Genomic DNA, 64,179 nt, shown 5'->3' on the forward strand with positions numbered 1-64,179 from the left:
CCCCCCAGTGGATACTTGGTAATAGTTTACCAAGAACCAGAATCCAAAGGGAGGAACAACAAAACAAAGACTGGAAATAATTCAGTCAAGATGAGTCCAATCCAATCCAAATGGTGACCTGAGCAAGACGCTAGCACTCCACAAGGCCTGCTCTCTAGCCAGCATCCCAGCCAGAGGGCAGCTGTGATGCTTCTGTGTCCTAAGTACAGGCTGGCTCACTCAGGCCTAAGCACACTGCACTTTGGACCTCCCTGGGCTAGGGACAGAAACTACACAGAAACTACACATAAGTGATCATAAACCAGTTCAAATCTATAGGGCTGTGTGAAATTTTACCAGCTGTTTCATTTCAATGCTGTTTCGACTCATTTCAAGCTCAAAACAGAGAAACTGAAACAAAATGAAGGGCTTAAAAACAGCCTTGAAATGAAACAAGGGCAGTCAAAACATTTCAAAAGTTTTGAAACATTTTGAGTTTCAAAACTCAAGCTGGGCTTGCCTACAGGGAAATAGAAAGTCAGGATAGGGAGGGGGAAGAGGGGGAAAGAGGGGGAAGGACTACTCTGAGATTAACTGTGTGTAGCTGGCCAGTGACTATCATCCTTCCCTGAGGTCCCTTCCAATTCCAGTGCTCTGGGGGAGGGATGCAAAAACAGCATAAAAGACAGCATTGTTTGAACTGGCCTGCTTTCTGTCATCCATGTCATGATCTTTGCTTGTCAGCAACCTGAGGTGTGTCGGGGCCGAGGGGCTGTGGCCAGCAGCCCGGGCACGTGGGCCGGGAAAGTTGGCACGGCAAACTAGAATTAGGCACTGACGCGTAGAGGTTGATTAAAGATTATTTTACTTACACCGTAGATGGTCGCAGTGCAGGCAGGAAAACTTGCTTGGTTACAGTTGTAGATAGAAGAAAAGAAGAAAAGAAGAAAACTCAAACGATGAGAGCTCTTTAAACCGATACGAGAGTCCATGCTGTGACTCTCAACGAGCGTGCAGGGCAGGGGTACGTCAAGGATCGTCCGGTGATGGGGAGAGATTCTTGATGGCTGATCAAACCATCATTCAGTCCGAGATATACATAGAAATCCACAAGATAATCGTGTACTCCTTGCCGGAATTCTCTCGGATTTCTCCCGGAATTCTCGGAATCGGGGTTCTCAGGATCCTCCTGAGATTCTCGGAGATCTCCGACTTGGGCGGAAACTGCTCAAGCCTCTTATATGGCTAGCAAGCCAATCGCCACGTGGGAATAATTTAGAAACAGCCAATAATGGGACACAAATTTGCATGCGAGCGGCGGGAACTCCTTTGCACCGGGGTTTTTCTCTCTGCAGCTGAGAATTGCACCGTGCAAAGAAAGCTCCATGTGGCGGGAAATAATTCTGCAGTGCCGAAGCGCACACACAATCATTGGGTAATGACAAGGTGTAGCTTCCCAGAAACCCTGGCACCTATATCCTTGAAACCTGGCAGGCTTCATGGCCTCAGCAGGGGCTACCATGCCTGCAGTTTTCACGCCGCTGTGGCTTACTACACACACGTGACATGAGTTTTGCTTTCAAGATCTGAGGTGCAGTTTCCCAGAACCCCCTGCACCTATCTCCTTGAAACTTGGCAGACTTCATGGTCTAAGAGGCTACCATGTATGCAAGCTTTATCCAGATCAGGCAAGAACTGACAAAGTTATAGGGAGTTTTGTGGTTCTCCATTATAGTCTATGGGCAAAACGTTGAAACAGCGTCAAAACAGCAAAAGTTTCGACGAAACAGAACAGTGCTTTCGAAATGAAATGAAACTCTAAACAAAACACTGTCCCATTGAAACCTTGAAATGGAAGTTGAAATGAAATGGTGCTGTTTCTGTAACACAACAGAAGTTCAGCACACACCAGCCATTTTCAAAATGGCTGAAACTAGTTTAAGATAAACCTGGATGGATGTATTATCAGACTTAACTGATTGAAGTTAAACTGGTTTATTGAACTCCTGTCCCAGATCCCCTCCTGATTCAATTTCTCACAGTCCCCCAACATCCCAGGATGCTTTGCACCTCCCCCACAACCCCTCCCCCTCTCAGGGTAGGCAGGTTAGCCTTGGCCCAAGCTGTCTGCTCTAGCGAAGCATTGACACATGCTCTATGATGGCTAGAAAATTATATTTAGAGGTTTGCTTTTGGGAATTGGCTTGTAGGTGAAGTAGATATTGCATTAGAACAATGGTCCAGAGCAATGGCAAGGAGTTCATAGATTTCATAGACATTAGGGCTGTAAGGGTTAATTAATTTCTAAAAGCCTGTGTGAGACAAAGTTTCTCTCAAGGCCCACTGTGTCTGAAGCCAGCAGAAACACAGGCTTGGAAATTGCAGACAGGTACCACACTGTTCCATAACAGAGATAAGGGACTCTGCAGCACTGGCACCAGGTCAGAGTACCCAACTGCACTTAGGACTTCTGGTTTTGGTAAGCAGATCAAATTAGGAGGCCTGGTAAATAACCAAATTAAGATGTATGCATGTAATGGGTTTATTAAAACAAAAGAATATGCTGACAGGACAGAATGCAGACAGTATGATGATCACAGAGAGACCAACAAACGATGCCTGGAGATGAAGGGTCATCAGAGGGGGAGAAAGAATACAAAAGGAGGGATTTCAGAGCAGCAAAGGGGCCCCAAGAAGAGAACCTGAGGCCACCATGGACAGAGGGCACACCACCAGCCCATCTCACCCACCCCATGGGCAGGGGGGGCTGACATCTGACATTCAAGAAAGAACCTCAGGGTGAAGCTCACGTACTGGCCAAATGTACCTTCTCTCTGTGACAGCTCTAGGACTGGTAGATATAGAATTGTTTGCATTATTCTTATCTGCTGTCACTGTGTATCAATAACATTTGCCTATTATTGAATGGAGAGGTCATGGTTGGTCTGAGGGCTTGAGTCTACCTGGAACAAGGTATCTGGGTCATAAATCCAGTACCAAAACTCTAGTGCTCCTGGCCTGGGCCATTGCAGGCATGTGACTGCATTTCAGGAATCGAAAGGGAATGTCTGTTCACTTGCTTATCTGTTCAATCTAAGCAGCTTAGACTAAGCTGCGAAGACTGACTCGATTCAGCCTTGGGCTTTTGATTGTCTGTACTTAGCCCTGAGGGCTCAAAAGTGTCAACAGGATGTGGCAGTGGTTTCACTCTTTCACCAAGGAGCCTTCCACACTTTCACTTCACCCTCCTCTCACACACCTATTAGATCAACCATTCTAAACCCACTCAAACGTGGACCCACATGCATACATGTCCTCACTCTCTCATGCGTGCCACACACAAATCCACTCAAACACACTGAGGAGTTCACAGACACCTTAAATACCATAATTCATGCTGTCACCCCACATTCATCTCTCCAATCATACAAGGTTGCCATCTGCCAATCATTCCTTCCACCAATCATCTTTACCACACATGTTGTCACACAGCTGCCTGTCAAAGCACATGTGTCATTTAACCTCAGGAGAGGTACCTGAACTTCCCGCCACTCTGACATTTGCTACCTTGTATGCTCACTCACTCCAATCAGGTCAGCAGATTGAAAGTTCAGTGGTTCCAGTAAGCTCCAACAAATTTTCTGAAGAATACATAACTGTGCAAGCGCAAGCTTCATCAAGGGAGGGTTCCAAACCAAAACTTATTCTACACTGGCCTCTCTACAGCACAGTCCTTTCCCATCCCCCACCACTCTAGGGAAGTAATGGTGGGGTGCAGAGGGAAACTGCCTGGCCAGGGGAGAGCCAACAGTGCTTGTAGGAAACAGCTCAGGTAGCACAGGAAAATTTCAATTAACCACAGTTAATTTAACTTTTCTCTGGCTTTTGTCTGGGTCTGGGTGAAAGGCTGGGGGGATTGGGATCTGTTTGGCAGGGGTGGATAGAGGGCTTTCCACAGTTCATCCCTCTCCCACCATCTTCCACCCCAGGACAGGAATGTCCAGAATGCAGAGGACCCTGAGGAGGGAAGCCAGTCTCCATGCCCCAATTCTTGCTTCATGCTCTCACCATGGCAACCCTCTTTCCAGCACTGGAGGGGCCCCACCTGCTTCCAAATACTGCCATTCCCTTGGCAGTAGAGCTCAGGAGAGAGGGTACATTGTCTGCAGAGTGTCAGTGGGGGGCTGAGAGCAGTGCATCCTGGGATGCTGGAGGACCCAAAATTGTTCACCTTATCTCCATGGGAACAGACTGCCATTACTGCAGCATGATGACTTGGGTAGCACAACCAAGAGCTAACAGTTGCCAGAAATGGAGTAAATTTGAGATGCTTGGAGAGCACTTAGCAACAATTTTCCCTCATTAACTCATGGACGCTTATGTTTCAAGTGTCATTAGCACATTGTGAGGGTAAACAAAATGCTAACCTCCACCCATTCATGCATCTTATTTGGCTAACATCTCTTTGAGGATCTTTTGCTAGGCACTTAAACTGAATGTGTCTGAAATCCATCCAAAAGGCTCTTTCTAAAATGTCCATGCTTGTTGACTTGATTGTAAATCCTACCCCTAAATTTCACATCTTAAGCATATAAAATTATAGGTTTCTTGCTATCCTTAGATTCCTACAAATATAACCCAATTCCACCTATTATATTAGCCATCCTACATTGTCATTGACTGTCATCTTTGCTTTGCCAGCACTGCCAGTCTTCACTATTCATTTTTAAGAACTTCCAAGCTTTCTCCCACATTGTGTAGCACATCAGTGATGTTCAGGGTTACTAAATTATGGAAACCTATGGCTCTGATTCATTTCTAGTTTACAATGGCTTTTCCCCAAGCACTTTAATTAAGTTTTATGGATCTATTTGTGGCTTAGAATGGCTTTAATTTGGTACAGAATAGTTTAAAAGAATAATCTCTAAATCTCACTAATGAAGAATTAGATAATATTTACCTCAGTATCGCCCCTGAAAATAAATTTTGAGATTTGTTCTTGATGCATACTTGCACATATCATTTATATAATTTATTTTGATGCACTGTGAGTTTTGACAATCCTCCATACTTTATTCAGTGGACTAGATGGTCCAGAATAACTCCCCTTAAAAACAGCTCTTTTGGAGAGACAAAATATTTGATAAAGAATAAAAATGCAACTGAAATTGATGACTTTTATGAAAACCACTCAATTATTTATTGGAATGAGAGTCGACTAGTATGAGAAGAGGACAGACATGAGCAACCACAACAAAAATACATTAAATCAGTCAAAGATGATTGAAGACTAAAATAGTCAAAACATTAACAAGCACAAACTGGAGTATGCATTATACAATAATCTAAGGACAACTCTAAATTACATATATATCTCAGCAGTCAGCAACCTATGGCCTGCAGAGCCGTTTTACCCAACTCACAGTGCCAGAGGATTTTGGAAAAGTTTTTGTGGTTGAGGGGTCTGCCCATGTAGTGGGAGAAGTGGTGGAAAGGCTGCAAAGGTGAGCAATGATTCCAACTCTAGCAGCATGGCTCAGGTTGGAAGCAGCCTGTTCTCAAAGCGAATATGTTAAAACAGTCCCCACTCCAAAACAGTGCCAACAACCAATACATATACTTTATATACACTGGAAGAACAACTTCTAATTATGGATGTGCATAACATCTGAATTGTTTACATTCTTTAAAGAAAGCGACTTTTTTTGACAAGAGGGCAACTACAATTTTATTATTTCAAATGCTGAAGATGTGCCTTTGAATGGATAAAACACACTTGGCTTCAAAGGTGGTTTTACCTTACGGTACCCAAAGTATTGTATTTGATAGATACCTGGTTCAGTAGTATTTGGGATATGCCATTCTATTGTAGCATTGCTGTGACCACGTAATCCTTTGGACCAGTAAAACCTAATGGTAAGAAAACAGTAACTAATCAAAAAAATGCAGTGTACATTAATGAGTTCTAATAATCCAACTTTTCTAATGGGCTGAAACAGACAGATCTAAAAGTCAAATCATTGTGAAAAAAATGCTTCCCCACTCATGTTAAACAATCCAGCAATTAAAAGAATCACTTTTATTTTTGTCATGACTTAATATCTCTTTGTATTATTAACAAAATAGAAGTAGCAAAAATAGTTTCATAGTTTCATAGTTTCTAGGGTCGGAAGGGACCTGGGCAGATCATCTAGTCCGACACCCTGCCATGGCAGGAAAGAGTACTGGGGGTCAAACGACCCCAGCAAGATGGTCATCTAACCTCCTCTTAAAAACCCCCAGGGTGGGAGCCTGCACCACCTCACTTGGAAGCTGGTTCCAGACCCTAGCCACCCTGACCCCACAAGATCCCCCCATAGCCTTCTCTTCTGGAGGCTGAACAGGTTCAGGTCCCGTAACCTTTCCTCATAGGACCTGCCCTGCTGTCCCTTGATCATGCGAGTGGCCCTCCTCTGGACCCTCTCGATGCTGTCCACATCCCTCTTAAAGTGCGGCTCCCAGAACTGGATGCAGTACTCCAGCTGCGGCCTGACCAGTGCCGCATAGAGGGGGAGGATCACCTCCTTGGTCCTGCTTGAAATGCATCTGTGGATGCACGACAAGGTACAGTTGGCCTTCCTAGCCGCCTCCCCACACTGCCGAGCCATGTTCATCTTGGAGTCAATAATGACTCCAAGATCCTTTTCCACCTCCGTGCTGACAAGAGGGGAGTTCCCCAGCCTATAGGTATGGTGCCGGTTGTTCCTCCCCAGGTGCATCACCTTGCACTTGTCTGTGTTGAACCCCATCCTGTTCTCCTTCGCCCATCCTTGTAACCTGTCAAGGTCCGACTGTAGCCTGTTGCTCCCTTCTATTGTGCCCACATCCCCCCACATCTTGGTATCATCAGCAAATTTGAACAGGGTGCTTTGCACGCCCTCATCCAAATCACTGATGAAGATGTTGAACAGGGCGAGCCCGAGGACCGAGCCCTGCGGGACCCCACTGCCCAGTGAACAGCACTGGAATATATCTGATAAAACTACACACTAAAACGTGATATATCTGTTGCCTATAGAAGTATTTTAGCAGATAATTATGTGATCCCAATAACTTTATTGTCTAAGTACTACACAGCATAATGATGATTATAATATTAATCAATTTATCCTCCACTTCTTTGTGAGATAGTAAAATATCTTCTCATTTAATGGAAGGGGAACCTGATGCACTTAAAAATTAAATAACTTTAAACCTGTAACAGATCTGGTCAACCCAAATTTTCTGAATCAGTTCTGTAGCATAGCCACAACCTTCCTTCACACTGTGCAACTGCTGAAAATGTATTTGGGAAACAGAAGGAATCTAGATTAACATACTGAAGCCTGATGCTATTTAACTATACAGAATATACAGCTCAGCACTACAAACTTCCTACTACAGACCCACTCAAATCTCAAGAGGAAAACATGTCCTATGGGGAAAAGAAATAGTTTTAAAAAGCATGCAAGTATACTAGTTCAGATGAAAATGTTATCAGGAAGCCTCCTCAGGTCTAGGACAAAAATTCTGGTCAGAGAGAAAGCCATAACCACTGCCAAGTGTCCTGATCAGTAATAGTTATGACACACACTTAGGGTATCTGACACCAAGCTTAAAAGACCAATATATGTGGTTTGGAACAGGAATTTAGATTTTGGTCTCTCCCAACCCAAGGAAGTGCCTGGATCACTGAGCCTTGAGATAGTCTAGGGCTGCTGTCTTTCATGGGCACCTATATACATGATGGACATCTGTTTCGACACATGCTAATTAGCATGCTTCGGAGCAAACTCAATTAATGAAGATTTATGAAGTGAAGTTTATGGGCTTATCTATGAAAGGTGTTTTGTAAATTCCCTTTGAGAATTAAGACTGAGAGATTGGAGAACACACCCAGAAAGTTGTAATATATAACCAAGCCCTCCAATACCACCTGCACTCATCACCTCACAAATCTCAAAAGGGCTTTTATCCACTAAACTGTGTGTGGGTGTCAGAGATGTGTGCACAATGTCAACAAATTTAATTAAATGTGGCTATTATTTTGATGTATTTTGAGATCCATCTGGGTAAATGCTTCCCTTAAATATACATGGGGATAACAACGGTTGTACAGAATCTGGCTTCTTTGAAATAAATAAATAAAACCTATTACCTTTATGAGAATAGATTATACTAGAAGAAAACTTCAGAGAAAGGAGAATCCTGACACACTATAACTATGTAAAATAGTAACTACCAACGCCTCCCCCCCAATACTTAGAAACACTGGAAAAGCCTGAACAGCAAAAGAGAAACACATCACTTTGTATTTCACAATCTCTGATATGATGCTGTCTACCTTCTAAGATTCCAATGTTAGTTTGGTTAAATTGTGCCAGAAACTATCTTAGAAGATATTAGAGAAGTATGTTGATGTCCCTTGGTTACCAGAATAGATTCAGAAAGCAATTGGTTGCACTTGGGCAGAGAGAATTATGCACTACCAAAAAAGAATCATTGTAAATTCAAAAAAGTAAACGCAACTGATGCAAGCGCTGTATTGGGAACATTGTGACTTTCATTTCGTAATGTAATGTGTTCTTACTGGAATATCTCCAAAGTCTTAGTGATCCTCAGATGGACATTTTCAAGTCTATTTTTTTTACTGATGTGCAGGAAATGGTGATAGTTATCCGTTTTTATTCAAATGAAACAATAACTGCTTTACACAGTCATTGGAGAAAACATCCCTTTATATTCTTTGTATGTAACCTGACTTTAACTCTGTGAATTACAATTCTGAAAGACACATTATCTTTGTTTACTGTTGTATTTCTTTTTGTTAACATTGGTAGTTTTACCACACGTTGCTTTTCCAGTTCCTTCCCCTCTCCCTCTCCTTCATTTCTAATCTTAAAATCAAAGAGCAAAGCCATTCAAATAAAAAAGCAAAGCCATTTAAAAGCTTCCCCTAAAAAAAAAAAAAGTATTGGTGGAAACATTTTGTGCCATTCTTATTGTCATACTATTAGGTTGTATTGCTCAAAGGGTGGGGAACAGGATTGTAGATCAGGATCTGTGGATTCTTCTCCTGGATCTGACACTAACCCCTCTGTGCTATATCAGGTAAGTTTCTTTTAATAATTACTCTCTCCACAGGATTGCCATATGTTAATACACACTGCTAAAAATGTAATAAAAAATTATAATATAATAAAGGGCTTAGTCTGTGTGTCTGTCTGTCCATAATGCTTTTGACCAACTGTGCATGGACCACTGAGAGGGAGGGTGGCAATTGCCTGCATGGGCCCAGGCTGTGTGGGCCCAAGTTTGAGCCACTGCTGGGGAAGTTTGAGGTGGCGGCAAACATGCCCCAGCCACCCAAGCAGTGGGACTTCCCCATGCCTCCTTGCCTGGGGGGGGGGAATCACAGTGGCAGTGCCCCCCATCCCCGATGCCCCTCAGAACAGCTGGCAGGGAGGGGGGGACACAGTGGTGGTTGTTGTCATGGCCAGGCAGCAGGGCGGGAGGGAGGGGAGCAGAAAAGGGGCCCTGACAACAGCCAGCAGGGGACGGGAGGTGATGGGGAGGGAGGGAGGCAAAGGGAGGGTCATGGTGGCAGCTGTTGTTGGGGCCAGGCAGCAGAGAAGGAAGGAAAAGAGGGAAGTGGGGAGGGGAAGTGGGGGGTCATAGTGGCAGTGCCTCCCCACTGCCCGGCTACAACTACAGCTGGCAGGGAGGGACGGAGGGGAGCGGGGATGGTAGGGGAGGTGTGGGGGAAGCCCTGCTGTGAGGCAGAGGTGGGCAGAGGGTGGGAGCCCTTGCACCAGAGACTGGAGGAGGTGGCAGCAGAAGGAGCCTTTACATGGCCGGACCTGAAGGATGGAGGGGGGAGAAGAGCAGGGGGCATGTAAACACTCCCTGAAATCTGTCATTCTTGATGGGCAATTAGCTAGTATACAGTTAATAAAAATGGGTTCACTCAGCCTAGCACACACAAGAATTTTCCTTAAAACAAACTAGAAATTACACTACAAAAGACAAGTGTGGGGGGAGAGAGAGCCCCAGAATGTGGGAGGTACAAAAGCGCTGCTCCCACCCCTTCTATCCCAGGTACAGTGCTGAGAATTAAGGCTCTAGACTTTTAACTTGAACCAATATCATATATCTTCCTGATTCTGTGCTTGAGGTAAATTCAGATATGAAGCCAGAACATTTTTATCTGATTCTGCTTCCTTCAAGCCTAAAGTAAAGGCTGCTGATGTTCAAGGACAGGAACTTGGGGCTAGAGTCTGGGTATTTTAAAGACATAATCAGGTGTCCCTAGAGAAAGCCCAATGTAGGTAGGAACAATCTACACACTGAGGCTGTACCAAAAATCAGGCCTAATGCAAAGTTATGCATAAAAATATTGTTTTTGCAGTGTTAGCATAGACCAGTTTGAGGAAAATCCAAATAGTGCTTGAACCTGGTCCCTTGGGTTTTAATTAATGAGATCATTGAATTGAAAATACTCAGGGGAATTTGTGAAATAGTCCTGTGGGAGTTACTCACCTGGTTTCCCAGGAGGCATCATTATGTACTACACGCCAGCTTCTAGAAACATTCTCATATTTCTCTACTGTAAGGAAGGTGTGATCAGTCTGGAATAAAATGAATAGCACCAGTCATATACAGAATGGCCAGAAGAATGAGCCTTCCAGAGCCTAAGTTTAAACTGATAAACAGGTGATACTTATTCATTTTTAACTGATAAAGCACAACACTAAGCTTAACATATAATGCAGGATATATAAAGCAAACTACTTGTGAAAAACTGCAAAAAAATTAAGTCAATCATCATCAATTTCCATCAAAGACTGCTGATAGGATAATTCTCCATTTTTAATAATGTTTGCCTTTGTAGTAAAAAACTATACAGATTGAAATTACTTTGAATTTCAGAATGAAAGCTCTGACTTTCATTCAGTTGTACCAGAGTATTAAGAAAAATGTCTGGATTGTTTATATCAGAGGGGGCCAAACTTTTTGCTAGACGTGTCACAAATTAAGTCCCATATTCCACTGAGTGCCATTCCAATCCACTTCCCCTGCCCAATCTGCTGATCTGTTTTCCTCTCCCTGCCCTATCTGCTTCTGTACTGCCTGCTCCTTGCTCCCTCCCCAGTCTGCCACGTGCCACACTCGCAGGCTGCTGGTGCCACTTGTGGCATGCATGCCTCAAGGTGGTCACTCCTTGCTTATGTCATCAATTTAGTATTTGAAGATTATCATACTGACACCCTTTAGCTAAAGTTCCAGGGTCTTGAGCCATAATAAGGTGCCTTACACCCTCTGGCACTGTGTCCTGAATTGGAAACAAATAGGTCGAGGAGTGATCTTGAAAAATATGAAACAGAGGATAATAAGAATAAATACACTAAAAATTAAATGAGACTTTTTCAGATTGAGAAAAGCAGAAATTCAGACTGGGGAAGGACTTGCTAGGCTTTAGTACTGCAGGAAGAGAACCTGGAAGAGAACCATGAGCTGAATAAGGGACAACAGCGTGCTCTTGTTGCAAAAAAGAAATAATGACATACTGTGTGTCACTTGCATAAAAGCATCACTTGCAAATCAAAGGGAGTGAATATTCCACTCTATTCAGCACCAGTGAGGCCTCACCTGAAGTACTGCATCCAGTTTTGGGCTCTGCCTCCAAATTAGAAAGAGTCCAGAGAAAAGCAACAAGAATTCTGAAAGCCCTGGGCAACATGACATGAAAGGCTGCAGCCAGGATTATTTAGTCCAGATAAGGGAAGATTGAGGGGAAATTTGCTTCCTCCCACCCTTCCTACCTCTATGTTCTTTTGTTTTATTCTCTTTTTAAAAACTTCACCCAAGAAGATTGATGCACAAAAGCAACAGCAATTACTAAGCACTAACTACTCTGAAGAAGAAAAGATAAACAAAAATCTGACACCACTTAATATTACTTACCATATCATCTGCCCAATTTCTGGGATTTGCACTTACAAAAGTTACTTCAACAACTTCTCCCTGAGAAAATATCAGAATATTTTTGTAACTGGTTCAATGTTACATATCAACAATATTTTTAAGACATCCTCACTGATATTACCGCATCATCCTTCTTGTTGCTATGGGATTGAAGCTTATACTGTGTGCATGTCACATGCAATTAATGCAACACAATGAACTCTAGAGCCATTTGAGCCAGAGTACACTGCTTCCAGGCTCAGCATCTACATGTGCACCCAGGACAGCAGCAATTTGAGCTGAGGTGGAGCAGGCCCAGGCTGGCAGGAAGCATGTAGGATCAGCCCTAGGCTTCAGATGGTAGTGTCAGGTGGCAGAGGGGCTGGCAGGAGCCAGGGGTTTGGTCCTAGGCTGGCTGAGCTGACTGGGCACAATTTGCGCCTGGTGCTCATCATCTACACATGTGTTTGGTCACACTTAATAACTCTGGCATAAGATAGTGCTGTCCCTGACAGTACTATTTTATGGTGGATTTAATTAGTTTATTGCACCCTAATGCCAGTGCATGTGTAGACTGAGACACTTTACTAAAGAGCTAATTAGTCTACTCTCCAGTAAACTGCACATGTAGATACACCCGCTTTCCCTCTCTGTAGAGGGAACTTTCCCTCTCTATAGAGCCATAACATCTCACTCTCCTGACTGCAGCCTGACCCCTGAATTCTCACTGTCACATTAAGAGCATGTTTACTCTGCCTATGCATGCCCAGGAGCTCAGAGAAGCCCACCATGGACACTCAATTCTATTTCATGTATGCTAAAGCCTTGAAATGAGACAATCTATTCTAGCCTCCTTTGCATGACCGTGAGTGCACGTAGTCTGCCTCGTGTTTCTACTGGTATATGCTCAGGGTCCTTTGAAGACGGCTCATTGCTCATTTCTAAGATTTGGCATGTGCTGAATGGGAGGTGTGTGGGTAGGTATGCTTCACAGTTGTTCCGCTGCGTTTGCCACAGAAGCAGAATAGACATGGCCTTACAGCATGATGCTGTTAACTGCTGAAGATAAGTATCTTATTCCTATTCGGTAGCAACTTAGGGTTTACTTGTAAAGAAACTGTAACACAACATTTACCATTTAACCTTTTTAAATATAGAAATACCAAGGGGATTCTTCTTCAAAGAGAGATGTCAAGTGTTCTTTACTTTTTATTCATCAATTCTAACCAAATTCCATTTAAAATATTTTAATGAAGGATAGGCTGTCTTTATCTTGTTCTTTTTCTAACCAAAGGACAAATTATGTTTATAGAAAACCACTTATACAGTTATCCATCTCTGAAAAGCATGTACTTTTCACAGTAGTTCATTCATTTGCTTTTTCAAAGGGAATTTTTGCTTTACTGCAATAAAAAGTAAGGAAGAAAATTTCTTTGGATTTAAAACCAGTTTTTTCAAACATATGAGAGCTATATCGGTGCCTGAACATTTCTCAGCTCTCATTTGTTTAAACAAGAGCTCAATAAAACTAAAAATAAATTTAATTTCAGATTTTTTCCCCAACACATATATAGGAAAGTTAGGTTGCTGTTATAATCAAACTTCATAACTACTTAGTCTTGATACCATAGATCAGATGTTACTCTTGTAACCTAAGTCCATTAAAATCAATGGTGTCTTGGATTTACACTGAAATGGTGTAAAACCAAGCACAATGCCTATTTGGAAATCTCACACTAGTTAGCAATATGATTAAAAATTGACAAGTGCATCAAAAGGCTAGTTAATAAATCACATTACACAGATATTCTTACCACTCGGTAATGTTGTTTTACTTCCTGTAATACATCTCCAAATGTTTTATTCAGTGGTGCTACATCAGGTAAAACAGTGGGTAACAATGTCAAGTTGGTTACATTAAAAAATGGTGGCTCTGGACCTTTGGGTAAATCCTGAACTTCATGCTGAAAAAAGAATGTGCGTGTAACATGGAGAAATTTACTTTGACAGTACCACTACAGTACAAACATGACCAATTGTATGCTGATGCTGTCCTATTTTCCAAAAATTCAAGAAGCCAAACATGCCATTTAATAAAATATAACAATAATTGGTTTGAATGTCAACTTGTAATACGTTCACCAAAACGTACAGTGAAGGGTCCTTGTTGTTATGCTACATTCAGTACTACTTCATTCTGGGATATAGTCTACCTATAACATCAGCTATAACCACTGTCACATCTCTTAACATCTTAAATCCTAGAATGTTTATGACCTTAACAGTATGATACTTATGTACAAGCATGCAACTCTTTCATGTTTGAATTTACACACCACAGGATCCTGATTCAAAATATGTGACAGAGAATGAAGCATTTTTTAGATTTTTGCACATCCTAAAACTTCTCAGGGTTGAGGTCTTGATCCTCAAGATATTTCTATTTTAAAACATTAACATTTCATGATTCCAGGAACTGTACAGACCCTAAGGATCTGGGCTTACTGGGAAAAGTGTCCCTTCTCTCACACATTTTGGTAAAAAATTTTGAGAATAATTTTAAGTTTAGATATATACAAGCTTTACTAGTTTCGTATCCCATGAAGGAAAAAGTTCTAACAACCTGAAAACTGATCTAATCCACATCCAACCCTGAACAGCATTCAGCCAATAATTTTAACAGCCCAGAACTATCAAAGGACAGACCCACACCACTGTGACTCCTTTAACAGGGTGACAAGTATAATGCCAGCTTTCTACCACCTGGAAATTCTTTTCATTAAATGGGAATTCCCAGGGTACTGGTTGCTAACCAGATTTCTGCTAGTTTTGCAGTTAGAGCAGTGTAAAGCAGCTACTATACTTACTCAAATCCAAGATGAGATTTCTTTCCTCATCCAGTATGGGGAATAAAGCCCCTCATCTTGGATTTGAGTGCAAGGCAGACAGGGGGCAGGTGGCTGCTGTGGCTCTAACTCCAGCTCTGAGCCTGCCTGGAACCAGTGTCAGAGCCACAGCAGCTGTCTGCCCACTCTATGCCTACTCTCTGAAGCCTCTGCCCACCCCCATCTTCCCCTACAGTTTCTGCCCCCTCACCCCCACTTACTGTCAGGCACAGCTCCAGCTCTAGCTCCGTTCCTACCCCGGGCACAAAGCACATGGAAGCTCCATCCCCTGCCCAGCCAGTCAGTGGTGCAATTCTGGCCCAAGGAAGCTGCTGCGTGGCCAGGCAGAGACCACATTCCTGTGTGCTCCATGCCTCAGGATGGAATGGAGCTAAAGCTCATCTGACCATGGTAGTGGGGGGAAGTGGGGCAGAGTCAGTGGACAGGGAGGAGTGGGGAAAGAAGCAGAGGCTGTGAGGAACAAGTAGGGGGCAGAGTCTGCAGGGGGAAAGTAGCAGTGGGAAAGGCAATGTAGCGGGGAGGACAGGCTGCAGTGAAAAGTGGGGGGAGGCAAAGGGCAAATTGGCCACTTGCGCCTCCCAGAGACATAACCCCCTGTCACCGCTTTCCCTAGTATAGCAGTGTAGGGGAAGAATTTAACATGCTCCTTCAACAATTAGATTCTATACCTGGAAAATTAAAACAAATTCATAAATTTCCATATATAGGATCTAATGATTGGGGACGTTGTCTTAAATATGAAGTTATCTTGGTTTTGGGTATCTTGGATCTTACCTACCAAGATATGGTAGATAAGAAGAGAGAATCAGGGCCATCTTATTTAAAGTATAGGAAGGTAAATATCATGTAAAGCCTATTTGCAAGGCAATATATACAGGTTTCCCTCACTTTATACTGTACATGTGTTCCTGGAAAACGGCGCATCATTTGAATTTGCACAATGGGAACTCACATTACAATGTAACAAATAGGAATACATTCCAAGACCTCGACTGTACTGACCCCCAGACCCATTTCTACCACTTTTACAAGACAGTTTCGGTACTCACTATCAGCAGACAGTACATATGAGCACAAGGTGGTAGTGAATGTTACCATAATGGGGATGGCAACTACAGAAACACGTGTCGCAGACAACAAGTGAGGAGCACAGATCCACACAGGAGACTATGTTTTGATGCATGTCACTCCCACAATGCACCACACAAAACACCTGACTTCAGGCTTCCACTACACCGATTGCATAAGAGCGAATTTACCTTGCATATAATGAATTTTTGGTATAAAAAGGGTCATCGCATAAGAGCTAATTTGCAAGTACAGAACCCACATAAAGTGAGGGAAACCTGTAGATATGAGCACATATTGATTTCAAAACGTCATAGCAGCAGGCAGTATACAGAAAACTTTGATTACCTTAGCTATAGCCCTTGCCAGCCTTCTGAACAGCTGAATATAAGCAGATAGTGTGTGTGGCCCATAAATGGTGGATGCTGCCTCGTATCGTTGAACCTACAAAATAGGAGAGAAGATCACTTCATTTCTGGTATAGATCTTGTTGCTGCTGCTATTTTTTGTGAAAAAGAATAATCGTTCTGCATGCACATAATCTTACATGAATGATCAGAACACCCAGAAGAGTACACAGTAAAACATATTTTGAATGCCTTTTTTTCTTATAGCAATTTATATACCTGATATTCTTCATAGGTTGCAATATAATGGGTATAAATATTACACAAGCCTGCAATTATAACATTCATTCCATGTGTCCCTTGGGATTCAAATTCCTTTAAAACAAAAGAAAATTATTATAAATATAGAATTCCTTTAATAAAGATAAAACATACTATTATAAAAATCATGTATTCGAAAGTCAAATACCTAAATCTTTTTAAAAGAGCCATGGAAATAAATGACAAACTCTGAGACAATCTTAATGATTATCTTAATATGCATATATGGTGATAGTTAGGATTAAGAAAGGGTTATTAATATGTTTTTGGTCACTAAACAAAAATGTCAGTGATGTAAATGGTAGATTTACATCACTGTTGTTATAGTTGAGTTATAGTTTCTGATTTTTTTCATGTGTCACTATGCTGCAGATATTGAATCCTGTCCTCAGGGCAGAAAATGACAAATCTCCTTAGGCCAGGACATTAATTTACATAGTACAATCTAGTGTTTCCATTTGTGTATATGTGTTGTTTTAAAACCTCTGGTTGAAAAACTAATATCTTCAGAATATGAGGGGAAAAAGAACAATGCAAATTGGAGACAGATGTCAGGCTGAAGAAAAATGCATAAACTCTTGGAAGCCCGTTTCTTTCAGTTTTTAGTCAGTAACTTACACTTTTAACAGCTTCTCTCAGTCTACGCCCAGACATCGTTCTGTGAAGATGAAAATAATGTCAAACATGTAAAATAATATAAGGCGGAGAAAGTGCAATGGACTGAAATGTAGAGCAGGTTGTAATCAGTGATAGACAAGCCTCAGAAGAGCATGCAGTGTGGTGCGCCCAAGGTTCTTTCAGCCTGAAAGATTCAGCTGAATTTCCCCTGAATTATCTGAATACTGAACAAAGAAGCCTTAACTCTGCAACTGTTTGGCATTTATAAATCACTAACAGCACATAAAAGAAAAGTTATTTTGTAATATATTACCAGCCAGTTGCAATGCTTTATAGGGCCTGAATGAGGTCTAGAGTCCCTTTAATTACTCCATTGAATCAAAATACCTACTGATAGTTCAGATATGCATCCCTCTCACTCCCTATCCCTACCCTGTGTTAACCCCCTCACATTTTCTCCTGTAGTCCTGATTTTTCACATTTCCCATGGGTCTCTAACTTTCCTGCCCCCCCCCCCCAATCCAACATCTCACTGTATTGTATTATAATGTAAAAGTCAAAACAAAATGTTTGATCTTATTGAAACACCATCAAAACAGGAATGTCCAAATGATTCAGCCTGATTCTCTCCCTTCAACAATCTTCCCAAAATTAACCTGTTCCCTCTTACGATGATTTCAATGAAAGTACATTTTTTCATGGAACATAGTTCACTTTAAAAAAAAGTTTACAGGTTCTAGGAAGCTACTTTTAACCTAAGCTATAGATAGATAATTGCTTTTCTACAAAAAGGAAAGATAAAATTGGAATCCTCATCTTACCAATAGGCAGCTAGAAAGAGCACTGACATGTAAGGAAGCATTTTATAGCACTTTACATACCTCATTAACAGTTACACAGCCATGTAACCACAGTTTTTGGCACTTAAATTCCATTTCACACTGCCAACATACTTACTGCAACAGTGATAGTGGTGGTGGACGGCCCTCAAGGGATCTATCCCAATGCCTGAGTCGGTCAGGACAAGTGCCCAGAGAGCAGGAGACCTGAGTTCTAGGTCTCCATCACCAGGAGCTGGTTTGAACCTGCATCTCCCTGCTTCCCAGCCAAGTGCTCTAACCCGTAGACTACAAGTTAAGCATTATCCAGACATCTCTCCAACACTCCTCTTCAAGCTGACCCACTGCCCCTTGCATTTAATATTCATTGGATAAAATGACCAGAGAGCAGTGGGGCAGATCCTAACCCACTGGGAGCAACAGCTCACACTAGAACTTAGGTTGCTCCTTTCCAGAACAGCCTTCACTGCAGTGAGCCACACACCCTCCAAGTTGTTCATCTTCTCCTAGCTCCACACATCCACTTTCTTGCTTGCCCTTGGTGAGTATGCTAACCATTAGGTTACAGAACTAAAGCATGGGAAGGCCCTCTGTTCCCTTTAGCATCCAATGCCCACTAGTCATGGAGTTTTGCCCCGCTGCAGTTTCAAGACTTACATGTTGTATGCAGGCCAGAGCAGGCTCAGAGGGCATGTGGAGTCTTGCATGCTGAATTACAAACTGTGCATAATTGCCAAGTATATGGCAGTCATGCAGCTATGTAACAAAGTAAGCAAGTAGCTAATTAAACCGAAACAGGAGTTTTAGCATATAGCACCATGTATCGGTTTGGTGGCAATTTGCAGTCTGATCTCTCTTCTCTAGACAAAGTTGTACATGTACAAGTTGGATGTAAAAGCAGTCTGCTCTGTTATTCTGAATAAGAGTATAAAAAGTACATACGTAAACTCTCCTGGAACAGCAAGAATTGCCACGGACCCAATGGTAATGATCTGAATATCAACAATTTCAGGGTGCCAGGGATAAGGGAGCAACATCTAAAAAATGGAATGTAGGAATATATTTTTTAAGTCAATGAAATATACAACCTCGACTACTCTCCTGTTTTGGCATTTTCTATATTAATAAAGATATTGATACAAATACATTTTAGTTTAAAGAAATGTATAGTAGCTGTTATTCATGTTTTGCCATACTTATTCCTTTATATCACATGTACATTACTTTATGCAACCATCCTTGGAAGCATGATTTACTAGAAAAGACTGAAAGAGCTAGACTTATTACATCTGAGAAGACAAAACTGAGGGGAGATTTGTCCACAGTCTCCAAATACTTGAAGGACAATTACAGAGAGGATAGAGATGGATTCTTCTACGTGGTCTTAGGGGATAGGACTAGAGCAATGTATTCAAGCTGCAGCAAAAGAAATTTAGGTTGGAAATTAGGAGGAACTTTCTGATTATGAGGATAGTTAAGTATTGGAACAGGCTACCTAGAGAAGTTGAAAGTTTCCAGGCTTGGAGATTCCACACAATCAATTGGACAGAGGTTTGGCTGAGACGGTTTAGGCAGTCCTGCCTTGAGCAGACGGCTAGACTGGATGGCCTTGTGAGGTCCCGTCCAGCTCTATTTTCCTATAATTCTTACAAATTAAGAGTGGAAGAAACCTATTGTGTTATCTGCTCTGTCTACATGTGAACTCTGTTCCTTGTACTGAATTCTTAAATGATTTTTCTGTTCAATCTACAATGACTAAAGCAATAGGTTTTCATTTTCTTCTCTTGGGACATCAACATGGCCAGGAATTATTTTTTTTTAATATTTTTTTTCTGTGTAACTGCACCAAATTATTCCAAATTAACTTACCTGACACACTTAAATTCCTCTCCCTGTTTGATGTGTTTGGGAAGCTGACATATCACACTTCAATATACTAAACATTTTTACTTTTTCCCCACAGGCCAAAATTCCATGAAATAAATTATTTTAGTTTCTTTTAGCATAAATTCATGATATTAATAAAATGTTTTTAATGGTGAGCTGCCCAGAACAGAATGAAATGGCTTTGGTATAAGATAACCAATCTTGTAAAGGAACAAGTTTTCAGAATCTTATAAAAGACCAAATGTTTAGGAAATTGAAGATCAAAATCACATCACTTTAAAAAGAATAAAAAAGAAAGAAAAAATTTCAAATCTTGCTAATGAGCAAAATTTTCAAAAGCACTCGAGTCTAACTCTCACTGATGTTTAATAAGAGAGTTTTGCTTACACACGTCTAAATCAAGGGAGCTTGAACCTAGTCGGTGGGTTAGATCAAACCCATGCAGTTGAGGCATTTGGCCCATGGGGCTCCCTCTGGGTCTGAAAATTTGGCAGAAGGGGAGCAGCAGTCACACCCCTGCTACCCAATTCCTGGACCCATGGGAGCCCCAGAGGCTGGATAGCAAGACCCTTCACACTAAATTGGACGTGCAGGGTGGTGCAAGGCCTGATCCTGGCATAGGGGCTGGTCAGGGGTGGAATAAGGCACAGGCCCAGATGGGAATAGCACAGGAAACCAGGGCGCAATCCCAGTGTACAGGGCCCAGTCCCAGCACATGGGGCTAGACAGGGCTGGTATTGGCATGGCATCCAGGGGAGTGTGTAGATGAAATGGGGGCCCTAAATTGAAGTGGTGGGTTTTAAAAAGCACCACTTCAATTTAGGGCTGATTAAACCCCCATGTTGTGCACACACCCTATTGACATACCTGCCTCTCCAGCAGGGAGGGGAGGGCAAGCTGCCAGCAGGTGGAGTGGTCCCTGGGCTGCAATGGGGGGCTTGTGCTTCCCTCCACGGTAGCAGCAGCCCCCCCCACCCCCAGGCAGCACCTGCCCACAGGCACCTGGCTCGGGTGGTCCCGGGGGGCACTGCGGCCATGGAGAGAAGCATCAGGCCCCCACACAGCTCAGGCAGGCAGGCAGGCAGGCTCTGAGGAGTGGGGAAAAAAAATGATCAGGCTCGCTGCTTTTCTTGGATGAAGCCTGCCTTCCCGGGCTGCTACCAGGCTGTCTGCAGGGCTTCCTACAGAGCTGCAGAGCTGCATGGAGCCCAGTGCTTTGCTACACGGCTGGAGGGGCAGGAAAATCAACAAACCTTGGTGAGGGGGGCAGCAAACTAAAACTCCTCAAAGGAGTTTTAGTTTGCTGTGCCCCAAGTCATTTAAGGCACATTACGCCACCGAATTTCCTACAGCGGCTGGAATTAATACGCGATACATCGCCGATGTGTGCAAACACTGTCACCATTAAACGGTGCAAAAGCATTTAGCCATCTTTAAAGTGTTGCGCACACATGCCTGTTTCATGTACACACGACCCAGGTGTCTGGAGGCCAGCTGAGACCACATGAGGTCTGATCCAGGAATGAGGGTTTGAGCAGATATAGAACAGGGTCCAATCCTGGCACACAGGGCCCAATCCAGCCCACAAACTGGCTCTAGGCCACTGCTCTGGCCCACAAGGCGAAAGGTTGAACAGACTGCCCCACTTCGTAATAGGGCACAAGTCTCTGGGGCTTATGCATACCGCTGCAACAGTGGGTCCTGGTGAGGACAAGGAAGACTTGAGTCCGCAGCCATGCTTCAGACTTGGAAGCTCAGACTCATCACCAGCGCTAGTGAAGGGCTCAAGAGCAGGCAATGGGAACAAAACTGGACTGACAAACATCCACGTTTGGAACATGTCTTCAGACTCAGGTCCCTCATTTTATTCTCCATATCACATGTCCATGATTTTAACCTACCCTCCTTTATAAGATAATGGTATAGACTAGCCCTGTGTCGCTCAGGCACTTTTGAAATGCTACTTCATATTTAATCTGATGTCTACTCCTGTTGCAGCACTAAAGGTTCTTTCCTTAGCAACACTGCCTCTTTTTAGACTGAATTTTCCAGTCATTTTACCAGGGTGAGTCCAACTTTCTTGTTTTCCTGTTCTCCATAGATTTCTAAATGGAGCCATATTTAACTCTATATAGTGAAATATTCAGAACCTTGACATGTTAACCAAGACAAAAGATTTGATATTCCAATGACATTATCCTTTTAGTCCAAAATTTCCCAGAATTACTTTGAGCAATTAGAAAACTCTTGTACTATTATATTATATATTTTGGCCAGCAACCAAAGTTCTAACTGATCTTTCATGCATCACCATATTCATTCTTACATAAGGACAACCTGATCTTGAACATTTTCTGGAGTGCATACAGCACATAGATATATTTCCTTCATTGTGAATTATGCCCATCTTTTCTCCAAGTTAAGTTCCATGACAAATACGTAGGGATAAAACACACTTTTATCATCAGTAAACTTCCTTGCATCTTTTACTCTCTTTCAGAGTATTGAAAATTTGTTTAGGTTTACTTCCTATTTTCATATTTTTTAAAAGAAAAGTCTCTTTAAAATGTCATATCATAACACCATTCCTTGTCTACTTCTTTTTTACATCACTGGTTTTATTACAGTTGAAATGAAAATGAAAATCATTCATCTAGGTCTAGAGAAGTCCAGAATAAATCTGTAGCAATGCTATATTAAATACATCCTACCTCTCCTGTATTAAAAAGGATTGGCTTAGGTTTGTGGCAATCTTTCGTTTCATTGGATGGTACTCCAAGCAGCTGATCACGAACAGCATCCCAGAATGGATCTCCTTCTACAGCACCTGTAGATGAAAACACAACTTTGCTGGTTTTCCCTCGACATACATTTGTCAAATTCCTTACTTGCATTTCCCAGAAATATTTATCTATCTAGACTGAGATTTTTAAATGAGTTTAGGGGACCTGTGTAATAGGGCTACGCTAAATTTCGATGGGTGTTTCATTTCGAAGCTGCTTCGATGAGTTTCAAGGTTGAGACATCTAAATTGAAATGAAACAAAAGGCTTCAAAACAGTTTTGAAATTAAATGAGAGTACTCAAACATTTAAAAAATTTCGAAACATTTTGAATTTCAAAGCTGGGCATGCTTGCAGCTAAGCAGAAACTAAGGAGAGGGAGGGGAAAGAGCGGGGAAGGACTGCTCTGATATTGACTATGTAGCAGGCCAGTGACTGTGATCCTTCCCTGAGGTCCCTTCTAATCCCAGTGCTCTGGGGGAGGGACCGAAAAACAGCAAAAAATGCATTGTTTGAACTGAGCTTTCTCTGCCTTGAGGTTAGCTTATTGAGCTGTGTCTTCCAACAGCTCCGCATCAGAAAGGCTATCACTTCCTACTTGCATCTGTTCCTAATACCCTTTATTATTATGTTAATTCCTTTCAATTTATTCCTCCCCCAAAATCCTCTTTTTGTGTTTGTTAGTCTATTTTGCTTCTTTTCCCCAGAAAATAAATCTGTGCTTTCTCTCACAGTATGCATTCCATTCACTGTTCAGGGAAACACAGCATATATTACATATCATCATATGCACTTTATACAAGAACACCTACATACATGTATATATTTTATTTATTACATAAATATGTACATACAATTATCTACATATATTACATAAATACATATTACATTACAGAAGAACACAGATTTTCCAGCACACCAAAGACACTATGAAGTGTACTGGAAAGGCAGCTGGCAAGCCTTTGGGGAGGGACGGAAGAGGGGGTAGAGGGAGAACTGTAAGACTCCGCCCCCCCCCCCCCAAACTGGGACACAGCCTCTTTCCTACAACTAGCAGGCAGGAGGCTTCTGGTTCTACTGGAAGTAAGGAGAGGGGAGCAATGCCACTGCCTGAGTCTGCATCCCCTCCAATAGCACCAGCCATACCCCCCAACCACAATGACAACAAGCAGCACCAGCATGACAGTCTCCTCCACCCCTGTTTCACTTCCCCCAGCCTTGCACTTCATCTCAGACATCTGGAGCAGCTGGGGTGGAGACCATGTACACCTCTCCCTCACAGGGCACCGGTGCGACCAGGCAGGCTGTCAGTGGCCTCTCCATCAAGCCGAGGTGATGGATAAGTTCCACACAGCAACCAAGATCATGGGGGCCATGAACCACTTAGTGCAGGGGTGGCTGGTTGGGAAGGGCAAGCTCACCCTTGGGTTGATGGTCACTGACAATGGAGCCAATATAGTCAAGGCAGTCCATGATGCCAACTTTGTTGGCATCAAATGTGTGGCACACAAATTCCACCTCATAGTCAAGGATGCCTTGGAGAGGGACAGGGCTGCCAGTGATAGTGCCAGCACCACCAGCAAGCTCATTTCCAAATGCAGGAAGGTGGCAAGCTATTTCCACCAAAGCATAAAGGGGGGCAAGATGCTGCAGGACAAACAGGCAGAGCTGAACATCCCGCAGCATAAAATCATGCAGGATGTGGAGACTCAATGGAACTCCACATACCTGATGCTCAAGAGGCTGGTGGAGCAACAGAAGGCCATCTGGATGGCCTTGGTAAGAGAAACTGGGATCAGTGGCCCTCTTAACAGAGCTGAGTGGGATACCATCTCCCAAATCTTGCTGGTCCTCAAGCCCTTCCTTGAGGCCACCAAGATCCTCAGCATTGGCAATGCCTTCCTTAGCCAGGTGATCCCTGTAGTGAGAAAACTTCAGAACCAAATGGAGAACTTCCAGGGGATCAATGTTCCTGGCTAGGGCAAGCCACTGTTACCACACATGCAGGCACTGGTCAGGTGGCTGAAGGAAGGCATCAGGAAATGGCTTGATCCCTTGCAGTCCAGTATGGTCCATGTGCTGGCCACCATGTGTGACCCAAGGGTGGAGGGGAGTGTATGCAGCAGCAAAACCCTGGATCACTGGATGGAGGTGCTGGTGAAGTGAGTCAGGGAGGCAGAAGGGCACAGACAGTGGGACATGGAAAAGGGGGATTCACTGTCCCGTGCCAGCACACTATCCACCAGCCAGTCTCCTCTTCCACCACAGGTGCTGCCAATATGGGCCAAGAGCATGGCTTTCATGGGGTCCAGAGGCACGAGCCCCACCATCAGGCAGGTAGTACTCAGGCTTTGGTGGCTGTGTATCTTGCTGAGGACAAGAAGCTACTGCTGTGCACCCCCTTGGCCTATTGGGCAAGCCACAGCCAGATGTGGCCTGATCTAACCACGGTTGCTCAGAAACACCTATCCTGTCCACTGACCAGTGTCCCAAGCAAGAGGGTGTTCAGCATTGTTGGTGATGTAGTGACACCCCACCGCACCTCCTTGGATCCTGATTTGGTGGAGCAGCTGGTGCTCCTGAAGGTGAACCTCCCAATCCTGGGGTTCCCTAAGCTCCATGCGCAGGTGGAGTGAGTGCCACCCTCCTAACCTCATCACTTTGTCCACACTTCCTTCTTTTTAACATTGGGTTTCACAACCATTTAGTGCCTCACTCTCAGAGCAGGAGGGGGCACTCAGTGTATCACCAGCCAGCAGGGGAAGAACATGTCCCTACTGAGCTCCCATGCCAGGATGAACTTGGAGGTATGGGCAGGGGTTAAGGGGACAGAGGAGGCCCCAGGTCCTGGACATGGCCATTAAAACTGCACCCTTCCAGGGTTGGCAGTCACTGATGCTACAGCAGCCCCCAAGAAATGCCAGGACCCAGGACCTCCCTGGTGAAAGGCAGGTAGGAGGCACCTTATAACCTCCAGCCATCACATGCACACACTGTCCTGACAGGGGAAAGCCCATACCCATCATATCTTTGACAGATGTGAGGCTTGCTGGTTGCAGTGGAGTTGTGAGGCTCCAGGTGAGCTCAGCTTAGCTGCCTGGGAATTCCAGATTTCAGGTTGAAAAACCCTTTGTCAGGCTGAGGAAGCACCTGCAGTTGGTGTCTGTGCTATTTCTGGATGGAAGGAATAGTAAAGAACCCAGAGGCTGGCATGCAATGCAGGCAAGAAAGCCAGTCAGTGAAAATGGAAATGGAGGCATCAGTGGGTGAGGGATAGGCTGGGGGGGAGGGGAAGGTAAAAGTGGATGTAGTAGGTAAAAGTGGAGAGGTTACCTGGGGAGTCAGATGTTCAGTGGGTTGTAGTGTGTCAAAATTCCAATGTCTACATTGAATCCATGAGTTTCTGTATCCAGGAGGTTAATGAAGTGAAGTTCATGGGCTCATCTGTGAAAATTGGTTTGTAAATTCCCTCTGAGGATCAGGCCTGAGAGATTGGAGACAGGTGGTTGGATGTTCTTGTCTTTGATAGATTTACAGTGTGAGCTCATTCTGGTGCTCACTTGTTGCTTAGTGTCTCCTATGTATTTTCCATCACGGCATTTGGTGCCATGATGCAAATATGTATTATGACGATATCTCCATACTGGAGATATTGTTGGCAGGTTTTGCACATCTTGTCATGGCATGGTCTGGATCCAGTCAGTGTATTTTGGGGTGTAGGAAATTGGCTTCTGGTGATGAGGTTAGGGAGGTTCAGTGCTTCTTTGACCACCTTTCACAGTCAAGCCTGTGAACTACACTTTATCAACCTCCTAGGTACAGAAACTCATGGACTCAATATAGACATTGGAATTATGACACACTACAACCCACTGGACTTCTGACTCCCCAGGTACCCCTTCACCTTTACCTGCTACATTCCCTTTCCCCCCTACCCCAGCCTGTATCTCACCCCCTGACATCTCCATTTCCATTTTCACTGACTGGCTTTCTTTTTTTTAGTCCACTAGGGCCGTGACTGAGCTCGAGGGCAGCCCCCCTATCTATTATCTTTTCCAACAAGATATGGTGGCAGGCAAGAAGAGAAGGTGCTCACAGGGTAGAGCTGGCACGGTCACAGGGCCCTAGGGGTATCATGGCCATCTCTAGGGACCCTACTCCATGACAAAGTACAGTTTCTCAGAAACCCCTGTACCTATACCTCCTTGAAACCTGGCAGTCTTCATGGCCTCAGCAGGTGCTACCATGCCTGCTGTTTTCACCCCACTCTACTTTAACACACACACGTGACATGAGTTTTGCTTGTCAGCACCTTGGGGTACAGTTTCCCAGAAACTCTTACAGCTATCTCCTAGAAACTTGGCAGGATTTTTGGCCTCAGCAGGGGCTATCCCTGCTATTTTCATTCAAATCAGGAAAGAAATGACAAAGTTATAGGCATTTTCATGGTTCCCCATTATAGCCTATGGGTGAAACGTTAAAATACCTCAAAACAGCAAAACAGTTTTGATGAAACAAAACGGAACAGTGGTTCAAAACAGTGACACAAAACACTGTCCCTTCAAAACAGCGAAACAGAAGTCAAAATGAAATGGTACTCTTTTGCATAGCCCTACTGCATAAATCATTTTCAAATAGTCATTTAACTTTTTAGGTTCCTTTATAGATCCTAGTCCTAACTTATCAGTTAGATAATGTGACTGTCACCATAACATCTATGTAATGAACATGACTTATAGGGGTGTGCAAAATGGACTGTATTCAATTCAGATTTGGCCCAAATCAGGGGACAGTGATTTGACTCATTGATTTGGACCACTGTCCCGATTCAATTCGGCTGGATCTGAATATGAAGATTAAATGCTGATTCAGAGAATCTGAAGATTAAATGCTGATTTGGAGAATCAGTGATCTGGCTATAGACACAACTTTAAATGTTTTTTCTACATACCTTGAGGTACTAGGCATGGCTTGTGAACACTGAGATGGTGGCTTTGAGTGTCCCACAGGAGTGCAGGGGGCCCCCCAAACGCTCTGCAGCAGACCTAGAAGTGGACCAGAAGTGCTTCTGGTCCACTTCCAGGTCTGCCGCCAAGCACGTTGGTGACTTCCCTGCACTCCCATGGGATGCTCCATCCGCTCCACCATCTCAGCATTCATGAGCTGCCTGGTACCTTGAAGTATATAGAAAAAACATTTAAAGCTGTATCATGAGTGACTACATGGAGCTGGGAACCAGGTTCAGGAGCACAGATGGTCTTCTCATCCATTCTACCAGTCAGAGGTCGAGGACAGCACCACAGCAACTGTGCTAGAGAAGTCAACTCACAGCTTCAGAGCTGGTGTCACCGCATAGGATTTGGGTTCCTTGATCATGACCTGTACTTCCAGGATACAGCCTTGTTCAGGTGAGATGGACTACATCTCTCTCCAAGAGGTAAAAGTCTCTTCTCTTACAGGTTGGCTGATCTCCTTTGCAGGGCTTTAAACTAGGTTCATTGGGGGACAGGGATGATGATGACAGGGAGAGGCCAGGTATGACAAACCACAAGCCATGCACTGGAGCAGTCCAGGTAAGTAACAAGGGCCCCGCTAGGCAACAGCATGGGAGATTAGCAAGGGCACCTATAGGGGGGCTTAGATGCCTCTATACCAATTGTAGGAGCATGGGGAACAAACAGGAGCAACTTGCACTTCTGCTTGCAAATAAAGAATTTAACCTAGTTAGGCTAACAGAAACCTGGTGAGATCCTACCCATGACTGGACAGTGGGTAGGTCTTGCTTGACCAATCAGTGGGTAGGTCTTGCTTGACCAATCTCATTTCCTTTTACAACCAGGTGACCCATCACCTGGACAAGGGGGAAGAGATTGGTGTCATATACCTTGACTTTAAAAAAGCCTTCGATCTGGTATCCCATGATCACCTCTTGGCAAAACCGGCTAACTGCGGCCTCGACCTCACCACAGTCGACTGGCTGGGGAATTGGCTCCATGGTTGGACCCAGAGGGTGGTGGTTGATGGAAACCAATTGTCTTGGGGTGCAGTGACCAGTGGGGTCCTTCAAGGCTCTGTCCTAGGGCCCATACTGTTTAACATCTTCATCAGTGATGTAGACATTGGTGTCAGAAGTGGACTGGCTAAGTTTGCTGATGACACCAAACTCTGGGGTAAAGCATCCACACCTGAGGACAGGATGATCCAGGAAGATCTTGACAGGCCCATGAAATGGGTGGATGAGAACCTGATGGTGCTCAACACCGAAAAATGCAAGGTTGTCCACCTTGGGAAGAAAAACCTGCAGCATGCTTATAGGCTCAGCAGTGCTACGCTGGTTAGCACTACAGATGAAAGGGACTGGGGGGTCATGATTGACCACAAGATGAACATGAGCCTTCAATGCGATGCTGCAGCTAGTAAAGCAAGCAAAACGCTGGCTTGCATCCATAGATGCTTCTCAAGCAAATTCTGGGACATCATTCTCCCATTGTACTCAGCCTTGGTGAGGCAGCAGCTGGAGTACTGTGTCCAGTTTTGGGCTCCACAATTAAAAGGATGTGGAGAAGCTTGAGAGAGTATAGAGGAGAGCCTTGCACATGATCAGAGGTCAAGAAAACAGACCTTATGATGACAGGCTGAGAGCCATGAGACTCTTGAGCCTGGAAAAGCGTAGGCTCAAGGGTGATCTGGTGGCCACCAAAAGTTTATCAGGGGTGCTCATCAGAATCCGGGGGAATGTCTGTTCACCAGAGTGCCCCAAGGGAGGACAAGATTGAATGGTCACAAATTCCACTGTGACTGGTTCAGGCTGGACATAAGGAAGAACTTCTTTACTGTCCGAGCCCCCAAGGTTTGGAATAGACTACCACCAGAGGCATTCCAAGCATCCACTTTGAACGCCTTCAAGACACATTTGGATGCTTATCTTGCTGGGAACCTATGATCCCTGCTGACTTCCTGCCCCTTGATGATCCTCCAGGGTCCCTTCCAGCCTGAAGGTCTACGAAATCTATGAAATCTATGAAGGACAACTGGTAACAGATAGGATGGCTAAAGCAGAGATTCTAAATGAATTCTTTGCATCAGTGTTCCTGGACACGAATATGAATACGCATCCCATTAGGACTTTAGACAAGCCCAGGATAGATACCAACCCACCAATGGTTCATGCAGACCTAGTAAGGGGGCATCTGGAGGGGCTAAATGTATTTAAGTCAACAGGCCCTGATGATCTTCACCCTAGGGTATTTAGGGAATTAGCTGGAGTCATAGCAGACCCGCTGGCACAACTGTTTGAGCACTTGTGGCACTCAGGACAAGTCCCAGAGGATTGGAAAAGTGCCAATGTGGCCCTATTTTCAAGAAGGGGAGGAAGGAGGAACCAGGTAACTATAGGCCGGTTAGCCTCCCCTCTATTTTTGGCAAGACCTTTGAGAAAATAGTAAAAGATCACATTTGCGGGGGACCAGCGGGTAAAGTGATGGTAAGAGGCAATTAGCATGGGTTCATAGCAGACAGATCCTGCCTGACCTACCTAGTTTCATTTTATGACCAGGTCACAAAATGCTTGGATGAGGGAACAGAGGTAGATGTTGTTTACCTAGACTTTAAAAAGGCCTTTGACATAGTGTCACCCAATTCTTATAAATAAACTAAAAAACTGCAATGTAGATTATTACACAGTCCAGTGGGTGGAAAATTGGCTTATGGGATGCACCCAGAGAGTGGTGGTAGATGGGTCGGTTTCTACCTGGAGAAATGTAGGCAGCAGAGTCCCCTAAGGCTCTGTCCCAGGACTAGTACTATTCAATATTTGTATTAGTGACTTGGATGAGGGAGTAGTAAGCACCCTGTCCAAGTTTGCTGATGACACAAAACTATGGGGGGAAGGAAGAATCATCAGCACTCCTATAGTCTGGGAGGGACCTTTCTAAGCAGCACAACTGCAGACAGGGACCTCGGAGTCATAATCAACTACAAAATGAACATGAGTCACCAGTGTGATGAGGTAATAAGTAAAGCTAACTGCACTCTTTCTTGCATAAGTAGGTGCATCACAAACAGGTCCAGGGAAGTGATACTTCCACTCTATGTGGCATTGGTCAGGCCGCAGCTGGAGTTCTGCATCCAGTTTTGGTCACTGCACTTCAGGAGGGATGTGGATAACCTGGAAAGGGTTCAGAGGAGGGCCACCTGTCTGGTTAAAGGCCTACAGAAAAAACCCTATGTGGACCAGTTGGGAGACGTGAACCTCTTTAGCCTCCACAAGAGGAGGCTGAGAGGTGATCTTGTGGCCGTCTAAAAACTCATCGGGGGGGCAGGGGGAGGGTGGGGGGGATACGATGTTTACCAGGGTGACAGTCAGGGTAACTAGAAACAATGGGCACAAGTTAAAAGAGAGCAAATTCAGGCTGGACATCAGGAAAAAGTTCTTTACAGTGAGGGTTGCCAAAATATGGAACAGGCTTCCAAGGGAGGTGGTGTTGTCCCCTTCCTTGGAAACGTTCAAAAGAAGATTGGAAAAACACCTGGCTGGGGTCATCTGACCCCAGCGTTCTTTCCTGCCCAGGGCAGGGGGTCGGACTCAATGATCTAATAGGTCCCTTCCAACCCTAATAACTATGAAACTATGTCCGAATCATCAAATCTCTCCACATCAATTCAAAGGATTACGATTCGATTCGGAGAGATTAAAGGGTCTCCTGATTTGATTCGGATTCAGAGATTCGGCCGCCAATCAGGCCAAATCTCTGCCAAATCGAATCAGCTAATGAAGCTTTGCACAGTCCTAATGACTTATATAAAGGACCACCCAGACTTCTAGTTAAATCTCCCATCCTGTTCCTGCTTTAAAAGAGCTGTCTCACTCTCTTCTCTCCGGCTTCTTGGTGTGTACAATAATGGTTTGCTGAAATTTAAATATTTTAAATAGGATCACCAGATCACAACCCTTTTATATATGTTGGGAGATTATAGTTAAACTAATAGTACTCATTTGGAAAATGAGGCTACTAATTGGCCAAGTCCACTAGCTGAATTATAAAAGGACATTGTTAGTCTAAGTAATCGAATCACTTAAAAGTCCACTGTTACCATGTGACCTGATCAGAACAATGGGAATTCATAGTCCTTTTTGTGGATCTAGGAACTAGTAGCAAAAGGAAGCAAATTAAAATAAATAAATAAATAAAAGTGCTAATCGTAATTGTGTAGAGAAACAATTAGGAAGAGTTTGTAAATATAATATCCACTGCAAGCAGACAATAATTATAAATAGATCAATGTCAGAATGGTCAGAGGTATCAAGTCAGGTTCCACAGGGTATGCGTCCTGTGTTGTTTATCTTCTTTACTGGTGATGTAGATTGCTAATAAAAGGAACAGAGGGCTTCACAAGTTTGAAATTGATACAAAATGAGGACCGACTGCAAACATTTTGGAGGATAGAAATAGAATTCAAAAGGAACTTGATAGACTAGAGACCAGGGCATTAGACATCAGAAGAAAATTAAGTGAAGAGAAAGTAAAAATGTCAGGTGTTACACCTAGGCAATGAGAGCCAAGTGCACAAATACAAAAGAAGAGATGACTGCCTAGGCAGGAAAACTACTGAGAAGCACTGAGTTTTAGAGCAGCGGATTCAACATGAGCCGGCTCCATGATGCAGTTGTTCAAAATTGCACGTGCTTTTTCAAGTGTATTAACAAGAATATTGTATGTTAAGCAAGACGGGTGATAGTGCCACTCTACTTAGTGCTAGTTAGGCCTCAGCAGAAGTATTGTGGGCAGTTCTGGGTTCTGCAGTTTAAGGATACAGAGAAACTAGAAAGGATCCACAGATGAATGACAAAGATGATCATAGAAATTTAGGGTTGGAAGGGACCTCATGAGGTCATCTAGTCCAGCCCCCAGCACAAAGTAGGATCATCCCCGACTAGATCATCCCAGCCAAAGCTTTGTATAGCCAGGTTTTGAAAACCTCCAAGGATGGAGCTTCCTCCACCTCTCTGGGTAACCTGGCTACAGTGTATAGAAAAAAAAATTAGCCCAGCCACGGCCATAAACTGAGACTTAAGATCACTTGCCCACACCCAGACTTAAATTGCCAGCCTTTTTGTTCCCAGCTCACAACTCAAGCCCTTCAGCCACAGAAGAGGCCTAACATCCATAAAGGGATAAAATTCAGTGCATCTTAGGAAAGGTGAGAAAACTTGGTATGCTGGGGAAAAAGAGAGTAGGAGACCCATGATAGCAGCTTTCATATATGTGAAAAAATTCTATGAAGAAGGGGAAAAATAAAGTGTTCTCTCTTGCTGTAGAGAAAGGCACAAAGCACAGTTTTTACACTGAAGGAAAGCACATTCTGATTAAATCTCAGAAGAAAGTTACTTCCTGTCAGAACAGAACATGCTGCCTATTACAGGCTTTCACGAAGAGACTGGTAAGGCATTTGTGTGGGGTGGCATAGGAACAGCATGTCCTGCATTCATGCAGAGGCCTGAACTAGATGACCCTTGGGGCGCTAGTACACATAATGGGGGTTTAGTCCTCAGGGTTTTATTTTATGCCTCCTAAACTGAAAAGCTGGGGCACAAAATAAAACACTGAGGACTACATTGTTTCAATTTTTCCATCCCATTACAGTGAGGGGCCTGATCCTTTTTTTTTTTTTTTGGTCAGAGCTGAAGCCTGCCTGCAGCTGGGAAGCAAGCTGCTGGCAGGCTGAGCAGTCCCCGAGCTGCAGGGGACCCTGGTCCTTCCCCCCGTGGGGCTGCCTGAGTGGCTGCTAGTGGGCTGGGTGCTGCCTCATCTCAGACTCAGCACCCAGCCAAATCCAACTCTTCCTTGACCCTGAGCTGGAGCAGTACCCAGCCTGCTAGCAGCCCACGTGGGTTGCCCCTGGGGACACCACCACTGCAGAAGGAAGGATTGGAGCCCCCTGCAACTCAGGGGCAACTCAGCCCCCCACCCCCCCACCCCCAAGCTGCAGGAGAGGTGAGCGGCTGCCTCTACATCCAAAAAAAAAAAAAGATCAGGCTCCTCACTGTTTCTGCAGCCTCTTGCAGCCATCAGGATATCTGGAGCTGCCCAGAAACAGGTTGTCTTGCCCCTGGGGCAGTGTGGAAAGGTGACAGAAGGGTGGCTGGGTTTGCTGGTGGCTGGAGAAGGTGGCAGGAACAATGCATGGGGTGCGAGGCCACCCAGGCAGGCTGCTAGCTCATCGGGTCCTGCCACAGCTCGGGGGCACCCGATCCAACATTTCCCTGAACCCACCCAAGCTTCCAGTGCCTCATGCAACATCCCCACTGCCTTCTCCAGCCACCAGCACACCCAGTTTGCCCCAGGAGCAGCATGGGAAGGTGGCAGGAAGGTGGCTGGGTGTGCTGGCAGGGACAGTGCACGGGGTGCTAGAAGTCCAGGCTGGCTCAGGGAAGTGTTGGATCAGGTGCCTCCAAGCTGGGGCAGCACCTGGCCAGCAAGGAGCCCACCCAGGCTACCAGTGACCCATGCACCACCCCCGCCACCTTCTCCAGCCACCAGCAAACCCAGCCACCCTCCTGCCGCCTTCCCATGCTGCCCCAGGGGCCTATGCATCCTGCCAGCCTCAGAAACCTGCTGAAGGCAGAAGCACTGAGAGGCCTGATACTTTTTATATTTGACGGAGCCTACCCACCTATCCTGTGGCCAGGGGGGTGAGCTGCCTGCTGCAACATTGCAAACTAAACTACATTGGGATGTAGTTTAGTTTGCAATGATACAAACTCACTTAAAACTTCAAAAACTCTTGCCATGTATAGTGTGATAACATTAAGCCACACAAAGTGATACCTTCATCACATGTACATGGCAATGGCATCATGTGTACAAATGCCCTTGATGCACCTTCCAATCATATGACTCTTTGAGACTAAATAAAAAATGGAACTAACAAGATAAATCTCCTTCAATAATTCTCTTGTGTATTGTTTCTCTATCCCCATGCTTTGTAAGCTATTCAGTGCTTTCAAGATTGTAAGCTATTCAAGTCAGAGACCACATTTTTCTGTCTTTGCACAGTGCCATGTAAACAAAAATGATCAGCTGAAAAAGGTCTGTAGACTTTTTTCATTGCTTACCTTGTGTGAAATTGAAAGCTCCTACTCCATCAATAGTACCTGCAGCAAAGCTGTAGCCCAAGGCCGGTTTACATGTTTTAGCCTTAATAAAAGTATTATTAAAATTAGGTTATGTACTTTATCACCTCCCAGTCTAACAATATAACAATTTTTCATTGAGAATTACTATGAGAGTTCCTTAATTTTACCCAAGAAAGGTCATAGTACTTACTGTGTGTGTGGCATTGAACTGGACGGTGACATCACTCATGTTTACCCACTGGTGAGCTGAACTTAGATTTCCTGTTATCTCTTGGGAAGCTGTTGCATACAGTTCCTAAAACATATACTGTATTTATTAAAATTAGATACAACCTTCTGCAAAGAATCCATTTATTGAAATATAGCAAATGGCATTTAAAAATAAATGCAAGGCAGACAAATTATTTTGGTGAAGACTCAGCTCCCTCCAGGGCAGCTAAAGGACTGATGGGTTCTAGGTGGAAGTAATGATGCACCTAAATCTAGGCCATGTCCTAGACTGCTGAGATGTAGTTCATAATCTGCTGAATCCTTGCTGCACTGTCAAATATCACTTAGGGCATAAGAACAAGGTTCCAGACCCAAGTATCATCTTATGCCACTCTCTGTATGTCCCCTTTCTCTCTTTCAGAAGGATGGTTTTAGTCAGTGTCCTTTGTGCATTTCTTCCATTTCACAACTAAAATGTACATTTTATTCTACAATTGGGAAAGACGAGCTGGACCAACTATACAGTTGTTTCAGTAAAAGATATCACAGAAAAACCCTTTCATCTCATACATTTCCTGAACTACTACAGCTACAAGAACATTCTAGCTCTAAAATTTTATCCTATTGAAATGGCAGCTGATATTTTTGTCCTTCTGCTCTTTTATAATCTGTGTTGACAGTGTTCCTAATAGCACCATTAGTGAGTTAATGAATCTATCCTTTTCTATAATTATAAGCAGTACTCAATGGTTACATGCCTAAACTCACTTTACTCATCCATGTTGGCTAACCAAGTAGGGTTCTGTACAATACCCTATCTGAAAATAAATTATCTAGGCCGAGTACAGACGTTATACTTATACTGGTATAAGTGATTGGAAACTGGTCTCCCACCTAACTGAACAGAAGTTCAGCATATATAGACTGGTTTAAAAATGGCAGGACCCAATCTCAGATAAGCCTGGATGGATTTGCTCCAAAATAATATCAGACTTAGTGATTTATGTCAGACTGGTCTATTGAACTTCTGTACTAGATCCCTTAGTGACTCAAGTTAGGTTGCAGTCCTTCAGCATCCCAGGCTGCTTTGCAGGCCCATGCTAACCCCCACCCTTCACAGGGTGGCATGCTAGCCCCAGCCTGTGCTCTTCTGCTCTAGCTTTCACAGAAACAGCTGCAGGCACAAGGTGGGGCTGCACTGGCTGTCAGCAGTGGCCAGGTAGCAGGGCGGGGGTAGCCCCAGCCCAAGCCAGCATAGCTGGGGGTGGGCTTGCACAGTGGGGTCCTCTGCTCCCCTCTCTACTGCCAGGCCTGATTGACAGCCAGTGTGGCCCCCAGCACCACCTCCTGCATGTAGCTGTCAACTGGGCTGGGCAGCAGAGGCCCTGACATGCAGTGCCCCCCTCCTCCCCAGATGGGCTGGCTCAGGTCTGGAGGAGCCAGGGCTCAGTCCCTATGGCGGGGACCTACTCTCCCTCCCCCACTCCACTGCTGACAGCTTGCTGCTGGTGGGGGTAGGGGGGATGAGGGGAGGCTGGGGAGAGGGACCACTCTGGCCAATTGGGGGTGGCCAGCTGCTCAGCTGGGCTCAGCATTCCCTGGCAGCTTGCTGACAGGCATGCAGGAGTACCCCCATCCTGCTGACCTTGGCCAGTACAGGCAGTCTGCATGCCTCACCCACCAAAGGGTAAACATCTGTTCTGTTTGCTTTTGGCCTAACCTGGGGCTCTTAAACTACAGCATGAAACTCAGATTGCTTCTGCCTCAGGCCTGGATTCTCTGCTACTTCCATGGCCTATAATTACAAATAAGTTACCCTGAGGCATAACCTTGCTGCTTTTTCCTAGTTACAGGAATTGCCTCATTTTCCATTCATGAGCATATAACTATAGCACCTACGGCTGTTGCTTAAACAGAGGAATAATATTGTGAAAGAATTGAATATATTTATATATAGATTTAATGCCATTTAGCATCTGGAACAAGGGACAGAACCAATGAGCACTACATGTCCGGCTGCTTTTCTGGAAATCAGAAGCAGACTAAGGGCCTAATTACATGTTAATTTTACGCAGCTCCTAAAGCTTTTAACCTGGGGATTGTCTGCACATTAATATCTTTAAGTGGCAGCTCAGAGTTATGCTAGTCCAGGACAGGAGCTGCATAACCCAGCTCCTGTTCTACATAACCCAGGTACTCCACACAGATGTGCTGCTGAAGTTGAAGGTGTCACCACAAGCTAGCACCAAACTGATTGGCATTTGTGTGGTTCACAGTATAACATATAAGAATGCCGTACATTTTCAGTAACCTCTAAACTCCAAAATAGTCATCATCTTTGTTGTTCAAAAGCAAATCAGGCCTAGAACTTCATATGGGTTTTAGTGAAAAATTATACACAATGAAGATGTTGGACACTGAATTAATTGTTTATATATCTAAAATCTTGTGAATTTAGTTTCTAAATTTAATAGCAAAAAGAAAGTCTCAAGTTAAGCAAAAAGAGATGTCTCTATCAGTCTGTAGTCAAGGCACCATTTCTGTCCTTTTAACACCACTCTGGATTACTGTCTTCCTTGTACTTAATTGCAAATACCTTGCCCAAATGGATAGCCTCTTCACTAGATATATAATTCTAATTTGTTCATTAGCTATTCACAACCAAAAGATAGCACTGTGTTTACTCAGTTCCAAGACAAGGTTTTTCCCCCATTCATCACAGGGAAAACAAAATCTTGTCTTAGAATCGAGTATCGAACCACGCCAGCTGGGAATTGGAAGCTGGGAGGAGCAGCTGTGCAGGGAGCCCCGCTGGGCCACAGCATAAGTAGTGTGCAGATTCCTGCTTCCAGAAATTTCTCCCTGCCCAGCTCTCCTCCCTTATCTCCCTTGCTGGCACAGAGCTGGACAGGAAAGGGGAAATCAGAGTGCTGCTGCTGAGGTCTCCAGCCAGCCAGGCTCCCTGCACAGAGGCTCCCCCAGAGCTCCCAGACAGAGTGGTCATGATGCTCAGATGTCACAGGCACAGAAAAGCTCCAAACTGGGCCTGCCCTGTGCTGAAGGGAACAGCTGTAGCCGTGGACAAATTCCTCCTTCCAGCCTGCTCCCAGCCTGAGCGGAGATGGGGGAGGGGAGCCAGGCAGGAAAGGAAGAACTTGTAGCCCTGGGCCTCCCCCCCACCCCTGTGTCCAGATCAGCTCAGAAAACAGTACAAGGGGGAGAAGGCAGGCAGGGGTAGATAGGAAGCAAGTGATGGGGGCAGGCAATGGGGAGGGGTGAGTGGATGGGGGCAAGCACCAGGGGGCAAGGGTCCCCATGTCACTCACCTCTCTGCCACCTGTCACCCCACCCTTGCTTTCCCCAGGATCTCCCCCATTGTCCCGACTCCTACTTTCCCCCCTGACTCTTCCTTCCTCTGCGTTCCCCCTGCAGCTGCTTTCCTGCTGCAGCGGGGGTAGAGAGAGGATGAGAAATTTAAGACAGCTGTCCAATAATTAGATTCTAGACATAGAAAATTATAACAAATGTATAATGTTATATGTTTAGAATCGAGTTATTGGGTGCAGGGGGTCATCTTGGATTTGCGTAAATATGGTATTTTCTTCTTTTTGATGCACTTTTTAATCTTTCAGCAATTAGTAATTTTCTAAAGTACATATATAGAAATAGTATGCATGACGTATTAGAAGTTACACAGATTTGGTAGCATTGTACATAGTACAATTTGCTATGTCATGGGTATACAGAAACTGAACAGGAATACCACCCATAATATTAACATGTTGAAGATTATTTCTCTCTAAATGAATCTCATGCAGGTCCCATTGGACTAGAACAGTATCTTCTGACCTATAAATCACTGTCATTTTAGAGCACTTTTATTGTAAACACTGCAAATAGCAATTAAAAAGAAAACTGCTATAATCAACCCTGCTCTTGTTGCTAATTTATTGGATCTGCTCCAGTTCCTACAAGCTGCTGCCCCTGAATTGCTGAGAGAAATAGTATTACATTTGCTCCTTTGCTGCCTTTGACAAAATACAGAGCCAGTGAAGGGCTACTCCTACACTCTAGTGGGTTTTAGAAGTTAGAAAGGCTTTTACAAAATAACCACTTAATTGTCACAGCTTTTCTGTGATGTGGGTGTCCTCCACGTTTTACAGACTTTTATAAAATCAAAAGCCAAAATTTTCAAACTTTGGGGCCTAATATTAGGCTACTAAATGAAAAATAGCTCAAAAGTTTTATCTATCCTTTTCCTAACTACATAAAGGTGGATTTAGATGCATAGTTATGTATACTATCTTGACTTGGTATAGATATACTATCTTGACTTGAATGTTTTGAGAATGTCTAACAAAGATGATTTTCAGTAATTCACTAAAAAAATCTTGATTTTGCAATTACTGCATTTGAATACAAATTAGAAAAAAAGGTCTAACCTAACTCACCTTTGCTTTCAAATAGATATTTTGCCCTATAATTTTTGTACTGTCGAACATATCAGTGCCAGGACCCACAGCCATGCACATTTTGGCCTGTTAAGAAAAAAAATTAAGTGCAAATAATTAAGTGCAAATTAAAAACATTAATACATAAGACATCCTAGTAGCAGTATGAGGTGTTTATTTTGGAGAAAATGAAAGTACAAATCAGCTTCATTATTATTATGAAGAAATATTTACTTTCAATAAACAACCTATAATCCAGGCAGCAAAAACCTTACCACTGATGTGCTATGCTAAGGCACATATTTTCAGTAGCATTCTAGTGCTAAATGTCATGGAAATTCTGCAGCAAATGCACTAAGTTCCAAAATGGAAGATTTTGAATTCAGTACAATTTTTTCTACATCATTAACTATGAGGTGATATTGAATTCATTTTATGCTGGGCTAAAGTTTTCTGTGGAGTTTGTACAGACCATGCAATGACTTATTAAAGGTTTCAGTTTACATCTGTTTACCATCCAATGCCTTTGACACAATATGTAGTCTCTCTCACAGTGGAAAAATATGCTACGGGAGGAAGTGGCTGCCCTAACAAGACTTCTTAACCCATGGGCTCTAGGTATGAGTAACAAGTCCAGGACAAAGTGCTGCCTTACATCTAATTTCTTCAGGGGAAACTAAGATCTGGGCCTGTATTTGCAAGTCTTTAGTTATACATAACCTTTAAGAAAATATATTTAGATAAAATATCATATACTTACCCCACCTACAGGGCAATAACTTTGGGGGTTATCACAAGTCTCTCCTGTGTTTATGCAGTGTGGGCCTTTGGTATTAGGTGACACATCTCCCAGGTTAGATGATGCAAAGGCTGCTACAAAGGAACCCTGATGAAAATGCAAACACAGGTGTTTGTGTCTCAACCTTTTGCAGTGATTGGCATCAATGTACAGATATGACATATCAGATATTTTAATAAAATCCTGGTGATGTAACAGAAGGATGTGAAATAAATACCCATGTAATAAAATATATTTGTTTGCAATTTCTCAGGTGGTCTAATAGAAGGTATCATTTTGGAACCAAGAGTTCTAGATTTTGTATGTAATATCCTGCTGTTGATATTTCCCACAGGACCACAGGCATACAACTGGTAGCAACAGAACAGAGAAATTCTCTGAAGTGACTAATGACAATGGTTGCCAGGTTTTGAGGTGCCACATGAAAGGGATGGTCAGAATAGACTCGGCACCAGCTTTCAAATCAAGCTTCTCCAAAACTGTTAATGCTCAATAATGTGACTAATCACTCTTGAAAATGTAGTCAGAGGTTTTTGCTATAGGGATTCTTTAATTATAACATTTTAACTAAACTTTAACATCAGTGCTTTGGATGTACATAGTAATCCTTGGCCTGAGGATCTCAGAGCCTTTTTAATCTTTCACGTCTCACAACAATTTAGCTGTAGTTGAGAACTGTTATTGTCCCTCAACTGCTGTTCCCGTTCTATAAGGAAGTTAAGGATTTGACCCAGCATCATGCAGTAAATTAAGTTACACCTATGGGCAAATTAACCATCTCTGGCAATGGCACCTTCAAACACACTCTGATGCTCAACGTAGATGTCTCCTAGACTGAAAGCAGCATAGCCTGCTTTTGTAGCATGCTAACTAGCGGTGCTGAGTGACTTCCAATTAGCCTGCCCCTATCCACCTAAATAGATGCGACTACACTGCTTCCACTTGAAAAGGAACCTACCAAAAGCTGCATGGCACACTCATGAACACTGACATGAAGAGTAAGTTTACTGTGTAGACATGGCTTTGTGGCAGATACAGGAATAAAAACCAGGATTCTCGACTTTCAGTTGCAGTCAAACCCAACTCCTTTTTTCTATGTTCTAATAAAGAAATTTTGTCCTGAAATTTAAGTAGCAGACTATTGCTTCAGTGATATTCCCTGAATCATATTAAATGTTCTAGCCAGTGCTCCTATTTTCTCTCTTTTTACCCTCTCTTATTCCCTGTTTCAAATACCCAATCATAGATATTAAATACTAGCAAACATTACTTCTCCTTTTGAATAATTTTCCCACTCTGCCTATTTTTCACTTCGGATTCTATTGGCTGCTGAGTAACTAAGCACGCTCTAAGTTCATGCAATTTATGGGAACCACTGAACACTGCAGATGAATGCTTAAATTAGCATTAAAGTAACAAGTAAAATGTGTGAATCAAGGATGGATCAATGCACCTATATAGTGTGTTCTTTTCTCATACACAATGCTCTTATCTTTCCTTTCAAAGGACATACCTCTCACCACTCCTATACTATCAACTATTTAGCCATGACTTTAAACATGCTCAGCAGTCTAAGTAGTTCTAAATCTAAACTAAGGTATATGGGTCTGAATTAGTGTTGGGTCTGATTCTCCAAAAACTTGCCACATTTTTAACATCCTGTATATGTGTATTCCCACTGAAATTAACAAGATGACTCATTGGTTGCAGGACTGAGGTCTTGTTTTTTTTATAAAAGCTTTTATAAACTGTGCTTCTATGGACACACTAAGAAACCTCATTATTTAATTCCCAACCCATCTTGAGTTTAAAATTTGGACTCCATCTAACAATATGAGGCTCCCTTTCCAGTTCAGATAGGGTAATTAGAAGGGTTAAAAAAATTCTGCTAGGTAAAAAAAAAAAATCAGTTTAAATAGAAGACGTAAATAAAGCAGCCACTTTTGTCAGTTTTGTTTTTGTTTATCTATTTGGACAAAATAGTTTGAAAGATTTGTGACCACTTACACTTCACATTTAAATGTCAATGGAAATACTTTTTTTGGTTTTTTTAAAAAGAATAATGTGGACCTTCAGGTTTTGAAATCCAAACACTGGACATTCCCGAGAATGTACACAAATCAGACATGGATCCAGAGGGAAAATGAGTATAAAAGCAGGTAAAACAGACCAAGGCCCTGATCCTACAAATATTTATCCACATGCTTAGTTTTATGCCTGTGTGTAGTTTCCATTGGAACAAATATACTTTGGAAAACTGGATACGTTTAAAGTTAGAACAAATTTTGAATCTAATCGTATTAAAATCTACTCCATGTTGAAGTGCTTCCAATTACAATTTTGGGAAGCAAATATACAGCGGCTGCCTTGCAGTGTCTCCTTTCTATTATTAGAAAAAGCAGTTGCCTTGTAATTTTTTGTCCCTATAATTAGAAGAAATAAATGATAAAGTGACTGATGAATCTGTACTGTGTAACTGCTGCATTTATTCTGCTGCTTGGGATCACTGCTTGAATGAGGCAGCTTCAGTCCATAAAAGATATTTTGTTGACTTTTTTAAATTTTATGTTCTCTCCCAGGCCTTGGGGTAGCCATAAAATATTCCAACCTCTCCGGGAAGCAGTCCTTTATTCTTCTCTTGTTCAAACAGGTAAGATGCGTACCCCATGTTGTCGCTATTTACAAGATGATTTGTGTTGTTCATGCTGACTGGGTGAACAGCAAACCAGCTAATAAATAACCAGAAATCAAATATTAATGCAATTCAATTAATACACTCAACGTATGTTATAGCTGTTTTATTAATGCCTTTTTTCTTGGGGTGAGTGGGAAACGGAAAAGGGAGAGACAGTGACAGTAATCTAGAGCTAGATAAATAAATGCAGAGTTCTCCCCATCCCTCATTTATCTCTCCTCCTCTACCTGTATACAAACACCTGGTCCAAATTTCCCTTAGCTGCTGCCAGCTGAGTCATGCTCAAAACCATTTGGAAAACTCTATTATCTCCCTTCTGACAAAGATTACCCAAATGCATGGGATTATGGGAACTGTTGTGGCTGGCCCAAAGTAAGAAGAATGGTGAGGCTGCTGCTTAAGAAGAGAGGAGGGTCATAGAGCCTCAGGACCAGGAAGTTATCTCACCAGGACCCTGAACTGCACCTGAGAGTGTGGACTTTGAGACACTGATAACTAAACTAATCTATGCTCCACCAGTAATAACTCTATCATAAAATACCCTAATGACAGGGCAAACTTAGGTTTGTTGCTTCAGCCTGAACATTCTCACCTGAAACGAGTCAGTTTCTCTCATTTCTATAGCAGATGTTATTAGCTACTGCCTGATACAATGGCAGGCTAAACGCCTAATCCAAAGCTCGTTGGAGTCAGTGGGAGCCATTCTACTGTCTTCAATGGACTTTGGCTCAGACTTAAGTGAATAGGTAACTTGCATATTGCACTATTTATATGCAACTGCTTCCATCATCTTCCTGTTGGAGCTTAAAGTACTTTAGCTACATTCATAGCTTGCCCCCCAAATACACCAGAACAAATTAGCTCACCCATGCTTAAAATCAGATTAGCCTCTTGTATTACTTTGTGCCTTTAGCTACTCATGTACACATACTCACTGCATATTAGAGACTGTGCATGTTTATTCCTGCAGTTTTGGTCTTTTCCCCCTTAAATTTAAAGTATATGCTCATCTTTAAAACCTGCTTACTATTCCCACAAAAGAAAGGTGGTTAATAAAGGGGAAAATGTGTTCTCTCCCCACTACCTATTTCTATGTGGCCAAGCAATTTTGCTCCAACAGCAACAACAAAAACACACTATATAGCAAGAACCACCTGTGGAAATGCTAACCCCCAAACAAAAAGCAAAGAGAATTATCAAGCAGGAGTTTGTAGGCAAACTTTTTTGCAACTGTCATCAATTGGCACCAGCCTCAATTAGTTAAGATGTAAACCTTAAAAATTAGCATCTTTTATAAATAGGTCCTTGTGATGGTTAATGTACAAAGATGTGTGATGGCTCCGTGTGACATGACATGAATTTATAGAAAATCTTGTAGAACAGCTGTACTTCTTCCACACTGAATACTGTCTATGAAACACCACCATACTCCCATATCCCCCTCTTTTAACATGAAGTATAGGGCATAAGCCAATGTATAATAATCTCCCTGTACAATAAAACTTCAGGTTCCCCGTAGTGGAGCTGAACCCTAATCAATTTTTTGTATTCTGAGTTCAATGCCAAAGTTCAAATGTTGGCTAAATCACCTCAAGTTTATTTATTTGCCTGGCTTGGAGGTCACACCTTTGTGCAATGCAGTTCAGCTTCAAATCTCTAAACAGAAAAATGTCCCATTAATATGAACCATTAGACATGGTAACTCACCACATAAGGTCAGGTCACTAGTAAGAAAATGACATGTTTTACATGAAATCCAAAGCATTTTATAAAACAGGATAGTACAAGGGAGATTTTTATGACATTTCAGACCCTTTTCATGGGGGGAAAGAGGGGCCAGTGTGCCCCTCAGCTAGAGGAGATTCCCCTAGTGCAGGTACTATGGAAGATATCCGTCAGGATGCTTTCCAAGGACTACCTTACCAGCCATATACAGTGCAGAAGTGTAGTAGAGGAAGGGTCTAGGTATATGGTGGTGTGGAGACTGTGGGGGATGCTGAAGCCCACAGGAAAGACTGGAGGAAGATAAAGGTAATTTAAAGCTTATTCTTAGATTCACTCCCTTGGCCTAAAGGTTGCATTTGAATGAAGGACAAGGGGGTAAATGTTATTAATGGTTAAAAAATTAAAAATAATGGAATTTATATGAAAGGCATCTTTTGGGATGAAACTACAAGGGCTTGGAGGGAAATGTAGGACTCAGTACCTGATAAAGCCTAGCTCCTGTCCACTCACATCAACCATCTTCAGCATCACCATTTCTTTGTCTGTATTTGATGAATACCTAAATGAGAAAACAGAGAAGCCAATCTCATGCTCTGTAAAAGAGGCATTAAATCTGTAATATAGCAACAATGAAAATGAAGAGACATTAGCAGGTTCTTACTGCTATGTTTAAGGAAAGTCATTGTGAATAGCTACTAAAGTCAGTGAGAAATCCACCTGTTGAGCTTACACAGTGCTTGTATGTATTCTGAGGAACTCTAACTCTAACTCTCATTTTGCTAATATTTTCAACTGATTGTTTTACACAACAGCTGATGAGGTAGCTTTTTAGTCCTGACAGAGTCTGATGCATTTTTAATTTATATCAATCACTGTGGTTTTTAATGAGAAATAGGGAATAACTGAGAATATTACCCCTTTGTACTTGTGGCACAAATGGAATGGGGATCTGCAAAGATGAGTTGCAGGTTGCTCTATGCAACCTATATTCTGAGAAGTTTGTGTTGCAGAGCTGCAGAGGCTTACATCCTGCATATCTATGCACCCTGTAGCCTGAAGAAAGCAGACAATAGTTTCAGTGTTTTATGCCCTGACCCTCTCCCTAAATCTTGACACATTTGTTTCAGTTCTAACCTGTGAGTCAGTCTGATTTAGAGGCCAGCCAGGAAAGGCCCCTTCAGAGTGTGTAATTCTCTGTGGGTTATTTCTGCCCCATTTAAAATCACTTCATGCTAAGGGAGAGTAATAAAAGAGTTCCTGCATAATAGAGAATCAGGTTCAGGAAATCTGCTTGTGTCTCTCATCTGCCAGCAACAGAACTCATATGTTTCTTTTAAACACAAGAATGTTCCAAGGGGAAGAAAGTTAACCTATACCTTGCAATGTATGATTTCATTACAAAAAACCAGCTGGGGTAGATCATTTCCTGGACAAACATTATCAGAAATAATATGGTACACTAGGGCTGTTCAAAACGGGACCTATTTGATTCTGATTTGGCCCAAATCAGGGACAGTGATTCGATCCATTGATTCGGATCACTGTCCCTGACTCGATTCGGCCAAATCCGAATCTGACAATTCAATGCTGATTCAGCAAATCAGTGATTCAGGCACAGGCACAACTTTAAATGTTTTTTCTACATACCTCAAGGTAGAAGCGGGGCTTATGATCACTGTGGTGCTGGGACAGATGCAGTGTCCCACAACACCGCAGGGGGGCTCTCAAGCATGCTCAGCAGCAAACGCAGAAGGGGACCAGGAGTACTTCCAGTCCACTTCTGAGTCTGCTGGGAAGTATGCTGGGGGCCCCTGGCCTGGTGATCAGCCTCAGAGGGACCCTGGGTGCCCCTCCAGACCCAGGAGGCACCAGTCGCCGAGCTGGGGGGCATGGGGGTACCCCCAGTACACTTCCTGGTGGATCAGGAAGTGGAGCAGAAGGGCTTCTGGTCCACTTCCAGGTCTGCTGCCGAGCGTGCTGGGTACCTCTGCTACCTAGAGGTATGTAGAAAAAACATTCAAAGCTGTCTCTAAGTCCAAATGGCCAAAACTGTCCAAATCAATTCAGAGAGATTAAAGGGTCCTCTGAGTTGATTCGGATTTGGAGATTTGGCCACCGAATTGGGCTGAATCTCTGCCAAATCGAATCACAGACCAAAGCTTTGCACAGCCTTATGGCACACCTGCCCAAGGTCACAGCAGGAAAATGAGGCACTAATCACCTTGATGAATTGGCTGCCATAAAACAACCAAAATAGCCCTTAGTACAAGGCCCTGACTCAGGGTCCTTTATGCCTGAGAATCTTAGAAATGTAGCTCCTCAGTACTATGATCCTGGAATAATTTTATGGCAATTGTTCATGTTTGTTATTAAGATCTATAATTTCTCCCTTCTTTACCTGCGTATTTCAAGTGGTGGGTTCTGAAGGTAAGAGTAAGGACTTCTGTTGATCTGGCTGTTTTCTACCAAGCCTTTATTGATAAAAATCCTTCCTTTCCTCATATTCTGGTGTGCTATATCAATGCTCTGAAAATAAGAACAGCAAGAAACCCGGTGCAATAACAGCATACAAAGAAGCAAACATCCTTCTACAGCAAACATAAGGAGTCCAGACATAGAACAGTGAATAATTACACCTACATTAGATGATCTGAAAACTGTTGCACTTGTATTAACATACAATGTACCATAAAATTTTAGCAATTAGAACTTATGTCAGTCAAAATAATTAGTATTTTCAATTTATATTAAATCATCATTCTAAAGAAATGCTATAGCATTTTGTGGTGAGTTGACATAGCCTATAAATATCTATAATATTTTAAGCTGATGGTGTGAAAAAACATTAAAAACTAATACCCCAGTGAGAGATCTGGGCATGGAGTAAAAAGCAAAAAGTAATACACAGTTTTTCCTTCTTCACCCACTACTTTCTCATTTTAACTGAGAAAATTAACTTTTAACACCTACCTTGACAATGCCATTGACGATGGCTTTAAGGGATGGCTCAATAAGCCCCTTGCTAGTTATCAAAAAAAGCGTGAATTGGAAGTACCCAGCAGGCCCTGAATGGGTGTGAGTGCCACTCAATACAACATTGTCTTGTCTGTATAGATCCCCATATTTACTCTTCAGTTGACTGAGTACCTGAGGAGAAGATGACAGTTATTCCAGACTAATTTTCTAACATCTGAGAAGCTAGAGGATTTGCTAGTCCTTGCACTGAAGCAGTAATCCTGGATTTATTTTTATTTTTATAGTAGTATTAAAATATGCTTTCCCAAAGAGGAAAAAGTCCTTTAATCTTCCCCATCCCTGAAATACCCACATGTCCATGATAGAACAATAGGAAAAGTATCCCTCTATTTAGCTACAACCCCTTGATGATGTTAAACCTGGCAAATAAAAGCTGCTGTGATTTTTTTCTTTACAGCCAATCTTATATACTAAAGGGATTAGTCCGTCTGTCTCTTCATCCATAATACTCTTGGAGCACTCTGATTGGTTAGTGAAATAAGCAGAATATGAAGCGCTGCCATGATGGCGAGGCGGAGGGGACAGAGTGGTGCTAGCCTTGCCCCACCCCCTCCCCCGACTCTGCTCCTTGCTGGCCTTGCCCCCCCAATCATGGTGGTGCTCCACCACCTCCAAGGAGCAGGGCTGGGTGGGTAGGTGAGGCTAGCAGAGGGGGATGGAGGGGATGGTAAGACAAGCTTCCCCGCCCTGCTCCTAGGAGGTGGCAGTGCTGCAGGGTGGTGGGTGGCAGCGCTCCATCCCCACCTGCCCACCCCTCTATCCCATCATGCTTGATGAGCAATTTGTTAGTCTATAATAATACAGATTTATAATAAACTTATTCTGTCTGTCCAGAGAACTCTGATTTGTCATCCCGGCAGCCAATTACAATGCTTACTGAAACAACCAATCAGAGTGCTCCAGACAGACATAGTAAGCATGTTATTATAGATCCTGAGGCATTTCAAACAGATGTTCAGGCAAGTCAGAGCTAGAATGCAGCACCAGGGCACCCCCACTGTGGAGTGGGCAGGCTCCGCCGAAGGAGGGGGATAGTCCCAGTCCCCCTCCCTCCCCACCAGAGCCTGCCTGCCTCTCCTGTAACTGGGGGGTGAGCTGCCAGTGGGCCCTGAGCTGCAGTGGACCATGGTGCTTCTCTCCACAGCAGCAGCATGCCCCGAGACCACCCAGGCGGGGCGCCAGTAGATGGGCGCTACCTGGGGGAGAGAAGCACCAGGGTCCCCTGCAGCTCAGGAGCGGTACAATGCCACTGTTACTGTATTCGGTCAAAGGATAACTAAAAATCCTATATTTTAAGAAATACTTTTGCAATAAAAGTTTAATTGCAAATGTTTTGTGGGTTTCAGCTAGTATTGCTTATTTTCAGAAGGTATATGAAAATCACTCTGGGATTTGCCACCTTTTATTCTCCTTCCTTCCAGAATTCCTTATTTTTTGCCATTCTCTGCAGTTCAGTCTTATAAGGATTTTTAAGAAGCAGTTTAATTGCCATTTACAAGCCAGCACTAGCACTTTGGCTACTAAGAACACACTAGAGGCAAGAAAGCACCCAGTGTCACTAGGACCTGACCAGAATGCTGGGGGCATGATACTTGATGTTTTTGCTTTTGACTGGAAACAGGCTGTGATATCAGAACCTACTGTGAAATAGCAGCTATAAGCCATATGTTGTAATTTATCAGAGCAGAAAGCAATTAAACATATCTTTCCTTTAAAAACATTTCTAAAGGAATTTTCAGAACTTTTAACATCTTCTAAGAACATTACTACTATCATTAAATCCAACAATATGAATGATCCAAGTCAGGCGTGCTTTTGTGATAAGATTTCCAGTAATGCAAGCGTAATAAAACCTCACCCTTGTACACCAAGGAATTTTCAACTGCGTGCGCATCTTTTTGTGTCTGTTCAGTAATATGGCCACAAGGCCATTAAGGTAGGTTCTACCATTATTATTATTGAAAAACATCATGGCGTAAATTAAACAGAAGACAGAGTTTATTTACATACCTCTAATCTAAGTCTTTGGGATACCATCCCTATGTCAGCACTAACAAACACCACTCTTTTGGAATTATCAGGCTCGGCCACAATGAAAGCTCGACTGTACAGTCGTGACAGGATCCCACCAGCCAGCTGGTCAGGACTGGCATAACCCATCTAGAGAGAAACACAGTGCTAAGTCAATTCCACCTGGCTTAATTATTGATATATGTTTAATTGTAGAAATTTCTCCTAGCAAAATTATCATAAGGTCCATAAATATTACCCTAGCCTGTCACCTTATCGTAGAAGAAAATCAGGTTGGTTAAGCATGATTTGCTCTTAGTGAATTCATGCTGGCTGTTCCTGATGGCACTGCTCTTCTCTATGTGCTTCATAGTAGATTCTTTGAGGGCCTGTTCCATGATCTTTCTAGGTATCAAGGTCAAGCTAACTGGTCTGTAGTTCTCCAGATCCTCCTTCCCCCTCACCCACCACTTTTTTAAAAAAAAGATGGGCACTATGTTTGCCTTTTTCAGTGATCTGAAAGTAAACCAACACAAGTTCTCAAAGAGGATAGCCAATGTCTCCAAAATTACCTCTGCCAATTCTTGCAGTACCCTAGGGCGCCTCCCATCTGGCCCTGCCAACTTGAAAGCATCTAGCTTCTCTAAATAATACCTACCCTGTTCTGCTCAAGGCTGTCTTTCTCCTTCCCCCATCTTTGTTGCCAGGTGCATTCATCATCTGGTAATTGTCCTTATTAGTGAAAACTGAGGTAAAAAGCCTTCTGTAAATCATCCACAACTAAATTGAGTTCTGCATAGGAACCTATGGTTTCCTCTTACATTTGACATACTTGTAGAATCACTTTTATTGCCATTTATGTCCCTTGCCAGCTACATCTCAGATTATGCCTTGGCCTTCCTAATTTTCTCCCCGGATGCCTGTGAGATACTCTTATACTCTTGCCCTAGTACTAAGACCAAGTTTCCAGTTCTTGTAGGATTTTTGAGTTTCATCTCATTAAAGAGATTGCTGTCTACTCAGACTGGTCTCTGTTGCACTTCTATTCTTCTATTACATCAGGATAAGAAGGCCTTTTTAAAATACAGCCAACATTCCTGACTCCTCTTTGTCTTTGACTTGCCTCCTATGGGATCTTGCCCACCAGTTCCCTAGATTTGTTAAACTCTGCTTTTCTGAAGTTTGTTTTTCTGTCCTTATTCTGTCCTTGTTCTCCTTTCTTTCACCCCTTGCTATCTTGAATTCTATCATTCCATGGGCACTGTCACTCAAGTTACTGGTACTTTCCACCTTCACATTCTCAACCAATTCCTCCCTGTTTGTGAGCAGTAAGTCAAGAAGTGCTCCTCTCTAGTTGGCCTCTCCATCATCTGTATCAAAAAGTTATCCCCAACTTACTCTAGGAATTTGCTGGACTGCTTGTGCACTGCTTTTTAGAAGAAAAAGAAAATTCTCTCCTTGGTTTTACTATTTTCTGTTCAGTGAACACTAATGATTTAATACTTGGTGATTTGGAACATAAATGCAGCTGCAGCAGCTAGATGAAAAAAATTATCAACTGAGGCAATTTTTTTGAAGGACAGTTAATTAAGATAGTCATTGTATGCAGGAGTTGTACACTGGAATTAAGGCAGTCTTGCCCCACACAATATAAGGAGATCCATTTGTAAATTCAAATAAGTAGCCTTGTTGGATAACTGTGTTTCTAATCCCTGGGATTTAAAAGAATACATACCAAAGGGATTTCTGCAATAGGCCCAGTGCAATCAGCCCGGCCAACCCCAATTAAGTAGTTCTTTGAGCCAACAGTTGAAGGATGTTGAGTTGATGTGAAGTTGTAACCCGGGCTAGATGTGGATGTTGACACTAAATGATTGAACATAAAAAATCAAACAGTTGTTTTTACTTTAAACAATTCAGCAAGAAGGAATTGATTTATCATGCAAGTCTTCCAGTATAAAAATGAGTAGCTCCAAACAAATAGATACATATATTTTATAAACACTACAGGAAGCTCATTTTGATATCAGGTTCAAAGATGGTACAGCTCATAGCCACGTTTGACAGAACATCCTATGGGATATGTAGAACTGCAGATCCTTGCCATTGGAACAAGAAACGATGGCACTGCAAATAGGATGAAGGGAGTTAACAATATGCCAGTCTCTGAACCTCCTTCGATATTTGGTTAGCACCGGTGTAGTTCACTACCACAAAAAATATTTAGGTTGAGTTCCTGAGAGAGGCAGCACTAGTCCACAGGGGGTTCCCCCAATAACCAGTTTGGGGGTTTTTTTAACTGTATGTTGTGCATAGCTTTCCATACCTTTGTATATAGAACAGTCCAAATCATGAGCCATGGCAAAATACTGTATTTTTAAAAATGCTTCTTCATAATGCCTAACTTCTAAACTTTTCTCTTGGTAGCTTATATGCAGCTGTGCCTTGTCAGGGCAAAATATTCTGGCATACCGAAACAGAGAAGTTTTGGGTAAACTGAGTTAAATATGAAAATTAAAAACTGGGGGGCTACCAGACTGACTACTATTCAGTTTGACACTTACCTCTACAACAAGCAAATGGGAAACTAAATAGTTCTAGACATGATCATTCTCTGTCTAACCTATATTTTAAAACTCCCAAAGATGGAAATTTCACAGCCTCTCAAGTTGTTTGTTCTTGTGCACCTGTATAACTAGAAAGTTCTTCCTCATATTTAATCTAAAGCTCACTTTTTGCTTTTTAAGACTGTTACTTCTTGTCCTATCCCTCCTGGACACAAAGAATAATTGATCACCTACAACCTCTTTTTAAGAAACTTGGGGTTTTGGGGCGTTCTTTTGTTTTTTTAACTCAAAAGCTTATCAACACCCCATTCAAGTACTTACATTCATATTTGCAGCTCTTGTCTGTGAAGCATTCCCTGATCCTAAAATCCTTCTGGATTAAGAGCTCCTATGGTTTGTGAACTAGGTATCAGAATAACTAAGCAATTTACCATTGTTTATTTCAGATGTGCTCTTGTCAGAGACAAAGTGGAGAACTAGGAGGGTCACTGTAACTGCCGTCATCAACACCAAGAGAACAATAAGTATCACCTCCAAACAAGAAAACGTGGTTTTGTCTCTCTTCCCCATTGTGGGAACAAGCTGCAAGAGAAAAAGAAGCTAAGAAAGAAAAAAAGAGCCCAGAATGCTAGTGCCAAGTCAGTTGTCCATAAGCAACCTTATCCAGATATTAGAGCTAAATTAGTAACAGACACCTTCCCTTCAGGAATCTCCTGGCTCACCAGCTGGATGTTTAAACAGGGACTAGATTAACGGTTCCCAACTTCCTTGACTTCAAGTTATCCTGTTGTAGACTCAAGGCAGCTCTTAGAAAATGCCAGTTCTTAGCTTTCATTTCTTTTTTTGACTACAGAAAATAATAGGAAAATTCTTCTGTTGCAAAAAGCTCAGAAAGACCACAACAGGTCATAAAGTTTTTAACACCGTAAGTTCCTATTTGAAATCTCTGGGTTTATCACATAAATCATGCTTGCACACCAAACAGTACTAACATTATGTGGCACATGTGAAAGGCTCTCGAGGCACACCAGGCTGGCACCCTGGTTGAGAATCAATGGACTAAATCCACAGTTCCCTGACCTTTAAAATCTTTCCTTCAAAGATGTTTAAAGCCCTTCACCAGATCCTGCACTGCATCTGTGGATCATCTTGTAGCTTGAAACCTAGTGGCACTTCCTGCTGTGCATGCATCAGAACACATCTGAAAATACTAGAAATCATTGTGCAAATATTTTTTTTCCCCAAAAATCAGAGACACTGCAAGGTGCTAAATGGAAATAAAGCAAAATGCATGTTGGTTTGTTTAATGGGGCACAAACCAATGCCCTGTTTAACTGGGCACAAAGCAAAATTCAAATGCCAACTTCAGCAACCTCCTTTGGAAAATGCAGGGATTGTGATGGACTTTTTTTTATTTCTTTCACTATAAAAGCCCTAAATGTTATACTCAGCTCTCCAAACAATGCGCAAAGACCTAGGATAGAAATAAGTTTTAAAAAATGACTGGGGGTTGCATAGGAAAACAGAAGTTGATACTGAAAATGGTTTTGCTATCTCAGTTGTTATAAGAATACAAACCTTTTATTTTAACTTTATTTGCTGAAATTATTTGAATTAAAATCATCTTAAAGTTAAGCTATTTTGCATTGTACTTAAGTTTATCTCTCTGTGCAAATATTTGCTGCATCAAATTTCTGCCACCATCATAATTATAAATTAAAACTAATTGGAGATGATTACCTTTCATTAATAGGTCAGTCAGTGTACGAGCAGGTTTTTCTTTTGGTAGTGTGTGACAGATTTAAAACAACAGCTGTGTGCAGGCTATCTTCATTGCTGTAAGGACTTTGAAATGTTATTGTATTGCTCATATTTTCACAGTGTTACCTGACGATACACATAGTCTCAGTAGTGCTTTCCTAATGGAGCTGATAACCTTTGTTCAGCATGAGTGCCCCCACCCCCCACCTTGGAACAGAGCTGACATTTTCTGGAAGAGGGCTTTGAGCAAAGAGATGCCTCTTGTCACATCTAGGACAAGTTATGAGCCTCTGTACATGGCTCCCTAAGAACTTCTTAAGTTTTAATATAATCACTGAGGATGCCATTCCCAGTGGGCATACTCCAACCCTCACAGCTCCTACCTGTGGCTGGACTGCGTTTGCACCATCCCCAGTTTCAGGTTTCCTTCTCCCAGTCCTATTGCCAGGCTCCCCACCATATCCCATTGCATCCTGAAGCAACCATTGCCTGGAAAGTCCTGGTTTGCCCCATAGCTCAATGGGGGTGGTGAATATGCATTCTAGTCACAGGTAGGGGCTGTGAGAGTTGGAGCTAGCTCACTGGGAAAGGCATCTTTAGTGATTTTATTATGGTAAAATTTAATTAATTTCATCAGATGATTTGATGAAAAATGCCTTCATTCCAAAGCTTGTCTAACTTTATCCCAACCATACAGTTGGTCCAATAAAAAGTATCACCCACAAAAATCCTTGCCTCTTACATAATGTGTTCTTAAAACACAGCAATGATAGATACTTTATGAAACAAGCCTATTGATCAATCTGATTTACTATATAACATTTACGTTTTCCACCCACAACCTCTGAAATAAAACAATCATAGTGTCATACCTATATTTTGCAAAAGGTTTTAGAAATCATAAAAAAGGTCCTAATATTAAGAGCTTCTTGGTTTTGCTCTTCTAAACTTACATCTTGTTTTAGAAATTCACATGTAAAACTTGACATTCAATGCCCTAGTGCAGTGGACCAGCCAATGAACTGTATCATTAATAATCCAACTCATAAATGCATAGTGGGGAGATGTAAAAATGAGAGGTAATCAGTTTTTTCAAGGTAATGAAAAGCAATATGCTGAAAGAAAAAAAATTGGCTAGTAACAGCCAAGTCTAGTAGTAGAGAATTTTACCTTACAGCACAGTGTAACAGGGGGCCCACCTCACTCGCCTGCCCTGCCTTGTTGTTCAATAATGAAGTTCTAATTAGGCAGGCAGCTGCCCATTTCCTGCCCTGATGCCAGGGGGTGCTATCTGCAGCTCCGTACCTCCCCTACACCACAACGAATACCTCGCAGGTGGCATCCAGGTGACACAATGCTCCCAGCCTACAGCTGGACCAAACTTAGCCCTCATTGTCAGGCCTCTTTCTCACACACATTCATACCACCCTCCTCTCACTAGGGACTTTCACACTCTGCCCCCTCTCACAGGGTCTCTTTTACGCATTGACAATTTGTTCCACCCTGCTCCCTCTCAGAGCGGGTCCTGTAGGCCTTAGGTTTTCTCTAACTCATGCCTTGGGTGGCAGACATACCCTCTTTTGGGCCTCTCCCACGACCCTCACCGGGGTAGTGGCCAGCCAATTTCCTGACCTGGGCCAAGCTTGCCCTGGTCCCTCCTGGGGCAACTTTACAGAAACTTATACACACACACACCGGGCTCTCATCCCTCTGGTTCCCCCCTCACTGGGGCTCCACACTTCTACCCCTTCACTGAGACTATGGGGTTTCCCTCCCTGGTGGAGGCTCAGGTGGCCATAGGCATGTCTGGCCCTGACTTATACCCACAGCTTTGTGGGGGCTAGGAGTTATTGAGGCACCCCGACCCACCTTCCACCAAGGTGGTAACCAGCCTGACATTTCCTAGGTGCTCCTGCACCACTGGGAGCCCCACCAGACCACTCCTGGCAGGGTGCAGTTTTAGGTCATGCCTAGGACCAAGAGCCCCCTTCCTGCTCCTACCTGCTAGATGTTCCATACAGCAGTTCAGCCAGCTGATATTTCTGCCTGACCTGACAGCAGCAATCTTCGCTGTTTAAATAGGCAGCCAGTTGCTCAAAATGGCTGCTGCAATCAAGCACCTGCTGGCTGCTTGGCTCAGCCCTTAAAGTGGTAGGCACCAACAGTGCCCTTCCACACACAGCTTATTAAAGATTTCATAATTCTGGAAACTCAAATAACTCCTTTGCAAACTTTTCAGTATTAGCATCCTGTGTCTTTTTTTCATGAGCTTCTAGAACCTTCCAAAGCCCAAAGGAAACCCAGGACATTTACAATATAAATCTATAGCCTTATTGCAACTATTATTATAACTCCTGTGAATCAGACACAGTACAAGGTAAGAACTACATAGGTCATTATTTTCTTATCCTGGGGGAAATTTTATTTATCTCCAAATTACAATTTTTTTCTAGCGCTGCAACAGTCACTTTACCTTCTAATGATCTTGAATTCCCTGGAAAGGGCTTTCTTTTTTTCTGTCTCCCCTTGTGTCTTATTCTCCTTGGATTGAGCTCCTCTAACCATCCAGGTAAATTTTTAATCCTGTTGAAAGGTCCAGTCATCTCTGGATGCCCCTCCCAACCCCAGCCAGCCATCTCATTTGCTCTTGTACTGTCCAGTGTGGCATTGCTGGGCAGCTAGATTGGAGTCACAATGAAAAGCGTCTCTGACTGGTGCAGTGTGGAATTATATCTCCCCTCTGCTTTTAGCTCAAATAATTCATTTTCATTTTTAAAAACACATCTTGGAGTGACTATCATTTTACATCATGAATAGCAGGCCATTAGCCTGTTCAGTAGGGTTCAGTAGGGTTAGGATCAGGATAAAAATGGCCCCCAATCTAAGGTAAACTGGGGTATGGAGTGGGGTGGGCAGGATGTAGTTGCTAATGTGGGGGGGTTGGGGAGATGAGAGGGGCAAAGGGGATCTGAAGGGTGGGCTGGTGGGGTTGAGAAGGGTTTTGCAGGACCAGGGGAACTAGCAGGGTCCATAAGAGTGGTTGGGGAGATTGAGAGGGTTGGTGGGATTGGAGAGGCTCTCTAATCCTGCCAACCCTCCCCCCTGAACCACCAGCACCCTCATTGCTGCTGCACTGCACCCCAAAATGTACTGCACTCCCTAATCCTGCAAGCTGCTCCTGGGGAGGGTTGGTGGGATTGGTGGGGCTGGCAACTCCACAGGAGGGGTTGGTGGGATTACAGAGACTCTCTCCCTCCACAGGACCAGGGGCTATTTTTAGCCATTCAGTCCCCCACCACCACCCACCCACTTGGCAAATAACCGTCTCAGTGAACCAACCCCCCACCAATCCTGCCTGCTCTTTCCCCCATCCTGAGATACTTCCATCAGATCCTGGCACTAGCAAATGCTGATAAAACTAGCACCAGGAGCAGCTTGCAGGACTGGGGGGACTTGGTGGGTTGGGGGAGGGGCTGGCTGGCCTGTGGGAGGTGGCACTGTCCATCTAGGGGTTGGTGGGGTGAGAGGAGCTAGAGAGGTAGGAAAAGTACAGCCCTGGGGCTGGGGCCAGTGGCTGGGTTTTCCCAACCCCAGGGCTGCACTGGGAACTGTACAGAAGTTCAGTTAGGTTGGTCTAGCTGTTCCCAGTCTAACTTAGTGTATATTTAAGGTACAGTTAAATCAAATTGGTCATTTTTTGACCAGTCTAACATGCCCGGAATTTCTGTACAGCTCACACTTAGATCAACCTAGCTGGTGATCTAAATGTAAGAGTGAGCATGTGAGCAGACTAAATTAGATGAGGTGGCCATTTCTAATGTCATCTAACCTCCCTCAATCTCCCTGAACATCTGTACATACCCATAGTACTCCCCATACCCATAGTTTTCCAATCATCTTAAATGCTGTTATTAGCTGAGAATAAACACATTCTAAGCACAGCACAAACCCTACCTTGTAAAGTAGGAAACAAGGTTTAGGTAGCTGATTGCCAAAGCCAATCCATTAATTATGGCTGTAAGGCAACATTGTACTTCCAAACCAGGATAATCATATAAATGAGCTCAACAATGAGCACTTCATTCTGTCAAAGAAATGCAACATCAAAAATTATACTATAAAGGTTCTAGAGAAACCCTTAAAACTCAGTTAAAATAATCACTAACAGAAGAAAAACTCAGACATTGGAAATGCATCTAGATTTTACAGCAGTGTGTCCAAAAATCAGCTTTCTTTTTATTTACTTGCCTTACCTACCTTTCTTTCTCTCTCTTTACCTACCTCTAGTTCCAGATTCTGTCATGTATGAGTTCACTTGCTCCTAAAACCACACAGCTGCATCCCTTTAGCCAAGCATTTTTTCAGTTTTCATTTAGATACTAGGAATCTTGTCTTTCTTTTCTTGTGATGTCCAAAACTCTAATTGATTTCAGTGGCAACTCTGAGTATACAAAGAATATAGGTTCATATCCTGAATTAAGCACAGTCTGCAAGCCAGGAGATTGATATCCCTGTTCTTGTAATTGCCACATATTTTTATCTTAGGCAATTCAAATGGTTAATTTTTTAGTTATCCCTGGCAATAATTAATTGAAGTCAATACAATAAGTCCAAGTTAATAATTCTGCTTCACTCAGCAATTTTCAGAGTAATTCTCTTCAAGATGTAGGACTGTCTGATATATTATCTCCTTGTGTTGATAAAAAAAGAATTTATTGCATCTGCCATCAGCAAAATTGACTGGTTTTACCATAAAAGACTATACACTTGCAAAACAAATACCTTTATACATATCACAGTACCACTACTATTACATAAATGACCCCCACCAGAGAATTAAAGAATATGTACAGATGTAAGCAGATACATAGGTTAATATAGGGAATCTTTATAGCACCCCCACTCTTTACTACTTTTCTCCACCGCAAAACAATGAACAGCTGTTCATGTTTAACATCCATTGGACCTTGTTCACAAACTTAAATAATTACTGATTTGTTTTCATTGGGAAAAGCAGGATACTATTAGTCCAGGCAACAGTTACATAGGAGAATGCATTGATGAAGCTGCTACAAAATCTTTTAACACTCACAATAAAGGACATGTAATAAAATGGGGCTTCTTTTTTACAGGCAATACTTTGAACTTAAATAGCACCTACAATCCAAGGATCCCAAGTCATTTTGCAAGACTTAATTTAGCCTCAGAATGTCTTCATGAAATAAAGATATTGTACTCATTGTATGAATTGATAGGAACAGGCACTAAGAGATAAATTAATTTGCCCTAGATCATTATGTCCCATTCTTTAATCACAAGCTCACATAATTTACTCCTGCCCCTGCTCTTGGGTGTTTGGATAATCCATAGGATAAGTAAACAATAGCTAAGGAGAACGTACACTAAGCACACATTGTTCTTCCTGGAAAGATGATAAATGAGGAAAATTGTATTTCCATTTTCCTATCCCTACCCCACCATGGATAAGTCTAATCAGAGAAACCATTAGACACCATGCCTGCCTGTCTACTTTTAAAAAAATGACTTAGGTAAGCAAATCATTCTTAGACTATATTTTCCTCCCCCCCACTCCCATGGTATTCAAACTTTTGTTTTCAGGAATGTAAAAATGCTGCTTCCTGTTTCTCTCTCCCAACATGGGCTGTATTCAAGAGTACCGCTATCTCAGGAAAGGGCTGGTTTGGCAGCTAAATTCTGCCCTATTAAATACATGCTGTATCTCAGTCTTCTCTTTACGAGCCATATTATCTTTCTTTTCCTCTTATGTCACCATGCAGATTTGCCTCTGAGGAAAAATATATATAACATCATTTAGTCAAAAAAAGTTAACATGAACATGTAACTGATGCATTTTAATGAATACATTCAGTTAAACTAACCTAACACATCTCTGCTACTACAGAACCAATACATAGCACATTCTGTTGGGCATTGTCCTTTTTTTTCCTCCAGTAGCAAAGTAAAAGACCTTGTTATGAGCCATCTATATTCTTGTATTAGGCATCATTTGTCATAACAGTAGAGCTAGCACAATAGGGACCACACTGGAGTGAAATATGCCAGGAATATATCCATCTTTCAGATGCAAGGCTTCCATGGTCCAGGGAGGGACTTCAGCAAGGCCAAAAATCTTGAAACAATTAAACAAAAAACTTTTCATAAAATAAAATTCAAAGGAAAGGAATGTTATATCCCATCAACAGTCATATTGTGGCATTCACTGAATCCTATTGAGATTCTATGGTATAAAAGTTCTAAGCGAAACAGAAACAAAGAAGCATTATTGAAATCAATTGGAAAAAAAAATCAACTGTAACTCTATAGTCAATGATACACTTGTGACACGATTAACTTGTTAATCCCACAATAAATAGTAACCCTGATATCCATTCAGTCAATTAATGGTACCACAAAAGGAAAAACCAGCCACAAAAATGTTTCAGATATAATAATGTGGAACATTTGTGTGGCTGGTTACCATTGTACCTTAAGTTGAACATGTGGCAGGGCAAAGCCTTGCTACGCAGCTTAAAGTCAGCTGCCTGGCAAGACTTTAAGCTTACCAACTGGCAGGAGATGCTGTGGAGACATCCCAGATCCCCAGCTGCTGTGTCCTGAGTCTACAGCATTGGCACCTAGGGATGGGAGAACTTTAGGTGCTGAAGTGGGGACCCCTCAGCACATGAGCAGGTTGACAGCAGCTTGTTGCAGCCCTGCACACGGTTGTACTGCAGTGTCCAGCCAGCTGACACTGATGGGCTTCTCCCAGGTCAGCAGTCTGAAAAGGCACTGCAAAAAGCACAACATCAGGAACTTGTCCCCAGTACTGCACTTCCCATGGCACCCTTTGAACAGTGACGGGGGTTGTTGCATGATCAGGATAAATAATACCCAAGATCCCAAAAATCACAGGTCCTGGCATACACATATGGGGCATGTCTATCCATGCAATTAATGAGACACAATAAATTCTGGCACTTATTGCCTCAGAACTGATTGCTCCCAGGTTCACAGTTTAAACCTGCACCTGGGACTTCCATGTTGAGCCAGGTTGAAGCAGCCCTGGGTGGCAGTGAACCCTGGGGGTCAGCCTGCCAGCCTGGGGCTGCTCCCCCCAACCAGCTCAGCTTGCTGTGGAAGGTCAGGCTGGGGCACGAGAGTGCTCCAGGGCAGGCCTAGCTGGCAGGCAGCACCCACACTGAAGCACCCTCATGCCCCAGCCAGCCGGGGCAGCATCTGCACATGTGCTGCTGAAGAGTAAAAAAAACTCTTGTAAATATCCTGCTGTGGAGTTAATTAGTTTACTCCAGCCTAATTGCCCTGCTCTTGTAGTCACCAAGACATTTAGTGTGGAAGTAATTGGTTGACTCTACAGTAAACACCTTGTGTAGATTATCCCATGGTGTGGCAGGATACACAATCTTTGGGATCCAGGATAAACTTTGGCATATTGTAATCCTGTGGACAGCAGCACGGCAGCTGCTCTTCACACTGAACCAGACAAAAGCTAAAGGGAACTTGTGTTGAGAAATGCTTAATTGGGCATCCCTTGTTCAGGTCATATTCTGGATTCAGCACCGTGCAGTAAATAGAACTTAAGACTAACTCTGAAATACTAACTATTGCGTAAGAGAAATTTTATTATACCTGCTGGCCACATAAGTGTCCCCATCACAGGGACAGGATCATCCTCTGGAGACACATAGGCATCTCTCTGTCCATATAAAGGACGTACTTGCACATGCCGAGAGATAATGGAACCACTTCTAATTCAGAGTTCATCTCAAGCTGCACTTTGACTGTCCACTAGATGAAACTGAATTCCGTCCTTAGTGTTTTTGAATAAGAACAACTTAGTCCCTATAAATCTTTTCTATGCCAATTAAATAAAAGCAATGAATTTAAATAAAATAAATACATTTATGCTAATTTAAATAAAGACAAACCAATAAAAGAAGTCTCTGCTGAAGATTACACCATTACACTCAGCTAAGGCAATTACTGTTATAGTCAACCACTGGAAACTGGACTGAATCTGCCACATATCACATCAGAGGAGTAACACCCAAGGTCTGCACCCTGGGTGGTAGGGGCAGCAGCAATGGCTGAGCCAGTTGCAGTGGTTACAGTGGCTGGTCCATCAGTCCCTGCCATTCCTGCACTCCCAATAAGTGGGCACCCCATTGGTCACCCACTCTTGTTAGTCTCCCACTTCCCACCAGACAAAAACTGTCATGTAACAATCTCATTTTAGTTAGGTGTCACCTCATACATCAGGGGTCGGCAACCCCCAGCATGTATGCTGAGCATGGCATGTGAGGCCATTTTCTGAGGCATGCATTGAGGCCGGGGAGGCAGCAGCTGTTTGTAGTCTCCCAGCTGCAGCCAGCCCCAGCTCCGAGTAGCTGCTCCCATCCCGGATCCCGGGCTGCTCCCAGCAGGTGGCTGGGAGGCTGCAAGCCCTGCTGGGAGCACCATGGCTGGCAGCAGCTACCCCAGAGCTGGAGCCAGCTGCAGGCTGCTGCCTCCCCGCCCCAGCCCTGGTCTGGTCCCAACAGGCACAGTGCCGGCACCTGTTGCCTTCCTGGAGCCAGCAAACAGCCAGGGCTGGGGAGGCAGCAGCTGTTTGCACCCTCCCAGCTGCAGCCAGCCCAGGCTCTGGGTAGCTGCTGATAGCCATGGCTGCTCCCAGCAGGTGGCTGGGAGGATGGAAGCCCTGATGCAACCAGCCCAGGCTCCATGGCTATCAGCAGCTACCCAGAACTTGGGCTAGCTGCAAGCAACTGCTTCCTCTCAACCCCGGCTTCAGCTGCCTCCCAGCCCCAGAACCAGCCCCGGGCTTCAGTGATGATCCCTGCTGTGCTGCCCTCACCACTGCTTCTGCAGAGCAACATTGGAACCTGGCATGGCAGGACACAGCGGAGGGCACAGAAAGCTTCCTGTTGCTCCTGGCTCCCCACTGCCCTGGCCACACTTCTCCTGTTGCGGGGGGGTGAGCAGCAGCAAGGGGCACAACCCTACATGCTGCCCATGCTGCTCCTGTGTACACAGGGGAAGTGTGACCCGGGAAACACGGAGGTTGCAGCAGCAGGCAGCTTCCCTGCACAGCCCCTCTGTGCACTTCGGCTCCAGGTCACACACATTGCACTCTGGAGGGCCCAGGGGAGGGCAGCAGAGCTGTAAGCACAGCGTGCGAGACCCAGAGCGGCAGCACACAGAGGGGTCACACAGGGAAGCTGCCTGCTGCTGTAATCTCAGTGCTGCCCGGTTCACATTTCCCCTGTGCACGGGAGAAGCGTGGGCAGTGTCATATTGAATGAAATAGTTTGAATGTTTGTAATGGTTGCCCATTAGCCAGTTTCAGGAAGAAGATAAGATTTATCTCCTTATCTAGGTCATTGTTTTGGACTACGTGTGAAAGATCCAGACTTTGCTTAAAGTTTTAACTCTTGAATTTTATCTTTAGAAGTCTTTTACAAAGAGAACCTAAAATTGACCCTTAAGCAAATATCCTGAGTTCTGAGAGATCAAACCCTAGGGCCTTTTGACAAAATTGGAAAGAAAAGGTCACTTGCAGTGATATGGAAGTTCCCCAAAAGTAATTAAAATGATCAACAAAAGAAACTAATTACTTAGCAAAATAATCTGTTGCGTAAGATCCGAGCCCAACCAAATTTGGGGGTAATGACAGATTTGAGCAGGAGGAGCCCAAGACGGTAACTCACTCAATAAAAACTGTAACTTACTCTCCCAAATTGGAAGTGACTATACTTGCAGAACAACGAAGGAAGAATTGCAAGTGTAGGCTGGATCAGACTGATCACCTGAACCACCCTCTCCATGAACACAAATCTCTTAGTTCACGCTGAAGCTGCAGAGTGCCCGAAAGGGATTGAAAGAAGGAGACTTAGTCCTATCAGTATTGAGGCCAGCCCATTGAATCGTATTGCTGAGGCGAGCCCATTGAACTGTACTACTGAGGCCAACCCATTAAATTGTACTACTGAGGAATGAAACCATATTTAGGTGTTTGGCTTCT

At 43.2% G+C, this 64,179-nt stretch overlaps 1 protein-coding gene across 1 annotated transcript; it reads right to left on the reverse strand.

Annotated features, from left to right (window-relative positions):
• Positions 1–5,699: 5,699 nt before the first annotated feature.
• ASAH2 (N-acylsphingosine amidohydrolase 2) lies at positions 5,700–52,928 on the reverse strand. Its single transcript, XM_006022943.1, has 20 exons — positions 52,790–52,928; positions 51,527–51,657; positions 49,792–49,941; positions 47,716–47,892; positions 47,144–47,271; positions 45,227–45,304; positions 42,934–43,054; positions 40,287–40,412; positions 39,527–39,613; positions 35,056–35,160; positions 34,845–34,926; positions 22,659–22,774; positions 19,003–19,097; positions 17,222–17,261; positions 16,562–16,657; positions 16,284–16,379; positions 13,776–13,925; positions 11,962–12,021; positions 10,537–10,625; positions 5,700–5,889 (listed from the first exon to the last, which is right to left on the reverse strand). Exons 1-20 carry the CDS (start codon positions 52,926–52,928, stop codon positions 5,700–5,702), a joined length of 2,256 nt encoding a protein of 751 aa, XP_006023005.1.
• Between the last annotated feature and the right edge of the window lie 11,251 nt (positions 52,929–64,179).

This window comes from Alligator sinensis, unplaced genomic scaffold, assembly GCF_000455745.1.
Source record: "Alligator sinensis unplaced genomic scaffold, ASM45574v1 scaffold543_1, whole genome shotgun sequence".
NCBI lineage: Eukaryota > Metazoa > Chordata > Crocodylia > Alligatoridae > Alligator > Alligator sinensis.

Coding starts and splice junctions, on each gene's coding strand:
- ASAH2 (XM_006022943.1), bottom strand. CDS start 52,928: ATGGGGAAGAGAGACAAAACCACGTTTTCTTGTTTGGAGGTGATACTT. Junction 47,272..47,715: donor TCGTCAATGGCATTGTCAAG/GTAGGTGTTAAA, acceptor TCTTATTTTCAG/AGCATTGATATAGCACACCA. Junction 22,775..34,844: donor AGCTTTCAATTTCACACAAG/GTAAGCAATGAA, acceptor TTTCATCTACAG/GTGCTGTAGAAGGAGATCCA.